General features: G+C 38.3%; 6 protein-coding genes and 2 pseudogenes across 16 annotated transcripts; 1 reads left to right on the forward strand and 7 right to left on the reverse strand.

Moving 5' to 3' along the window:
* Nucleotides 1-18054: 18054 nt before the first annotated feature.
* Nucleotides 18055-23798, reverse strand: LOC147500312 (uncharacterized). Of its 3 annotated transcripts, none has more exons than XM_086561985.1 (9): nucleotides 23596-23798; nucleotides 22818-23153; nucleotides 22224-22624; nucleotides 21284-21533; nucleotides 20501-20666; nucleotides 20308-20410; nucleotides 19452-19580; nucleotides 18545-18760; nucleotides 18055-18456 (listed from the first exon to the last, which is right to left on the reverse strand). In XM_086561985.1, exons 2-9 carry the CDS (start codon nucleotides 23047-23049, stop codon nucleotides 18178-18180), a joined length of 1776 nt encoding a protein of 591 aa, XP_086418111.1. In that variant the 5' UTR covers nucleotides 23050-23153; nucleotides 23596-23798; the 3' UTR covers nucleotides 18055-18177. The 3 variants fall into 3 exon arrangements, with proteins under 3 accessions (XP_086418111.1, XP_086418110.1, XP_086418112.1); XM_086561984.1 differs by having other exon boundaries at nucleotides 23455-23798; XM_086561986.1 differs by lacking the exon at nucleotides 23596-23798 and adding an exon at nucleotides 23295-23388.
* A 5783-nt stretch (nucleotides 23799-29581) lies between these two features.
* Nucleotides 29582-30279, reverse strand: LOC147500313 (uncharacterized). The gene has a single exon (XM_086561987.1). It carries the CDS (start codon nucleotides 30142-30144, stop codon nucleotides 29782-29784), a length of 363 nt encoding a protein of 120 aa, XP_086418113.1. The 5' UTR covers nucleotides 30145-30279; the 3' UTR covers nucleotides 29582-29781.
* Nucleotides 30280-32611: 2332 nt separating this feature from the next.
* On the reverse strand, nucleotides 32612-34418 carry LOC147500314 (pentatricopeptide repeat-containing protein At3g29230 pseudogene; annotated as a pseudogene). Its single transcript, XR_015196291.1, has one exon. The product of XR_015196291.1 is annotated as a pentatricopeptide repeat-containing protein At3g29230 pseudogene (transcript).
* A 175-nt stretch (nucleotides 34419-34593) lies between these two features.
* On the forward strand, nucleotides 34594-38426 carry LOC147500315 (rho GDP-dissociation inhibitor 1-like; annotated as a pseudogene). Its single transcript, XR_015196292.1, has 5 exons — nucleotides 34594-34911; nucleotides 35201-35264; nucleotides 35352-35573; nucleotides 36761-36885; nucleotides 38039-38426. The product of XR_015196292.1 is annotated as a rho GDP-dissociation inhibitor 1-like (transcript).
* Nucleotides 38427-41352: 2926 nt separating this feature from the next.
* On the reverse strand, nucleotides 41353-43306 carry LOC147500316 (ribokinase-like). 7 transcript variants are annotated; one of them, XM_086561989.1, is made up of 4 exons: nucleotides 43020-43306; nucleotides 42779-42916; nucleotides 41744-41915; nucleotides 41353-41658 (listed from the first exon to the last, which is right to left on the reverse strand). In XM_086561989.1, the coding sequence occupies exons 2-4, from the start codon at nucleotides 42836-42838 to the stop codon at nucleotides 41567-41569; spliced, it is 324 nt and encodes a 107-aa protein (XP_086418115.1). In that variant the 5' UTR covers nucleotides 42839-42916; nucleotides 43020-43306; the 3' UTR covers nucleotides 41353-41566. The 7 variants fall into 7 exon arrangements, with proteins under 7 accessions (XP_086418115.1, XP_086418114.1, XP_086418116.1 ...); XM_086561988.1 differs by having other exon boundaries at nucleotides 41353-41649; nucleotides 43020-43251; XM_086561990.1 differs by having other exon boundaries at nucleotides 43024-43245.
* Nucleotides 43307-48009: 4703 nt separating this feature from the next.
* Nucleotides 48010-50041, reverse strand: LOC147500317 (cyanate hydratase-like). Its single transcript, XM_086561995.1, has 4 exons — nucleotides 49509-50041; nucleotides 49296-49367; nucleotides 48715-48823; nucleotides 48010-48342 (listed from the first exon to the last, which is right to left on the reverse strand). The coding sequence occupies exons 1-4, from the start codon at nucleotides 49778-49780 to the stop codon at nucleotides 48310-48312; spliced, it is 486 nt and encodes a 161-aa protein (XP_086418121.1). The 5' UTR covers nucleotides 49781-50041; the 3' UTR covers nucleotides 48010-48309.
* A 16029-nt stretch (nucleotides 50042-66070) lies between these two features.
* On the reverse strand, nucleotides 66071-66957 carry PRPL28 (Ribosomal L28 family). Its single transcript, XM_086561997.1, has 2 exons — nucleotides 66665-66957; nucleotides 66071-66431 (listed from the first exon to the last, which is right to left on the reverse strand). The coding sequence occupies exons 1-2, from the start codon at nucleotides 66900-66902 to the stop codon at nucleotides 66199-66201; spliced, it is 471 nt and encodes a 156-aa protein (XP_086418123.1). The 5' UTR covers nucleotides 66903-66957; the 3' UTR covers nucleotides 66071-66198.
* A 110-nt stretch (nucleotides 66958-67067) lies between these two features.
* On the reverse strand, nucleotides 67068-69078 carry LOC147500319 (cyanate hydratase-like). Its single transcript, XM_086561996.1, has 4 exons — nucleotides 68552-69078; nucleotides 68345-68416; nucleotides 67756-67864; nucleotides 67068-67408 (listed from the first exon to the last, which is right to left on the reverse strand). Exons 1-4 carry the CDS (start codon nucleotides 68821-68823, stop codon nucleotides 67376-67378), a joined length of 486 nt encoding a protein of 161 aa, XP_086418122.1. The 5' UTR covers nucleotides 68824-69078; the 3' UTR covers nucleotides 67068-67375.
* Between the last annotated feature and the right edge of the window lie 1884 nt (nucleotides 69079-70962).

Raw genomic sequence — 70962 nt, forward strand, 5'->3', positions numbered from 1 at the left:
GGTACGTACATTCACTTGTTAGTGGACAACTCGGCATTTTTTGTTTATCAATGATTAAAAGAATATTTTCCCTGTGTTTCAATTTGGATGATGTTTAGAATCTTTTTAGCATGTTTCATTCATTTTTTTTAAAACAGAGAAAGCTAGTAGTAATTTGTTTTTATTATTTTTTCAAAAAACAAAGAAAAAGAAAAAGAGCACGATTTTAAGAATGGATATATAAAGAGAAAAAAATTGCAATTCTTAATACAAATTGTGAAGTATCTGTCTATGAGATGGACCACCTTTTTCATTAACAGTTGGAATAATAGAATACAGTTTTCCTGCAAAATCATAGTCTATAGGCTTAATAGAGCACGATTTTTAGTTACTAAAACCGTGTTCTTGTGCCTAAAATAAAAGACCACACCATGGTAAAATCAGTGTTCGTGATTCCGAACGAAACTTTGGAATTCCGTCCAATATTTTGGTTTTTCAAAAAATCGGAATTCTGAATATAGAGTCGAAATATTGAATATTTTGAAATCATTTGAAATTCCAAATATGATATGGTCGAAATTTGATGAATTTCGGTTTTAGATTGTCGGAATTCCGAAAATTCCAAAATCTCAAACGGTAAAACACGGTTCTAATTTGACTTCAAAAGTATGCTCTCTTACATTTTATCACAGTTAAAAAATGTAATCTACTTGCTTTTATGTAGTAGTGTATGAACGATTTTAGAAACTTGTTTGGGGTAGAAACTATAAACATAATTGCATTTTTGTTAGGGCAAGATAATTTTGTCTAAAATTTGTTCAGTGTTTGCGCAAGCTAAGCTATTGTTTTGTCCATTCAATATAATTTATCCAATTTTCCCTGAACTTTATGAACAACAGAACAAACCCAGTAGTGAAAAAGTTTCAACTTTCAACAATCAAAATTGGCCGGGAACATCTATTTCCAAGTCCATTTTGAATACTGTCAATTTCTATAAATAAAAGAAGTGTATTTTACGGGATTAATATTATCAACTTTCACATACATGGGATGGACTTTTATCAAAACAAAAGAGAGTTTGTAGACAAATCAAGTTAATAAGCAAAATAAAAATAATCCACTGTGATGCATTTAAATTCAAATAAATGAAAGTTTAGGGTGATCTTGGACACACCCATAAAACCACTCCCATACCCCATAACTAACTCAAGTTTTTGCCATACCCTATAACCGCTTCAATCCAATAATATCTCCCAAATTCATTTGGGATATTTCTAATAGGGCAAAAAAAAAAATAATAACAACAACAACAAACAAACAAACAAACAAACAAAAAACAAACAACAACACATGACTTTGTAATCTTGCACTTCAGAATTCAAAATAATTAGTTGACTTGTAATCATGCTTATTGGTGAGAAAAATGTTGTTAGAGAGCGAGGTAAATTATTGGAGAAGAATTCAAAAACATTTTTTATTATTTTTTTAAAGAAAGAAGAATAAGTAAATAACTTTGTTTTGTCTTGGGTAAGCCTAATAAAAAAAATAGTAATTTAGAAACCTAAATATGTCTTAAATAATTTTTATTTATTTATTTTAAAGTTAGGGTACTGGAGTGTTTTTATGGGTGTGTCCAAAATCACCCAAAATTTATGACATAAAATGCTTAAGCATCGAGGGATATTCCTAATACAAGTTAGCAAAATCCACAAGCCACTTTCTCTTTATGAAATTACTTTATATAATCAGTCGAGGCCATATCTCCTAATTCAATCAAATTTGTGGGCAGTCACAAACCACTTGGATCGACACCCTAGACCCTACCCTATAAAAACGAATTGATTATGTTCTTAATCAATTACTGATCAATTATTTAATTAGCTAAGCCTCCAAAGAGTCATGCAGCCACCTTAAACACATGAAATATACATATTCTAGCTACATGATTAATTTGCGATTCATCACCATTTTTAATGGAGATAATTTACGAAAAAGTTAATGGAGATAGTTAGAGGAAGATTTGGGTTTCTATTCTAATTCCTCAAGTGAAGCTCATCATTCCTGTGTTAATAATAATACATTATCAAATGTTCTAATTTTTCACGAGTTTGAATTAGACAATTTAACGTTTTTTGCAGTTGAAACTATTGATCAATTACTAAATTTTAATTGGCAATTTGGTTATTAGGGCTAAGAATATGTGTTAATGTGTGTACTTAGTAGTATAAGGCCATTGTTGTTGGGAGATTTTACTAGAAAGTCACACCTCAATCTAGTTACTTCCTATCCCAAATGATTTTAACTTTGGAGCTCACACCAAAGAAATCACACACCCAAGACTTTGGTAGTTATCACAACAAACTCAATATGCAAAGCCACTAATTTATCATCACAATCATAGCAAACAATAAATATATAAATAAATGATGCAAAGAGACACAAAGATTTAAGGTGGTTCGGTAAATGTTACCTACGTCCACACAAGAGCCGAGTTTCCTTTATAGTAAAGATTGGAGAGTTTACAATAAATATCTAGAATCAAGAACAAGAGGCCTCACTCAAACCCTAGTTTAATAGAGTTCCCACAATTCCCACGAAATGAATCTCTCAAAATTGTCTTAAAACCCTATTCTATTTCCTTTATATATGTACACATAGAAAAATGTGAGAAAATAGGCTTTGGGCCGAAATATCAAAAACCATTGAAAATTTCGGAAGGCATGAACGCGCATGGTGCGCCTTGGACAAGGCGTGGTCGAGCACAGATTGCCCCCTTCGTTGCCAATTTCTAGTAACTTTCTCACAGCATGAGTGCGGGGTGCTCCTGGGACAAGACAAGTGGAGCGCAAGGTGCGCCTTCTTCTCCAAACAGAAAATCGTGAAAGCGGCATAGTCGGACATTGGAGCAAAGCTCGATGGTTCCACAACCCAACAATCTCCCACTTGGAACCTTCGAGATTCTATATGCACATCACATCTCAATTGTAACAACTCAATCCAAATCCAATTTACTAATAAAACACTCGGCTCATCCATCATGGTCTTCAAGCAAGAAGACTCACCGAAGTTGAACACAACTTCAACTTCTCAGTAGGCACGGTCTTGGTCAACATATCCGCCAGATTCTCACTCCCTTGGATCTTCTCAAGTGCCAAAACCTCATCCTCCAACAGAGATCGGATAAAATGATACCAGAGACCAATGTGCTTAGTCCTAGAATAAAAAGCGGAATTCTTAGCAAGATGTATAGCACTCTGACTGTCACTGTGTAACACACTTCTCTCTTGCTTCATCCCAAGCTCTTCCATCGATCCCTATAACCAAATCATCTCTTTGCTTGCCTCTGTAACGGCCACATACTCTGCTTCTGTGGTAGACAAAGTAACAATCTTCTGTAACTGAGAAATCCAACTCACTGTAGTAGCACCTACTGTAAAGACATAACCAGTAATGCTTCTTCCGCGATCTACCTCACCTGCAAAATCGGCATCCACATACCTTTGCAGGTTCATAACACCCTTTCATAACATAGACGTTTCTCTGTAGTACCTCTCAGATATCTCAATATCCACTTCACGGCTTCCCAATGTTGCTTGCCATGATTAGACATAAATCTACTAACAACTCCCACTGCTTGGGCTATATCCGGACGCGTGCAAACCATGTCATACATAAGAATTCCAATGGTATAGGCGTATGATACCTTAGTCATGAAGTTTCTTTCCTCAACAGTCTTGGGAGAGTGTTCCTTGGACAACTTGAAGTGGACTGCTAAAGGTGTGCAAACTAGTTTCGCACTATCCATGTTGAACATCTTCAATACCTTCTCAATATACTTAGCCTGAGACAACTCCAGGATACCTTTATGTCTATCTTTTCCGATCCTCATCACTAGAATCTATTTCGTTGCACCCAAGTCCTTCATAGAGAACTCACTTGCCAACTTCTCTTTCAATCTCCCAATTTCTGACATATCAGAACTCGCTACTAACATATCATCAACATATAGTAATAGGATGACGTAGTTGGAGTCGAACCTCTTGAAGTAACAACAATGGTCAGCATTGCATTTATAGTAGTTATTTTCTTGCATGAAGTTATCAAACTTCCTGTACCACTGCCTAGGTGCTTATTTCAAACCATACAAGCTCTTTCTGAGCCTGCATACCATATTTTCTTTATCCTTCTTGATGAAACCCTTCGGTTGCTGCATGTAAATTTCCTCAACTAGGTCACCATAGAGGAAGACAATTTTAACATCCAATTGCTCAAGATACAAATTTTCCGCTGCAATAATACTCAACACTGACCGAATAGTATTCAGTTTCACCACTGGGGAGAATATCTCTGTGAAGTCAACGCCTGCTTTCTGTTGAAAACCCTTGACTACTAGCCTCGCTTTGTATCTCTGGGAACCATCATGTTCCTCTTTGACTCTAAACACCCATTTGTTCTGTAGAGCCTTCTTGCCCATGGATAGTTTGGCTAACTCCCACGTGCCATTAGAGATGAGGGACTTCATCTCATCTTGCATAGCAAGCTCCCACTTGCTTGCATCACTCGCCTCCAATGCTTCATCATAGCATTGAGGCTCGCCACCATCAGTAAGTAGCAAATAATTCACATAGGTGGAGGGTGGATATCTCGTACTCGGTACATGTGGCCTGGATGTCTTCCTTGGGGCACGAGGTGGAGATGGACTCAGTGATGTAGTATTCTCATTGTCATCTGAGTCACTACTACTGTCATCCTCTGACCGTGGGGCTCCCACTATACCACGACTTACATCAAAGTCTTCCAACTCAACATACTCTATGCCACTCTCTGTAACTGATTCCTTGGTTTGTGCTTCATCTCTGTCCTTGTACATCACCTTCTCATCAAACACAACATCTCTACTACGAATGATTTTCCGATTTTGATCATCCCAAAAGCGATACCCAAAATCATCACCGCCATAGCCGATGAAGGTACACTTTAGTGACTTAACATCAAGCTTGCTTCTAGCTTGGTCACTAATGTGGACATAGGACACACAACCAAACACCTTCAAATGGGAAAGGTTCACATCCTTTCCGCTCCACATTTCCTATAAAATCTTAAAATCCAAAGGTACTGACGGTCCTCTATTGATCAGGTAAACTGCTGTGCTAACACTTTCTGCCCATAACTGCTTGGGCAAGCCTACTAGTGTACGCATACACCTAGCTCTCTCTATTAGTGTTCTATTCATCCGCTCTGCAACCCCATTCTGCTGAGGTGTCCATGACAAAGTCTTTTCCATTTTGATTCCATTGTCAACACAACACTTTTTAAAACCTGAATCCTCATACTCTCCACCGTTGTCGGATCTCAGCTTATTTACTTTCATACTTGTTTCATTCTTAACCATGGCCTTCCAAGTCTTGAACACTTCAAATAATTCTGACTTGTGTCTCAAAAAATAGACCCACACCTTCCTAGTATGGTCATCAATGAAAGTCATAAAATATAACTTTCCGCCAAGTGAAGAGACATTAACTGGCCCCCAGACATCTATATGAATCAACTCAAGCCTGCTAGCTTTCGGAATCTGACCCATTCTCTGAGAACTCACCCGCTTCTGCTTTCCAAATACACAGTTCTCACAGAAGTCAATTTCAATCGACTGTAACTTTAGGAGTTGACCAGAAGAGTGAAGGATTTACATTCCTTTCTCACTCATGTGACCAAGTCTGCGGTGCCAAACATTTAGATCCTCTTTGCCATGTGCCACGACAATCGACTCACACCCATGTGTAGTCATGTAGAGAGTACCATCTTTCCTGCCATTTGCAACAACCATTGAACCCTTCGAGACCTTCCAAGTGTTACCGGTGAAGACTGTAACAAATCCTTCACTTGCCAATTGCCCCACAGAAATCAAATTCTTTTTCAAATCCGGAACGTGTCTGACATCCCTCAATAACCATGACGAGCCATTCTGCTTGACATGCACGTCACCCTTGCCGACAATGTCACAAGGTTGGTCATCACCGAGAAAGACCGTTCCAAGGTCAATTTCGGTGTAGTTCTCAAAGAACTCTCGATGTGAGGTAGCATGGAAAGATGCTGAAATCAAGTACCCAAGACTCCTTATTTTGCTCCATCAAACATATTAAAGCATCATCTACCATCTCAACAACATTGGCTTCTTTATTCTTTTTCTTGTTCTTATTAATGTTGTTGTTGTTTCTTGGTGCCGGGCAATTGGGATTATAGTGGTCAGGCCTACCACAATTATAGCATACAACTTCACTTATATCTCGAGATTTGTGTTCAACGCTTTGCAATCGGGGGGTTTGAGATTTCAATCTCCCCCTCCACTTTTTCTTACCACGACTCCTGTATGAATTTCTTCTTTTACTTTCAGTGCTCAATACCGACCCTGAAGTTTACCCCGAAGATGAAGGACAATCCTGTCTCCGGATTTCCTCGATTAATATCATACTAACAACGTGCTTAAACTACAACTTGGTCATTCCTGCAGAGCCACTAATAGCCGCCATAGTTGCCTTTTAACTTGGAGGCAATTGTCCAAGTATCGCCAAAGCTAGCACCTCATCACTAAATGTAATCTCAACTGACTCCAATTGGTCTTTAGTTTGGTTGAATTCATTTAGGTGATCCTTGAAGGAGGTCCCCTCCGACATTCTTATGCTAAAAAGTTTGGTGATCAAATAGACTTTGTTCACAGTCGAGGGTTGTTCATACATCGTTGTAAGTGTCTCCATGAGAGACTTCGCTGTCTTCTCGGTTTTAATATTGAAAGCTACCGACTTCGAGAGACTCAATCGGATTGTGGCCAATGCCTTTCTATCTTGCAAATCCCATATGCCTTGCGAAATCTCCTCGGGCTTCTCACTTATCAAAAAACTTCCATCAAATCCTTTTTTGATAAAGTCATGGCGCCCTCAATTTGCAAATTTCTACAAACCCTTAATAGCCAAGTTTGTTCCATAAAACTTCTTCTATCTTGTAGCTTTTCTTTGTTGGGATTTCACATTATAAAGTCACACTTCCATCTCGAACTTTAACAAATGATTTCAACTTGGACTTCTCGGAGGAATTTCTACAAACACCTAGCCTTATCTACTAAAGGTGGAGTCTTTTCCTCACACACAAGAGCGAGTTTAAAAAAGTTTATAGTAAAGATTGGAGTTTACATATATTGATTCAATGACCACTACACAAACATAATAGGATATTTTAAAAGCAACTCGCACCTTCTTTGATACCAAGTCTTGTTGAGATTTCACTAAGAAAGTCACACACACACAATCTAGTTACTTTATTTTCCAAATGATTTCAATGTAGCATTACTTGAAAGTATGGCATTAACACACAAGCAAAACAACTAGAAATAAAATTAGACATATATGTGGTACCTTCTCACCCCAAAGAACTTTGATAAATGTTATCAAAGTATCAAACTCAACATAACAAAGCAAGCAATCAAGAACATGTATTTCAAGCCACTAATTTATCATCATAGCAAAATCATAGCAAACACCAATAAATATAGTTATAGATAATTGATAACAATAATATAAATGAATAAGAAAGCTAATCGTAAATGATGATGCAAAGAGACACAAAGATTTTTCTTTGCAAAGGCTATTCATGGTTCGGTAAATATTATCTACAAGGACTTCCTAGAGTGAAAGGAAGATTTTGAAAGCAATGGTGGTTTGTTTAGGTGGGAAGTTTGCTTTACATCAATTTTGTTTGCTTTCAAGAGTATTCATTGGATTTTGTTATTGAGGTTTAGTGGTTGGTGTAGTTTTTATAGTAAAGATTGGAGAGTTTACAAGAGGTATCTAGAATCAAGAACAAAATAGGCTTCATTTTTTATTAGCAACCCAATCCTAACTTACAAATGAATTTTAAATTATGGAAATTTCTCCCACAATCCCCATGAAATGAATCTCTGTTTAAAGTTGTTTAACTTTTAAAGCAAAACCCTATTTTATTTTTTTATATAGGTATTTGCACATAGAAAAATGTGAGAAAATAGGCTTTAGGCCAAAAAATATCAAAAAATAAAAAACATTGAAAATTTCCAAAAATTCGGAAGGCATAAACCAAAGTGTGGCCTAAGGCGGTTTCATAATATTGTTATATTGGTGCCTTTTTTTTTTTCTCAACAATTTAATAAAGAAAAATGGTATATAAGTAGTAAGAAACTAAGAATTGAGGCCTATAAATTTTAGGGAGTTTTTTTCCCGTGATACGTGTGGAGGCCTAATTTTCGTGGAAGGAATTTACATGTTAGATTTCTAGTTTTACTTTCTTTTTGGGTTTTATGATATAAAAAGCAAATTAAGGCCTGAAGGTGAACTTTGGGAACCATGCAACTTACGACAAGACCAAGTATAAAGGACGCAGGGGCACTGCACGGGTCGCACTTCTCCCAACAGTCAAATCGCAGCAAGCGGGACAAGACCATAGTCGGACACCGAAGCAAAGCTCAAGGTTACACAACCCAACAATTGTAAATCTAATACTGGAGGTCTGCACTCTGCAGTCAACAATGTTATCAAGACCTTTATATCAAACTATCAAAGAAATATGTTATCAACAAACCTCATCAGCTTAATTTCTGTTTGGTTTAATTTCTATGCCATGAACCAAACTAAAAATTGGATTTCAAGTTTGATGTTCCAAGTTCCAACAACCAACTTTTGTAATGAATCATGTCACGGACGTCTCTGTGTCTGTGTTTGAGAGAAAAAGATCAAATCTACCAAGGCAATGTGTGTACAACCGCACTTGACCCAAAGAATGGATCATAATCACACCTCACTAATCTATTATTTTTTTTACATAGGAGCAACATTAAGTATTAAAATAATCCCAAAATGTTATATTGGAAATGAAGGGGCATTAGATGTACCACTCAAAGTAAGCCATTAGTGGAACATGCATTAGACATTTTTCCTAAAAAGTCATACTTGTAATGGAAATGTGACATAGAAAGACATTCTTGCAAAAATACTATGATTAATCCCTTTCTTCGGATCAAGTGGACCACTAATCATTTTACTATATAGTTCGGTTACCAAGTAGCAATTGGGATCTTAGAGCACCATATATTTCCTATTGAAGAGTAATAAAATCCATCAAACCAACATCAGGTTAATAAGGCGCCACCCACCAAAATCCCATAATTAATAGATTGATTGCATTAACTTTTGTTAGATAAAAGGGGTTTGGTGCTTATATGACTATTGGCTATTGCTGTATAGTCCACATTAGAAATGATTAGGTTCCATTTACATCAGCAAATCCCACTGAAATTGGAAAGTTTATAAACAGTTTTAGATTCTTCAACTGCATTTCCCACATAGCAGTTGGACGCATATTATGGATTAAAAATCAATGTACTTAGTGTTCTTATATGTATTTTTGAGGGCGTTTTCTGATGTTATGTAATTTCCGTGATGTCAAATTGACTACTTTAAGAAATATTGGTTAGTGCAAGTTTGCATGTAACAAAATTCTAGTACAAAAACCGATTTTTAACCTAATTTTCAAGAGATGTTTCTACTTCCATTCAAGAAAGGTTTATTATGACGACATACATAAAATGCACAAATTATAAGTCATTTCAATCATCTTTGTCATTTTCGATAAGTCAACTTCGTTCCATGATACATTACATGCTCATCGTGCGATACCTCTTAATTTGAACTAGCATCAACACACATGTTGTTTTTATGCCCAAACTAAATGATTAAGACAATAAATGTAATATTGTAAATATAGAAAAATAATATGAGCAAAACCATCCTAAAAAGTGTGACCAATAGTCACAAATCACATAATAAAAAATATATTATAATACTATTGCAAAAGTGTAAGTCAGGGTCAGAATTTTTAAATTAGTAAAAGATAAAGTTGTGACTTGTGAGCAAATTATTTCTGTTTTCATTGTTCGGAAAGCTATCTATTAAATTATGTCCTACTTAATATATAAGATTAATTTTACTTTTTAGTCCGAATCAAAAAATAATAACTAATTACTTTTTTGATAATAGAATTTTCTTGTAATTGGATTTGGGTGATCAATCATTTATGTGCTCCTTCTAATAGCATCTCTAGGTGGTGGAGTCAAATTCTCAAAATTTGTCATTAAGAATGTGAATGCTTGTTTACAAATAAACCAGCTCCAACTCCAAGTGGTAGCAAACAAATCTAGTTAATAGTGGGATCCAATTTTATTTTAAAATATTTTATTTTTATTTTTATTTATTTTTGTTAAAAATGCATGGGTCCAAATTAATTAGTTTTTAAATTATTTAAAATTTATTTTGCCTAAAAAAATGACATGGTTTGTTAAAATTAAAGAAAACCCTCTTCTCATGGGAGAGAATCAGAGATTGCAAGTTCGAATCCTACCAAGTGTTGGTTAGAATTTCTTTCTTGTATAATTATGTGATTGGGCTTTGGGTCAAGTGAGCCTTCGGGCTAGAGACAAGATGCTATTACGATAGGTGAACCAAGGAGTTAAAGCAAGTCTTCATGGACAAGGTGGAGGTGGTTGGGTCTACTAAAAACTGGCGCATCGGCGAGAGCTTTCGGGTTAGGTTCCCTTTGGGGTTGATGAGCCTTCGAACAATATAAGCCTTCGGGCTAGGGTCTTTCAATGTAACCGGTGTGGGGGTGCATCGGTGAGAGCCTTCGAGCTAGGTTCCTTTCGGACAATGTAAGCCTTCGAGCTAGGGTCTTTCAATGTAACCGGTGTGGGTCTGTCTTAACCCTCTAAATATTTTTAAAAAAAAAACCCCCACTCGACACTAGAAAGTTGGAAAGTCAAAATAATACCCACACGACACTCCCACGCCGTATCTTCAAACGAAATGTCAATTTTGGAAATAGAGATGCGAACAAACAATTGATGCAGCTGGGTTTGCTTCCACCCACATATGGAATTTTGGTAAATTCTGAATTCTTGGAGGCAAACCCAAGAGATGCTCTAAGGCCAAAATTGTAGGCACATTATTTTGATGCCACTTCAAAAACGAAAAATCAGTTTTTGTAGTTTGAAATTAAAGGAAGGAAAATGGTAGCTTGCACCTGGAGACTGGTAGTTGTAAGAACTTCACCTGAAACTCAAAGAAACCGTCTTTAAGAATGTAGAAATGGCTACGTAAGCGGGTAGGAGTTTTGGAATATGATGACATTCCGCTTATCCGAAACAACATCGTTTAATTTCCTTAAGAGGGAAAATTTGGGGTAGATCGAATGACTAATTCTTTTTGGAAAATTTAAGTACAGTAGTAGTGTGTAATAGAAAATTTTGTACAGTTGTGGAATGTCACGTGTGCGTGCATGTGTGAGAGTGAAAGATGTTAAATGTTAAATTATGTATGACACTATGGCTTGATGACATTTTTGTTTTAAGCCAAATAGTTCAAGACTGATGATTGTTGACGTATAAAATAAAAATTCTCTTCGTTTGCAGTTGAGAGGTTTTGAAAGGTTTTCTCTTAAGAAATGTGTTACTTAAACTGAAAGATACCTTGTTGGTTAATAATCACTTAACTTGTATGATGTTTGAACTTATATTTATTATATGTTCCACATTGCAATTAATGAATATGATTATATGATCTCTCGGAAAATGAACCTGAATTGTTTGGGGATTCTATAGTCGCCCAAACATTTGCATTGCCTGATGGTAATAGTAAAGCAAGGTATGAAGCCAGCGGCGGAGCCAAGAAATTTCTCGAGGGGGGCTAGTGTACTGTGCTAGGAGGAACTCATTTGAGATAGTGACCAAATGACCTCCACTACATATTTTTACTAGCTATGTTTCTTATTTTGCCTCTCTTCGATTCAATTTTGGATTATGCTCACTCCAAAAATTCTTTTAATTTATTTTCGAGCATGAAAACTTTTGTTTTACTTTGTAAAAGTATTAGGAAAAACAAGCCTTAGTCCACTATTTCCTGGCGTGGACGAGAAATGACAGCATCGAATGCATAAATAGAGTCACCTGGGCAAACCAAACCTCCTCCTAATGCCTAGCTAGGTGGGCCTGAATAATGTGTGTGTGTGTGTGTGTGTGTGTGTGTGTGTGTTTTTTTTTTTTTATACTAGGTGGGCCTAAACAAGTACTACTAATTTAGTTTTTGTCCCAAGTTAAAGGGGGGCCTACACCCTACCTGGCTCCGCCACTATATGAAGCTACATCAGAGAATCCGATTACAGTAAAGCTGAAAAGAAGCAAAAGGATCTGAGAGCTTTCTTCAGGAGAGATTATAGTTCGGGATTTCAGAATTCCGACAAATCTAAAAACCGAAATTCATCAAATTTCGACCCCTATTATATTCGTAATTTCGATTGATTTTAGAATAATCAATATTTCAACTATATATTTGAAAAACTGAAATATTAGGCGGAATTCTGAGGTTTAGTTCGGAATCACGAACACTGGGAAAGATAGAGCCTACCCTCGTAATAATGAAGAAAATAAAGTCATTAATGAAAAATAAAAAGATGAAGAATTTTTAAGAATATACCAAAGAGTTTTGGGATGATACTTTGGGACTCACTTACGTGTGGTGGTGCTGCGGGTGTTTCTTTTGCACCTATGAAAAAGCGCAACTTCATCTTAGGAACGATCATCCTAAGATAGTAAAACAACTCATTACTAAAAAGCAAAGACTAAAATATCGAATTCGAGCAATATATTATATACCCAAAAAACCAAAATATATCGGATATATCAATATATCAGTGGATATATATTCTTTTGTTAACCGGTCAAAATTTTGTTTTGTATCTTGATATATCGAAAATATCATCGATTATATCGGATAATATCATAAATATTGCGGATTATATCATAAATATCGTTGATATATTAATAAAATTTGGTAAAAAATTAGTCAAAGTCAACAATTTATATCGGATATATAGTATATATCGGTTGATATATATCAATATTCAATATTCAATATTGGCACAAAAAAAAATCAATATTCAGTAGAGATATATCGAATATTTTCATCTGTACCCAAAAAACAAGATATATCAGTGATATTTTAGAAATCTCAGCGATATTTTAGGCCTTGCTAGAAAGTAGCATAATGAGAACATCCTACTTTCACGAAAAGAAGTGGTAAGGAAACACATCATATTTTGAGTTGTATTTTCTTGTAAGTACAATAGCTTGTAGAAATTGTGCCTTCAGGCTATATACTAGTGTGTCGTGTTGTACCTCCCTCTAATAAATATACTTTTAGCTAAGGAGGAATGTAAGCTTCAAGCTTTGCTTTGGTTTTAAACTTTTAATATACAAGTGGGGTCTATTTTAACTCCAGCTTAACTTTTTTTTAAAAAAAAAAAAAAAAAAAAAAAACTTAGCTGCGTCTTTTACATTTTCATACTTTAAGAGTGTAAAATTAAGATATCATAATTCCCTGCAGATTACTTGCACAAAAAGCTACAAAATAAGTGCAACTTTTGCATGTTTACATTTAGTTATGGAGATGATGCAATCTTATTTATAGGATAAATTGTGAAGGTATACTGTTTTGTATGCAGAAATCTCCTTCCGTTTTGATGCCAGCAAGATCTACCAGCAACTGAATGCTGTGTCGCTGGTAATTTATGGTTCTTCACATTATATTCACTTAAACCATTTTTTTCATTGATTATAGTTGATAGTTTGCATTTCTCTGCGTATTTCAAAGTATAGAAACAAGTTTTAGAAAATTAGACGTCTCTTGTGAAGAAATAGGCTTTGTCTCTCAATGGTGGTGTACGTATTACGCATCAATCGGATTGGTTTTGACTAGGCCAATTAACAAAATCATATTAGGCCAATGAGCACTTTTCTTAGTGGATAGATTAACACATGATTAGCCTGAATTAGAGTTGCCCAATTTGAGTTGAACGTCTGAGCAGATAAGGACTAGTGCTTTTTTGAATCCCTTGCCCTGAATATGCCATCAATTTCATGCATCTTCGGAAAAATGTTCCAATCCAAGGGCTGGGTTGGCTGACCTTTTCTATTACAATAATTCATTAATTCATAGTTGTATACTCATCTCTGTGGACATTGGTCGAAAAAAAGTGTCTGAAATTATCACAATGAGAGCACTATACCATATAAATCAATCATCACCGGTCAACATATCTGATATATCCAAGTATCCAACACATTCTGTTCCCATTAGCGTAATCTATTTAATTAATAGAAATGCACTACATATATGTTACATTGCATTTAGACAAACATTCAAGTATTCACACAATGTTTCTTTTTCCTTAAAGTTTCCCTTTCATTTAATTTGTTTAATTAAGTGGGAGGAGATTTTCTAGTCCGCAACCTTCCTCAAAAAAGTATTTGGGGCGACTCGCTCTGGATATGGACATACAATAAGTTGCACTCTGGTGCAATCTAGCGTAGGCCGCACCCATTGACTCCTCTTAATCATGTAGTCCGGTAGGGTGATAATTTGTCCCTCAGGCCTCACCCGACCCGCTCCTCAAAATTGCATGTTCAAACCCTTAAAAGTTGGCATTCACAAATTTGAGAGGGAGGGTCGCCCGACCCTCAAGTTTATAAGGGACGGGTTAGAACCTAGATTCTGAAGCATGAGTTCGACCCTTATTAAGCCCTCACCATCCTTCATTTGGCCCTCATTCGTTTTCTTATTATTTTACATTATATTTTTATATTATATTCTAATTATCTAAATTGTATAAAAAAATCACTAAATTAGTTTTTAATAGGAGATAAATTAGAACATAACATAACATATGTGTTTTTGTAATTGATTTAATGATAGGTATATAAGTCATACATAAAAACAAATCCAATTTAACAATATAGTTAAATATGAAAAATGTAGATGTTTTAAGAATATCATCTCTTCCACCATTTTTTTTTTTTTTTAAAGACATAAGAATTAGTTTTGTATACTTAATTAAAATTAATATACATAATCAAAATATGATAAAAATAAATAAAAAAAATTAAAAAAAAAAAAAAAAAAAAAAAAAAAATAGTAAAGTATAATTAGACCGGACCCGACCCGGCCCTCATTTGTCCCTAAAAAATGAGGGTCGAGGGGCAGGGCTTGAGTTTTCATGCTTAACCCTACTTGACCCGGCCCTCAATACAAAATTAGGGCTGGCAATGGGTTGGATCGGTCCGGAATTATGCAAATCCAAAACTGATCCGCTTTTCAACAATACAAACCCAGAACCGGACTTGACCCGAATGGATATTTGAGTTAGAGAACCAGAACCGAACCGGAAACTTTTTTTTGATTCCGGATCCGATCCGTTCCGAACCAATAAGTTCAATTTTAACCCGGTAAACCAAGTTTTTTATAATTGGATCCTAATTTTCGTATATAAATATTAAATAATTTTTTTTGCTAAACACAAAAACAATGTACACAAATCCAAAAGGCATAATGAATGATTTGAAATCCAAATTTGTAAGGGAGAATTTTCCTTTAGATAGAAACCATATTTTTATTATGTAAAAAAAATATAGTAATATTACATATGTATTTTGCATATATTATTTTGGAACTTTAAATATTGCAATATTGTATAAGGTAATAGAAATATATGGTGGAGGAAAATTTGGAAAAATAAGACTAAACATTTTAATTGGATCAGGCCATAACGGTTCGATACATACTTAATCCATAACCAATCTAATAAGAATCCGGTTCTGATTTTCAAGACTCAGAACCGGTCTAATATGCTAACTAGCTGTCCCAAATCCGCTTTTATTGGTTCAGACTGAATCGGGTATCAGTTCTATTCTGACCCATTGCCAGCCCTCTACAAAATAGGAGAAGACTAGCCCGGCCCGGCCTTTTTATCACCCCTATGCAGTTGCAAGCGATGCTAGTGTGGCATGTCGGCCTGATACACGGTTACGTACAGAAAAATGAGTCGACGTATGAATATGGTAAAATCTTTCTTCCATGTTTTGTCTCCTATATTGTTTACAAAACATCGCCATCTGCATCACGTTTGAATTCTGTCTCATTACGAAATGTTTGCTGCGATGTTGACCTTCATAACTGATAAAGTTCATTACTATCATTGACTTCCTTTGGCTCAATGCAAGGAGAATAAGCTATCCTGTACTTATATATGTGACACAACAAGACTTTCTCTGATATGAGCTCCACACTGTTTCATTATCTATGTGAGCTCAAGAGGCACTAGGAGTTTCAACTCCTTCTCACACTATAATAGCATCAAAGTTCCTCTTAATTCATCTACTTCAGCTTGCAGTACGTTCTACATTTCTCACGGTTCTTGGAGAAGTACTTCAAAGGGTACAGTGCCTCATTCGACTCTTTGCTGCCGCCTGTCGGGTAGGTCATGTCTTCCCAGACATAGATATGGACCCATAAAGCAACCATTTGCAACTTGTTTTCCAAGCGTGCATTCTTGTACACAAGTAGAAAGCTCCATTGTGGGATTGTGTCGTCTTCTCTTCCATCACGTCGCAATGGCCCTTTAAGCATCAACATTTTATACGAGTGTCGACTTATCATGTATCCATGTTTCAGTCAGCTAAAGAATGTAAAGGCGCTTTACTCCTGTTTAGATGTCACCCTCCACGAGCGTATTAATACAATTATGTATTATACGACACGCTTATGGATGCCATGGACAGGAAATTTGTAATAAGTGTCTACTCGTCATTTTCGATCATCGTCATTATGAGAAATAAATCACTTTTCATTAGCTAGAGCTGTTCTTGCATTGGCTTGGCAAAAAATAGTCCCAGTTCCCACCATAAAATATAAGTCATTAGAGACCACAAATTTATAGTGGGCAACAATTCAGAACGCAATAAGGTTTCTAAGTCTAATAAGGAACAGGCAATCACCAATTCACCACTACATAGTAAGTGGGTCTTTTTTTTTAAGCATAAAATAAGGGACAAATCTCTCAACTAAAAATGCAAACAAACAAGTAATGACAACAAAAACTATTATCATACCTTTTTACAGGTCTACCAAAATATAAGCACCAACCTCTGCTGATATAAATGTTGAGAAATTGATTTAATCATGAAACACTTGCATTAGTCTTATAATTAAGCACGTCAGTTTTTGGTTCAAGTACTGCTCACCTATAGAAGTATGCATTATTCGCTGCTGAACAAGTTTTCAGAATATATACACAACCAAACGAATCTAGGTGGTCGTGGATTCAATCCATGAAGGGGATACGTTTCTTGATAGTTGAAACTTGAAACACCCTGGGTCAAGGAGTAAGCTGTCACCTCAAGCTCTACTAACCAACCACCTGGTCCGCCACAAATTTTTTCCTATACTGACAAACTTGCCCTTCCAACCTAGCTTATTTCAAGTTTCAAACGATAGGAAAAATGGCCCGTCAAATTTTGAAGCCACCACCTCATAACTTTAGGAGGCACTCAAACCACTCTGCCAATCAGTTATGTGTCTGATATAATTCCTTTTATTCTCTGTAAATGCATGAGAAACAAGGATACCACTGTTTTGATAATGGTGTAAGCACTAAAATCTTAAAAAGGTTAGGTGACCTGAATTCCTATTCCTTATACAATATGAGAGTGGAATACATACAAACATAGTGATATTTTTGAAAATGCAAAAGCACAACAAGGCTAGCCATACATGTCAACATAGCATGATGAAGGCCTTACAAGTTGCAATAAGCACAAAATAATGACCTCACTAATCATATCAGGGGAATAGACGGATTTTCCTCTTCTTTTTGTTTTGGCTGGGTTATTGTGTGGGGGAGAGGGGGGCGTGGGTTGTTCAGTGACCTCATCTGGGGGCACAGAAGCTACTAAGATATACATGACTTTGTTAGGAATAGGACCTGTAAGGTGTCATGCAACGAGGAGCCATTTCAGCTGCCTGCTGTCCACCTAGCACAATTTGTGAAAGAAATATTTTCTCCATATGCTGCCTATTTAAAGAACTGACACACTTAAATACCATAACATAGAAGAAAATGACTTCAGAATTTCATTTTCCAGCTTTTAAGGATAACTAGAACAAACGTATACACATGACAAAGCTCTAGATTTTTCTTTAAAACGTGGAAAAATACATGTATAGATTATTGGTGCAAATATACAGCTATTCACAGTAGAAAAGAAGGGGGGAGGGGGACTTTACATACCATAACTTACCAAAACCTGTCCTTATTGACACTCAGGTATCCAGCCATTACTTTTCCACCAGTATTTCTCATGCCATCTATGAGGAAGCACCATGTTGATCCCAAAGCCCCAATGAAGTAATCAGCTTCAGACGCCATCAAGAAATTCACAAGGGGATAATTTGTGCTGGTTTCTCTTCCAAGACTTGCCTCATAAGAAGCCATTGTAATATTTCCTACTTGGCGTGTCACATTTGTGTAATAAAAGTTCCAATGGGTGTATGATATTGTTTTATCAATAACTTCCTGTATATCATATACGCCACCAATACAGAGGTATCAGTCATTATTCATTTGTTCATAGCAAATGGAAACCGGCAGTCAACATACGAACCTGCATTTCTGTGGAAAGCCAAATGCTGTTAAGGCTTGGGAAGCGCTTTCGGATCCGGTCAGCAAGACGCATGTACTCTTCGAATTCAATAACTTTCATTTCACAAGCCTTGTCTCCCATCCTTACATGCATGCTTAAAATTGGCCTAGGGACCCAAGGTTTATGATCGGACCATACAATTCGTTCTATATCAGATTGAGGATTGTCTCCAGCCACCTGTTTAACTTTAGATTTAATCATCTATTGAGAAGATAATAACGGGCAAAGCCGTTGTCTTATTCATGTACAGTGGTTTTAACTAATAGCATTGTGTGCATACATGGTAATAAAAATAACATTGTTATCAATGGCTGTGGAATATGTAGGGGTAGCAATTCTGTAACCGACATGAAATTAGCAGGTTTGGGATTTGATATATACAGGTTCTGGGTCGCTATAAACAGGTTAACAAATAAACACGCCAAACCTGAGGAATAAGCGGGTCGGGTTTGGGTTTCAAAATTTAACCCAGTTGACCTGCAACGAGACCCATTTAGTTGTCGGGTCAAGCGAGTCGAGTCGATAACCCATGATCTGTATGACCTGTTTAGATATATTTAGTATAGTCATTTTAAATTAGTTAACACATGTATATCTTATTATCTTAACTTGAATCATGTATATAACTTAATCATACGGTCCAACTTCATTTTAAGTTATAACTGCATAGTATATCAAGAGACAAAAGCGAGGCAATCACGTCAAGTAATAGTGAAATTTTGTAAATAGGTCACCTGTGAACCCGACTGGAATCTGACCCAACTATTTAGCGGTCATGGGTCGGGTTTGGTCTTGCCATAGAATTGGTGTTTTTTTCAACAGCTATAAATTCAATGAAGTACATACGGGTTTACAAGCATTTTCATACCTTTGGCCATTGTTGGGAAAGGTTTTGCAGAACCATCTTTGCAGCATGCATTCCAAAGGCATTATGTCGAGCAATATTCAGCAGATCACATGTGTACTTACTTTGAAACCTCATGAGATAGCGTACAGCCTGAAGCAATTTTCAGTTTCAAAATCAGAATAAAAATCACGACAAAATGAAATAATTAAAATTTGAACACAAAGGAAAAATCAGGGTTCTGACGCTATCTTCAAATCTCACACAATTGAAAATTTCTCAAAATTATTCTTTAGCAACCTTTCAGCTTCTCTGACTCTGTTCAAGGAAATCTAATCTCTCTAGCCTACACATTGTTATTATTTAAGCCACAAATGTTACACACATATAATTACATAAACACTAAATCCAACAAGCTAAAAACACCAACTTTATGCACATAAACCCTAGATCCAAAATCATAAGTTACTAATCCATTGTTCACTTTACTAGTCACAATGTCCATCAACTTAGAAAACACTGCACTAGAGCAAGTATCCAAACCCTCCTCCCATTGTGTTCCATGGTTGATCAATCCAGGAAAATTGAGGCCCAACATGGCCCGATAGCTCACATGATCCATCAGGTCTAAGTTGACAAGTCACCTGTTCAGACAATCAGACCCAAGATAATAGACAACCATACCAAAAAGGAGTTTATGCACTAGTGCACTACTACACACTTAAATGCCTAGAATGGATTGATTGAAAAAACAGTTTCTCTCTTCACATGGCAAAAGATTAAGGAAATTGTATTGTTATGAGGTTTGAATTTTCAAGCATATCTCAGTGAAAAATCATAACTAGTTATCTACAAGCAAGGATTAACATTTAACTCGTACCTGTGCACGCCACCACCTCCTATCCATTTTGCGGTGATTTCTAACCAAACTCCCATTTATCTCCGTTGTTGGCTGCAAACAACTCCAAGGTTCACCCCAGATCCTGCAGTAGAAACCTAATGTGACTAACAAAAGAATATACACAAAATAGAATAAGGTACCCAATCTGTATAACGCAGACAGAACATATTACCTTGGTATTCGTCCAGCCCATATTTCCTTTGAGGTATAGTTATCTTTTCCTGTTACAATACCATCCTCCCAAGCTTCTTTATTCTGCATTAGTTCAGATGCACGATCTTGACATTCTTTAGATGTCTCGGGGAAGAAGTAGCAAGACCAACGGGAACGCAATGGACCTGAATAGGAAGAAAGCATTTTGTTTTACATATACCAAAAAATAAGTTCCAAAAACTAACACTATTAACATGTGTAATGACTGACCCTTTACTGCAAAATCAAGTTCCTAAAACTAGAAAAAAAAACATTTTACTTGGAAAATTGTACGACTGACCCCTTCAGATAACACGATTGGCATGTGTGATGACCCTCTCCACTTAACCACCTCGTAAGAGGTGTGGTTTTCCTCAAAAGGCTGCGGTGCTAGCTACAGTTAGATCAATCACATGAGAACCACTAACCTACCTAATGCGGGACTAAACTCCTGGCATAACCATTACTCGACTTGGGCATATATGCTCAGGGTATCACAATGTGAAACTAAAACAGAGAAGATAACAAATATCTGAAGCACTCAGATTTCGCAAGACAAAATGTGTACAGAAAAAGTTAGTTTCTAGAAGATACTGACTTAACAACTAATCAACTGCAGGTGCCGACTAGCAAAGTCGGTAAAACCTTTGGTGATGATACCAAAGGTCTGGGGGTCGAACCCCGCCAGCATCAATGAGTTACTGATCTCATTTAAAACAGGCTTGCCAATCAGAAAAAAAAAACAACTAATCAAACATAATACCTTCACACCCGTCATGGTCAGCTCGGTTGTAATATTTTGTAACAAGAACTCGCCGTTCGTTGATGGCAATAGCAAGAAGCCCACACATCCCTGCTAGTTGGGCCCCAATACCAAATCCCGGTAGCTTCTCCCAGTCAGCAACAAGAAATCTTACATTAGCATCATGGCAGTTTAGGGGGTGTTGGTTAACCCAAAGGTCTTGTTGTACTTTCCGGGTCAAAGGGAAATTATCTTCATCTGATCCTACAATCTGCAGGTGTTGACATTATTAGTTAAGCGGCAGACCAACAAACTTATCATCTAATGGAAGAAAAAAGAAGACAAAAAGAAAAAGAATTATAACAAATACAAATATGAATCATAAACATTGGCATAACACTTGGACAAGGAATTACAGTCCATAATATTGAAAAGTAACAATTATCAGGGATTCATATTCCCCAGTCATAAATTAGAGAAATATTGTCTCCCCTGCATTCCACAGTTCGCAGAGTGCAAAATAATCCGCTGGACTGTTTGCAGTTTTTCAGTAGGCTGATTTGGAGGGAATAGTAACGATTTTCTTAACAAACACAACTATTGGTATTAGTTTAATAGTGTTCTTCAGTAAACACTTAAAGTATGAAAGTTCCGGAAACAATGATAAAAGGGACAATAAACATCCCAAATCAAGCATATCTATGAAGATACAAGATAGGCAATTTAGTGAATGATAGACGTCTATAGTTGTTAGTAAATAGAAGATACAAAACAAAGGGTGAAAAAGGAAGGGTCCACACATTTTGAGTAAAGTTTGATGGCGGTTTTTACATCATAAACTCATGTGTTCTTACTTGGGAATTCATTGGAAAGAAAAGTTCTATCCGTGCATGCTGAACTATGTTTATTGGTAGAACAAAATTACAGATTATTTGATGCTCATTGTCAACAAAGCACATACCCAGGGAGCATAAGCACCTTCACTGTTTCTTTGATGCTCAGCATTCTGCAGTTGTTTATCCAGTGTAGACCAATGGTGGAGCAGTTCCAAGCCCAACGATCCTTTCCATGTAGTCCATGATGGAGATGTTTGGTCCTCCCGGCGGTTGTCCAGAAATTCATTTATCCGTGCAGTAAATTTGCAGTTTTCCAAATGTGGGGCTTTGGGCACTATTGACTTCCTCAGCCGTACAGTGCTTAAGAGCACCTCGTCCTCATGTGCAGAATTATTCAGCAATGCTCCCCAGGCTGAATATAGTAATGAGGCTCTCTCATCCTCGTGATGCCTATTATTGTGCTGTGAACTCATTTTCCTCTCAGTTTCTCTTACTAGTGGTATTTGTTCACCACTTGTACCAATGTCTACAATCAACCGAATAGTGCGTCGTCAACACAAGCAATCACGAAACGAAAATCATGGAATGCAGGGGACTCTATCTCTACAAACCAAAACGAATACAATATATTGAGGCCCAACCAAGACTCAACTTCTCATAAACACATCAATTCAATCAAAATTAATAACTTAGAGCCAAGATAGAGGAATGCAACTTACAGGTAGTCCCTGGGCTTGAATTTTGTGGTAGAGTTCCCAATGACAGACTTGAAAATGCAAATCCTCCAAGCTCCAGGGCACTAAAAGAAGTAAGAGCAGCTAGAAAGAAAGAGGTAAGACATACCCCACACAGAAAACCCACAACACAAATTTGACATGGAAATGAACTCCCCATTTGCAGAGCTTTTAGTGAAACAACTCTCTCCAGAGTCTTTTGTGTTGTTTGCTCCATTTCTCATCAACAACTTTACAAACCAAAATTCACAGATGCTAAACAACCTCTTTAAAATCCCCTTTTTCAACACATCACATTTTCATTCCCAACCAACTTCTTTACTGTAGTCACATGAACAAAAAACTTCACTAAAATGAGAAGATAAATCATCAAAAGCAATCAACTAACACACTTGATAAAGCTTTAAAAATTTCTTTTTTCTCACCCATCAAGAACAAAATAAACATCAAAAGTAGTTGCACCTTAATTTGATTTTTCAGACTTATAAAGCTCAAGTGATCATATTAACCCCACTTCATCAAAACCCATAATAAACAAATGATCATGCAAAACACTCCAAGTCCTTGAGCAACACGTTACATTTCATCATAAATACATATGTAACGTGTTTAAAAAGCTTACCTCACTAAAGAAGAAACCAAGTCACCAACTCACCATACAAAAGTGTTACAAAAACAGATAAACAAAAATCTTGGGAACGTAAGATTTAAGAACCAGACAATATATTCTCTTGAAACAGTCATATGTCATCTAAATAAATACCTGCCACCACAGAGATTATTCTCTGTATCTCTCTCTTCATTTCATTTTTTCATCATTTTTTAAAGAGTGTATATGTTTCTGTCCTTTGCCCATATACTACTTCAGTCATGATCATTTTTTTTTTGTTGGCACCATTCAGTCATGATCACGAGTCATTGCTGTGTTAAGCTAAGGTTTTCATGATTTAATGTCGCTTTAGTTGTGATTTGGTGAGTAGAAATTTTGATGTTTATATATTAAGTAATGATGATAGTGAAGTAACACTGTAACCGTGCAACACCTCTACTAACTTCCAAACAGAAGTGGGTCCATATTAATAGGAAGCAGTTTTTCTGCTCTATCAGTTTATCTTGAGATATTAAGTACTAGGAGTATGGGATTTATGAATTCTAGTTATAATCTAAAAAATAATATAAAAATATTAAGAGAAATTAAATATAATTTGAATAACGTAAATAAAGTTTTTTAAATTATTTTAAATAATATGAAATTAATTCTAATTTCAATAAAGTGAGAGAGTTTTTGGTAAATTATTTAAAAAAATGGAACTTATTAGAATAATTAAAAGAGGTGGTTCTAAAATCATAAAATAGAATTCTGAAATACACAGTTTCGGTTGATAATTTTCCTCCTAAAGATCCGGCTTTCATATAGTGTAGAGATATAGTGGAAATATATTATATCGATATATTTAGAGATATCTATCCGGATTTCAGAAAAAGATATATAAATATCAAAATATGTTCAGAGATATATACAACTACAAATATCGGTGATATTTTAACGATATTTATGATATTTGTGATATTTTGCGATATTTTACGATATTTGAAGACATTTATCGATATTTTATATATATAACAATTTTATTTAATATTTACCATTATATTTCAAATAAATATAAATAATATATCATGATATATCAAGAAATATCTACAATATTTATGATATTTATCGATATTTTAGATATATTCACGATATTTACATGTGAAATAATGTTAAATATCTCCAAAGAAAAAATATATCTACGATACATATCTAAAAATTGAATATCGATAAATATCCATATTTTGATATTTTATATTATGGTAGAGACTACATATATTAAGATCACCTGGTCTGATGCACTAGCTTGAGAGGACAATAATTAAGCAATACAACATTTCGCTGCTTCAGGTACTATATGATCTTTATCATGACAAGACTTCAAAAGTCAAGATATACATGAAACAGTAGAAAATCTAAAGCTTGGTACGTTACAATCACTTGCGTCCAAAGAGCAGCCGTTCTAGTTCTTACACGTGTATATTCTGATGGGCCATTTGTTATCAGCTTTCAATATTGCGTACTTAGATTCCAGCTTTTATATCACGGGGTAGCTAAGATTGCACCGAATGTGGTGAAGGTGAGAACTGGTGAGTGACCAATGAAGTTGATTTCTAACATAAACTAGTGGCCCAGCATTCAGTGTTACTTAGGTAAATGGTCCATACAGTGTGGCACGTACAGAAATCATGCATCTAGATGAGTGGGAATGTGAGGCTGCTGGCAGTTAAAACAAAGTTGTGTACTTTGTAACAGGACTAGTTCTTTAACGTGTAACTACAGATTGGCAAGTCACAAGTTCCCAACCGACCGAAGAAAGGTTTTAGAGCATTTTTATGAGTAATACTTTCCTTCTTTGTTGCTTGCATCAAAACACAAGTTCACAACCTAAGAAAGGTTTTAGAGCATTTTTATGAGTGATACTTTCCTTGCATCAAAACACCAAATTGTTGGTAATTTGGTGTTTTTTCAATTTTATGAGAGTTATATATTGATGAAAACACAAAAAAAATACCAAACCAAATATCAAATCGGTCAATTTTATGAGAGTCACGCGGTTTTGACAAAACCGCGCGATTTTTCCAACACCGCAAGGGCTTGGGCTGCTAAGTGGGCTTCTATAGCGCGGTTTTGCCAACACCGCCTGGGCTTGGATTTCTATTGGCGTGGTTTTGCCAACATCGCGTGCGTTTTTTCTAAAAATTAATAACTGTGCATAGAAGTTCAGAAATTAAGAATTGTACATAGAAATTAAAAAATTAAGAATTGTGTAATTGAAAAGAAATTAAGATTTGTGATCCAAAATCTAATAAATTAAATAAATTAATAAATTAAATACATTAAGAATTGTGCAATCTAAAATCAATGATTATTATCTAATATCCAAAATGATCCAAAACCTATCATATTACATAAAATTTATGTAGCTCTTTTCTTACGCCCTTTACCACTCAATGTCTTTCCTCTCTCTATTTGAATGTTCCGAATCTGCTCCTTTAAGTTCCTAACCTGAGAACCAAGATCTTCTCTGTCTGCACGAAGATTAACTACTTCAGCCTGAAGTTCCTCATATCCTTGATGTTGTTGCGTGTACACCTGCTGAATATCCTCATACGTTTTTCGTGTCTCGTCATACGCATGTTAGGATTGTTGATATATTTGAGAATATGCCTCCTCTCTTTCTTGGCTATAATGATACACGGCAATCCTCATCCCATCAAACATACAAATCTGGTTCTCATATATTTTCCGAACCTCAGCCTGAAAATTCAAGAAAATACATTGTGAGTACATATTATATATGTAATGAATAAGAAAAATAAAATAACTAAACTCACCATGGTATATTGATCAATCTGCGGCTCTAACTCATGGCAACGAGCATGAAACACCTCAAGAATGAAAATGTAAGTAGCCTCCCCATCAGGTTCACACATGACAAATATATGAGAATTACTGGCAGACACAAGAGCTGGATGATATGCATTAAGAGGTTGTGGGTTGTAAACAGGCTGTGGCGGATGAGAAATAGGTAGCTCACGTCTCATCCCTTTTAGGCCCACAAACTTGAAGTTGTTGGCCTACCACCAACAAACAACGGACCCATGGAGACACGGTTCCCACCATCTATAATCTTGATCGTGATCGCTTCAACAACAAAAGAATACGCATCTGGCCAAGGACCACAACTGGCATGAACTTCATGAACTTGAGTTATACTCTACGACTTCGCATCACTAACATCTGGCATGGGAGCACATGAAACTCCATAACGTCCAGTCATCTGTCTCCAACATTTGTCGCCACAGTACTAAATCTTACAGTCATGTGCGGCAAAAATAACTCTATGACGTGACAACACACAAGCATGTTGCACAACTGGATCATCAAAGATAGTAGACAAACGCCAAGGTCTCCACTCAATAGATGACAATGATCTAATATTAATCTGAGCACGAGCCATACAAATATTATTTTTAATATGCCCCCTGTTATGAGTCAAGTGAGGCCCTGACCAACTAGCAAATATGGGGGGAGTATCAGCAATTATGTCTATGTTAGGACAAAGACATCGAAAGTACTCATAAAACCAAATCTCTAAAAGTCATGTGAATCCTGCAATCTGCTACTTCCGAATGTCTGTAAAGCTTTATCTAACGCCGATATTAATATGACATATACTGAGCTACCAAGGTCATAATCTCTCATATTATGCAAATCAGAAACATAAGCATAATATCCAAGTCATACCGTAGAATGACAATTTGGAAACAGAACATGCCCAATAAAAAACATCAAAAAAGCCTTAACATATACATCGATCAACACCCTCACTACCAGGTAGAACAGTCAAAGCTAACTCCGCTTGTGTATCAGGATCCAAGAGGGGTTCCATATATGCAGTCTTAATATGAGATAGCTTAATACCAGAAGAATCATAAGCATCCGCATCCAAGCGAGGAAAACTCATAAGCATACTACCCATATTCTCATAATTTGTATCAAAAGATATTGGTTGGCTTATACCGATACTCAACCCAGAAAATATGATAAAATCTAGTGGTGTGAACCCTAACTCCGTACAAGGAAAATGAGATGTATGAGTTGTATTTCACCATATTTCTACTAAAGCTATAATCACTGCCCAATCAGCCTTCTCATAATCAATATCAACCAAAAGACCCAAAGATGTACACAAAATACTATCTCTAATATGTACAAACTCATCCAAACTCTTAATAATATTTCACCACTCTCTAACACCAAGTAAAGCCAATCTAACTCTGTAGTCAATAACATGCTGATATTATGAAAAAAAAAATAATGCGTATAAGATAAATAATTAATTGGTCCAACTCAACTAATTAATGCATAATATTCAAAATATTTAATCAAAACTAATTAATTACATGAGTATTAGACACTGCACTCGACACATGTTTTGTATCACGTATAGAAGACACAACTTGCATATCAAGTGCTTCACCGGGATTAAATTGTCAATCGAAGTCGTTCATCTGATACTCAAGTACATACGGATGTCTATCAGTCGGCGCGACATCCTCGACTTCTTTTCCCCCACCATCTTATACTTTCTCGGGTTCTTGTACCTCTCCCTCATCGCCAATGTCGTTTGTGTACTGCCAATACACATCGTCATTATCATCATCACCCTCGAAAGGTTCAAAATGATCCATATAAAATTTCAAGAGTTTATGTAGGTTTTGGTTTTTTTTTACTAAATAAAGAGTTTATAATTGAGAGAAAAGTTGAAAGTGATTGAATCGCGCGGTTTTGGTCATGTATATATAGAAATAGCATGCGGTGTTGAGAACACCGCGCGGTTTTGGAAAACCGCGTGGACTTGGGTCTGTTACATGGGCTTAAGTGGCGCGGTGTTGGGAAAACCGCGTGGGCTATTTGGTGTGGTTTATCTAAAACCGTGTCATTTGATATCGAAAATTTAATGTTGCTCCTAAAGATAGTTGATGTTTTTTTGGTTTGGTGTTTGATTTGGTTCAAAATTTTAATGTTTTTTTTTTGTTGCTCTCCTAAAAATGCTCTTACACTGAGCTTTAGCTCAAGGAATACTAACTAGGCCCAAAAATTAAGAAATGGGCTCTAGTCTAGGTAGGATAATATACATGTATCCATAGTAAGGGTGGAAATTTGGCCTTAACGACCCTAACCCGTCCCTGACCGACCCGACTCTAAGCCCTCACAACTAAAGCCCTCACAGAGTTTAGGGCAGGGCCGACCTGACCCTAAGGCCTTCTAGGGGCAAGACTAGGACTAAGGTTACAAACATAGGCCCGACCCTAATTCAAAATTCTAGTTATAGTTTCACATTTTCATTATAAATACACGCTCTCATAATTGTCCAACTCTTTGTTAAATATTTTAAATTAAAATAACATTGTCGTTTGTAATTTATCACTTTTACACCCAAGAAAGATTTCAATAAATAACTTCTTTATATAACAAAAACTTGTCAATCTATCTAGCCGTGAAAAAAAAATGAAGCAGCACTAAAATTAATAAAAAAAAAGACTTTATTCATTTGATCATCAAATCAAACTCTATAACTTATTATTCTCAATTTATTTTTCCACTTACTTCTTATAATTATATTTTTATTCACATCCAAGCCAAGTCTAGAACTAAAGATTTCCGTCCACACCATTAAAGCGAAATACAGAGTAGAAATTTGTAACACATAAACCAAAAAAACAACTTTTGTCTGAAAAATGACATTTGTAAAACGAATAAAATATATAAGCCCGGCCCTAAAATCCAGCCCTAAAGCCTTTAAAGAGGGCTTAGGATAGGGTCAGGACTTGAGATTTAGATTTGTGACCCGGCCTGACCTGACCATATGCTAATTTTAGGGTCGGGCCGACCCAGCCTTAATATCTAAAAGGTTTTTAAATGTTTAGGGTCGGATTAACCCGACCCGGCCCATTGCCCACCCCTAATCCATAGCAGCCCAACCATTTTTAGTAACATTTTCTTTTTCTTTTGTTTGTTGTTTTCTGTTTGGACCACAAACCTATCTCAAAAGTTCGCCACTTTACCGTGCACGATTCTATTTCAAACGCGTTTTTAGCACTTCATCTCAATAAGACATTGCAAATTCATGAGGCATGCATTGCACTTGTCCTTGAGCATCTCGCCATCTTGCCTTATTTCATACATTTGATTCATAATTTCATACATTGTGAATTTATGCTATCCATCTCCCATGTGAATAATACAACAATCATAGAATTAAAACCAAAACAAACACAAAGGAATGCCAAGTCATGTACTTCAACTCTGGCATCCAGAGACATGTCCACGTGTCAATGTGACCAACTGAACTCACATCTGAAGCCAACTAACGAGTTGACTCGGATTAACAACCCCACTTATTTGAGCTCCTTCACTCTTTAACAAATTCGCCACTTCCTCATAACACTTCCTCTTAATTGCTAGCGGCTCAGCTCGAGCGCGTATCTTATTTCGAGACTTATTAGACTCCTTAATCGACACTGGTGCCGCTTCAGCTCTAGCTGGATCCCATTTCTGACCAAATAGTGTTCTTTGTGCAACAAACTCACGAGCCATGTATCCGGCTAAAAGCCGATTACTATTTTTATTATCTTTAGCTGACGGCTTGGCTTCAAATTTAGCTGATGACTTGTTTTCTCTCTCTTTGCGTTTTCGTGAGTAATAGGTGGACATAGCTCCACGTCAGCAGTAAGACAAAAAAGTTCGTTTATATCAGACAAACAGGGGCAAGAAGGTCATTTTAAATAGGAATATTTGTAAATGAAAAAAAAAATAGAGGACTAGAGAAGTTGGGACTTGGGTTGAGGGGAAATTGGAATTTGCCCGGAGCGAAAAATGTAAAACAAAAGCTAGGTTTGACACATGAGACTGGTGGTGGTTTTATAGGTGGTGTCAATTGTTTAGAGTGGGAGAGAGAGGTTGTGATGTGGCTTGTAGAAAATTTGCTGGTTGAGAAAATTTGGAGAGAGTGCTAGTAAAGTAGTGAGAAGAACTAGAAGGAATTTATATACTAGGGATATAGTAATTACCCCTCTAGTTTAGGAAAATCCCACGAATGCCATTTAAGTCATTGTGGGCTTGTTAGAGGGTCCAAGTCCAACTACTTGTCTTCACACAATGACCGTATGATGCCCCTGCATATGCTATGGTTATTCGACAAATTCACTCTCCCAACCTCAGACTACATGCAAAGAAATTTGATATCAAAACATAACCAACAAACAAGAAATTAGATATTGCATACACAATAGACTAAATATACCCAGCAATAATGTCAATCAAGTTTAACACAATTAAATCAATTATAAGATAAGATGTACTCAGTTTTGATGTACTCAGTTTTACTGATATGCTAACAAGTTCCAATATATGCAACTTTCACCAGTTCTTTTTCCTTTTCTAGTTCATAATGTTATCACCGCTTATTTAAATCGTTGTTCTGTCCTATAAAAAACCAACCGAAAGAGATAACTAGATAAGACCATGAATTGGCCTAGATCATAACTGTTTCAAAGTAAATACACAATTTGACACTCACATGAGGCACTGGAAAAAATAAAATATATTGCTAAAAAAAACATGTGTAAAGAATATATTGCAATGCAATGCTTCAATTGTTGTTAAACTAACGCTCAAACATAAACTGATGATACTCACAACCATAACATACACATTACCCTAACCAAATTCAAACTCTCAACCCACGATTAAGCCTCCTCAAACCCCAAAAGAAGAGCATTAATAGACAAAACATTCTTCAAATAAATTTCATCACACTTTCTACGATCATAAAATTAATAATTTTAGATGAGTCAAAATCACCAAACTTCAATATAAAAAAGCCACAATCAAAATGTTTTTTAAAAATGTTGCCAGTAAGATAAATTTTTCCTTTGCTTCTAGTTTATTAACATTCACACAATTGTCCCACTTAAACCCACCCATGTCTAGTTTATTAACTATGAAAATAATTGTCTTGTACGACGGATTATTGAAATCTTCTCTCCTATATCTGGGAATGTTGTTTGTTTTCATTTTTATTACAATTTATGTTTGTTTGTATAGGTATCTATATACTTGTTTCTAATCGTCTATGTTCAAGTATACAGGGAAACATGAGTTTGGATTTCTTGGATATGGGTTTGTGAAATGTGCTCTATTTTAGTCAACGCAAAACTAAGATAAGACTTTTTTTGTTCGAAAGTCGAAACAACTTGAAAGACAGAACAACATATCGATTCGGATAAAACCCAGATTACTAGCATTCAATTGCTATTTTACTTTGAACAAATTTAGCCCATGCAAAAATTGGAAACCAAAGCTACGAAACCCTTAGTTAGTGTTCTACTTTGAAACAACAAATCAACTAAAATTCAGAAAGAACAAATTATAAACACACATGAATCATACGAGTTAAGAGAAAGAAAACTCACTAATATTTGTTGTCGGGATGTGTTGCAAGATCTAAGGAGCGAGATGATGTTGGGACCTACTATCGAGATGAGAGTGAGAGAGGAGTTATGGAGTGAGGAGAATGAGAGAGATATAGGAGTTGAGACTTGAGAGAGGAGGGTTTTAGCTGAGAGAAAAACAAAGCAGTCAAATAGAAACCTACCAAACGACATTTTGGGCAACATACCCCTCCCCCCGGCCCAAAACATTCGCTCCGCTCATTTGACAAGATACAACAAAAATTACCTGAGTTACTGTTAACCCTTTGAGTTGAAACAGTACAATTAGGAGGTCGGACAAAATATTCCCAATATACGTATACTTTGAAATTTTAAAGGGGGCAATCTGCATCGAGCATCCCTCCTATATATGTCTAATGCTCCAATGTCCATGTCGCAGCCCCCTCACTAGGTAGCTGGTGCTTACTGTTTGAAAGTATTCCCGGTGTACATCAAGGCAAAAGTAGATCGAAGACGAAGATGAAAAAACGCTTAGGTCTGGAATTTGGATCAAGCTCGTGAACAAACGAAATGATTCCATTGAAACTTGGGTGAACCAATATGCACATAATTTCTTGGGGCATGTCCACTCAATGAAACTGTCCCGTGACTATATGAGAAACAGCTACACAATCTGGTTTCATGATGAATGTTTGAATGGAATTGAAGTGTATCAGGAAACAAAAACAAAGTTGAATATTGCGCCAGTGAATCATTCCTTTAGGATCACTGTCCAGCATATGGAACACTAGATCTGAATTTCTCTATATATATGATCCAATGTATCGTATATCTTTTCTGAATGAGAATGTAGCCTCCCTCCAGCTGAAAACTCATGTACATTTTGATCCACCTCAATCGAACTACAACCTAGAATCTTTTTTACTCCCATTTCCTCCATCGTCCTTCTCATCTTCATTGAATTATCCCATTGGTCATTAGATGCATATATATTCGACATGAGAATGTAAGCACCACTATCCTTAGGTTCTAAACTCGCCAACTCTTTCCTCACATCTTCATCTTCATCTTCCAAGAGACATTTTTCCCCATGTATCCTCGATCCCCCATGTAAAGCTCCCCAAACAAAGAGATCAGGCTTCATTGGCATTTCCTTAATGACCTCTTGAGCTTCATCTAAGAGATTTGCACGACTAAGGAGATCAACCATGCAAGTGTAATGCTCAATGGTGGGTCTAATGTTATGAACTCTACTAATCTCATCGAAAATTTCTCGTCCTCTATCAACCAAACCTGCATGAGAACAAGCTCTTAAGACGGCAACAAATGTAATCCTATTTGGCAAAATTCCAATACTCTTCATTTCACTAAACAATTCCAATGCTTCAAGAGAATGTCCATGTATGGCATAACCATAGATCAATGAGGTCCACGAAGAAACACCCTTAGTTTTAATCGTCTCAAACAGGGAAATGGCACCTCGTAAGAAGCCACATTTGGTGTACATATCTATGAGCGAAGCACCTAGAACATCATCAACCTCGATTCCATGTTTTTCAATGTAACTATGAATCCAAACCCCTTGCTCAAGAGCTCCAAGATGTGCACAACATGAGAGTACACTAACCAATATTGCTTGGTTAGGCATCACTCCTTCAACCAACATCTCTTTGAACATTTCAAGCGCTTCCCCAAATCGACTCCCCTGAGAAAACCCAGATATAATCACACTCCACGTTGCCACATTTTGTCCTGGCGCCTCATCAAAAAGCTTCCTCGCCATCTCTACCAATCCAAATCTTGCATGACCTCCAATCATTGTATTCCATGAAATAATGTCTCTAACTGACATCTCATTAAACAACGTGGAAGCCATTTCTACACAACCCAACTTAACATACCCACCCAACATAGCATTATAACTACCAACATTCTTATTACCCATACTTTGAAAAATCTTTTCAGCTTCCTCTAATGCCCCACATTTTAAGTACCCACCAATCAAAGTATTCCACAAAACAATATCTCTTTCAGATATTTCATCAAACAGTTTTCTACACTTGTCAATCTCACCAAACTCACCATACATTCTAACTAACCCACTTTGCACAAAAGGGTCAGAACAAAAACCCATCTGCATAATCTTCCCATGAACAGAATTCCCAAACTCTACAGCTAACAATAAAGCACAAGCTTTAAGTACAAATGGAAACGTGAAGTTATCACAAAATGGGTACGCCCATTTTCTACTCATTTCTACGTAAAACTTTTAAAGCATGACATGGTTTATTACCATTAGTAAATCCTCTAATAATAGAATTATGATCAAATGAGTTTGGTTTTTCAATGTTTGTAAATATCAAAGAAGCGAAATGTAAGTCTGGGTGTGGTGAGGTGGCAGAGATAAAGAGGAGTGAAGAGAGAGAAGATTGGTGATTGGTTATACCAGTTTGGATTATTTGGGTTAGAATTTGTTTGAGTTGTTTTACGTTTTTGCAAGATTTTGAAAGGTGGTATAGATTTCTAGATGTTGGAAATATCATTAGGCGTTAATGCGTTATGGAAAGTTGGAAGAAAAAAAAAAAAGGACTAGTTTTGGTCAAAGTAAACACCGTTCATGGGAATGATGTCTACTTGTCTCTTTCACATTGGTAACGCACGAATAAAACTAGTTTTGGTCAGCCTCAAAAGTCCACACAGTATTTTTTTTAAAACACTGTGGAAGTATAGATACTGTACAGTGTAGATATACATGAATAATAATACGTACTATTTTTCACTTTAAAACCCACTGGAAATGAAGGGGTTTTTGAGTTTGGGGAGTTTGTTTTTGTAGTGATGGAAAATGGTAGTGGGAAAATGGAAGCTGGGCCTTCTTCTGGTTTGAACTTGGGTTGGAGAGAAACAAGAGGAAGAGAAGGTTTCTGAGGAAGGTGTTCTTGATGAGGATGATGGAGATGATGGAGGTGTTGCTGGGTTTGTTCCTGGACCTTTGCTTACTCTTAAAGAACAGCTGGAGAAAGACAAGGTTATTTTTCGCATTTTCCATTGTATTGTGTAGTTAATCTTGCATAAAAATCTGATCTTTTAAATTTAAAGTGGGAAATGTCATTATTTTGCTGATTGGTAGAATAGATATATATATATTTTTTTTGATGATTTTTTGTGTGCCTCTATTGTGACCATGTTTCATTTATGCCTGTATTTAGCTGTATCATGCTTTGAACGATTTTGATGTCTTTCCATTTCTTGTTAAAATGTGTGGGTTTCGCCATATTTCCCTTGGTTCATATTTAAATCTTTACTATGGTATCTAGGACGATGAGAGCTTAAGGAGATGGAAGGAGAAGCTACTTGGTTGTGTTGAGGAGGATTTAAATGGTACGCGCCTTGGTCGTCCTAAGTATCTTTTTTGGATATTTGTATCAGCTCTAGTTTGATTGTGTACCTCAATTTCTTGTTTCTCAGATCAGATGGAACCCGAAGTTAAGTTCCACTCTATTGGAATCATCTCAGATGACTGTGGGGAAACTACTACTCAACTGCCTGTTAATAGAAGTCAAAGCAGTGGCGTCCTGTTTACTCTAAAAGAGGGATCTGACTACCGGCTTAAGCTGACTTTCACTGTTCAGCAGAACATTGTATCTGGCTTGAGATACTCCAATACTGTGTGGAAGGGAGGCCTGAAAGGTACTGCATTTTTTTTCCAATCCTTTCAGATGATAAATCCATTTAGGAGGCATAGATTGTTTGTTAGATTTAAACTTGCATGTTTGCTGTACATATGTGAAATACCTAGATATGCACATCAGCGTGTCATATGAGGACAACGGAAAGTGGAGCATATGTTTTACCCCCCATCTGTTATACACAGAGAAAAGAGGGAGATTTGCATTTATTAATAAAAAATTATCTCCTTCTTTATCCCTAAGAGAGGTTGGAAAATTTGTGTTTTGAGAGGTCACTTGGTATTATTCTTTGCATGTTTTTGGCGAATTTAGAGGAATCAAGGGTTCGGCACGTTATTAAATTATGTCATAATAATTAACAGTGTGATGATATTCCATCCCCATACGGAAGGAATGGTTCTTTCTTTCATGGGAGATATTAACAAGCCCTATGAACTCCACTCTTCATAATGGACATCTGCCGACTCTTGTGTGTGGTTAGGCGTGTAAAGAAGAAGTTATGAGAGGGAAATGTCTTTTCAGTAGGTAGAGATGATATGCGTCATTCTCTCAGCAGTGTTTTCGAAATGAAAATCACTTGAGAAGATTTCCATGAAGTAAAAGACAGTCTGAACAATCATGTCTAATTAGACTTAACATCTGTATTGAATTTCCATGTCCTTTACATACATAACTATCTTGTCTGTCGGATTAATTGTCTTGAACAATATGAAGTGAACAGTATTCAATCTGATATCTTGAAAAGTGACTCATGGATAATACTGGATACTATCTTCCTTAATAATCCCTGGGCTTGATGATAACATGTGTACCATATTTCTGTCGTTCTTTAACTATCTATTGGAATAGATAACTCTAATTGATGGTTCAAACTTCAAAGTCATATAAATTTATGTTTCCAGCAGTGGATCAAATTGAATGTGTATCCATGTTCATGTATGTTTGTTAGCATCTTTTAATCTCTTTTTCTTGTGTACAACTCATTGTCCTGTAATGTTATCATGATTACTATTAATATTGAATACAATTGAAAAACTAACCTACCTACAACAACTGTACAAGCTTTTACCATTTTAATTAAAAAACTTCCTTTTTCTTTGTTTTAGCAGCGGATAGGTCTGCCATTTCTATAAGATATCTATTTAATTTGAAGTTATTTCTGTGTTGGTTTGTAATCATTGTGTTTAGTTGATCAAAGCAAAGGCATGCTGGGTACTTTTGCTCCACAGCGTGAACCATACACACATACCTTGGATGAGGAGACTACTCCATCTGGTGTGCTTGCACGGGGATTTTACTCCGCAAAGCTCAAAGTAAGTCGTAGTCAATTTGCAACTACTAGAATAATGTTTCAATTGCCAAGTGGGACATGGCTGTTTTCTGGGCATCACAATTCACAAGCTTTCTGGTTACTGATTTTGTAATATCTTACTTGAGGTCCACCCCCAATTTACTCAGTTGGAAATGAAAATATCGTAGTTCCAACTAGCGACAGTAATAGTTCGTATCTGCAGTACTTTTGTTTTTTGCATACAGATGCAGCTGTGCCTTAGACATTAGTAACATAAACCTTTTATTCAGGGGTGGCTAATGGAAATATCAGTCATGGTTGGTTGCTTGACGTCCCATAACACTTTCATTTGGTATGATTTATAAATTGTTAGTTCACCACTTTGCACCTGGGCCACTGTTTGCTCTAGTTCCACCTTAATCAGATTTAAACTTCATTAGTTGAACATTAAGGGAGAGTTAGATTGTTTGTACTGTCAATGTAGCATGTATTCGTGACTTCGTAGATATTTGTGAATTAGTTGGTGTAGCATATAGCTTCTTCACTGGTTGTTTATTGGAGTGGTAAAACTGCTAGATTAGAGCAAGCCAAGGGCATTCCTTAAACCAGATTTTAAACTAGAACCAGTCAGGTGTTTTACCGCATGGGTAGGATGCTCACCATCATCAAAGTAGTTAAATTGTTACGTAACTATGCTACTCATGGGCATGTTTTTCAAGTTTTGATTTGCCAACTTGCGTTATTGGGGACTGTGAAATGCTTCAGTGCAGCAAATTGCCAGATTTTAGATAGAATGAATTTGTTAGATTGCATATCTGCAATTATGTCCAAAGAATTACTCCAAACCCAGACGATTGAAAAGTGTGTCCTGATTTGAAGTCATAAATTTGGATCCCGCAGGCAACTGGACAACTTTGTGATGGTAAGTTAGGTGGTTCTAAGTTATTATAAGGTTAGGAAGTTCTGGAGGACTTTACTATAAAATCTGTTGCGGCTAGATTTTGGGGCAGAGTGAAAGTCTTACTATATGGAACCAGTTACCAAGGATAAGATCCAAATTTGTATGTTTTAAACTTTCAATGCTCTGTTACTTGCGAGCTGAGTTAAGTATTTGAAGACAAACTTTGTTCTTCCGAAGCTGTGATCTTGATTATATCTATCGTGTTACTTTGCAGTTTGAAGATGATGACCAAAGATGTCACTTGGAACTCAATTATTCCTTCGAAATCAAGAAGTGATATACTTTCCTCTCAGGAATGCCTCATCTAAGTTTCAAATTTGCTTATGAAGTTACGGCCGCTGTGGATGCGTTTCAAAGTCATGCCTATACATGTTTGTTTTTTGGATTATGAGAAAACCATTGACTCAGAACTTCAGTTTTGGTAAAGAATTGCTCTGAGAACTAGTTACCCATATTTCTGGGTAACCAGAATGTTGTAAAAAAAAATTGGGGTTTTTACAGGGGCACTCGGTTGGTGGACTACACAATCTCTAATTCCAAAATGAAAAAATATATATGTAATCACTTCCAATTTATCAATCTTGTAGTACTTTATCTAGCCATTTCAAATTTTTAATAATTTCTTTGCATCTTCCTTCCAATTTAATATTACGATGTCACATTATTTTTATAGAGATTTATGTCTGTGGACACAAGCAAGCTAAAGTATAATCAATGAGAGAATCTAATATAGTTCTGTAGGATGTATAAACTTTCGAGATTGATTGAATTTAAAAATAGATAAAAAAATTAGAATTAAAGGCTAATGAAAAAAGGGAAACTCATACAAAATTTTAAATTCTCAAAACTCCAATTGATACTCTACGTTTGGAAACTTTTAAAGTTAAGGATTTTTTTTAGGGAATCAATGTTTACTGGAGAACTACTAAGTCACTTAATGTTGTAAATGGGCATTGCAAATCTTTCAGCTGGTGTGACAGTGAACAGAATTGTTTTCCCATACCACCCATTTCGATTGAGGCTCATGCTGATTTTACACCGAGTTTCCCCTGCATCCTTATTTTAGACTGTTCTCACCCACACCCTCTCTTTATATAGCCGCTTCATAAATGAATCTCTAATATAGTTCTGTAGTGTGTCATCGTTACTGTATGTTGGAGAGGAACTTCGGACGGAAATTTCATGAATCATACCACCAAAACAGCATTTGTGTGAACCTTCCAACTTGCACCCACTGGTAGACACCTTCTGTGATTCAGCTTGAATTTCTTATTTTTTTTAAATTTTTATTTCCACGATAATAGCTTAGGATGCTAGTTTTTTATCCGTTTGATCCACATTGAGAGGCATAAGCTTTGTATTACCGGTCTACGTGCATTGGTTAAATCAGACTCCTCCAAAAGCATGTACCCGTGCATGTACTTTTCAATTTGTGTTTTTGTACTTCTGCTATTTGATATAGACGTTTTTTAGTAACTCTGAACTACACTGGAGCTGAATCAAATTTGTTGTTTTGAGCGTACAGCGATCTGACAATCTCTATTGGTTTTCATCACCTCGTTGCTCTTGCGCATTTCGATTTGTTAGTAGTGATACTGCAAACACGAATTCAAGTATGATCTTTACATAATTTCTGACAACTTGCGTAATAACTACTGCCCTGCCAAAGCAAGGAAACAATATATATAAAAGATGAATTTCCCCACCACATGATACGGTAAAAACTATCACTGATGGTTGTTGCTACATCTAATTGTGTAGGTATTAGTATTGGGATGAGCGATGCATTGGAAAGTGCAGGGCGTAGGTAAAACTTTCGCAATCTTACTAATTCCATGGCAGAGATATGGGCTATATGCTTGAGGTGGCATATGTTACCAGTAAGGAGAATTGGTTATGGAAACTTATTAAGAGAGTATAAATTGCTAACGAGTGGTTTTGAGGAAGTTGATATTTGTTATAGGGGTCAACAAGCAAACAAAGCAACTCATTTGCTAACGTTTGGTCGCTGTGGTTGACAAACAAGTATGGTTGTTCTCTCAACTATGTTTCAGTGCGAGTTTTGTAATTTTGATTTTGTGAAATATTAGATGTCTTGCTTCATTTTGTAATTCCATTAATTTATAACATGATCCAACATAATAAAATAGAAAATGTTACCACCTGTTCATCATACAAAAATGAGCTTATGCATTAAGCACATAAAAAGTGACCTTTTCATTTGGCCCCACTTTATGTTTGAAATTCTGAATAACTCTAAGTGTCAAACAACTGACGGTAAATTGTTACCACGTATTCATTATACAAATGTTTTTGCGTAAAGTATCATCAACAAAAAAAATGATGTTTTCATTAATTCTAAAAAGAAGTCCAGCTCTTCAATGAAAAGATCCATTTAAAGTGCGACCAGCCCCTTTATTTTAGCATGAATTTGCCCTTTTTCGGAAGTTTCTTGAAAAAGTATAAATATAGGTTTTTTCTGTAGGAACCTAATTTTTCCAAAACCAAGAAAGAGAGAGATTATAAGAGAGCAATTCTTTGTGAGTTGAGTGTTCATTCTTTATGAGTGGATTGAGAGATTTGTAATATGTTACTCCGGACATCTAGTAAAGCTTGGAATTCGCAGTGTTGAAGTAGGCAAATTGCCGAACCACGATATATCTCGTCTTGTGGTTTGTTCTTCTTTTACATTAATTATTTTACTTTATATGCTTGTTATTTGATATTGAGAAGTGTTGGGATATTGCTTGGAGGGTGTTGAAGTCTTGTCTAGTAAGAATGATTGATCCTTGTGTAGAATTGATATATTGTAAATATACACAACAATTGGTATCGAGGCGTAAGTTTACGACTAGGATTTTGAGTTTAGTGCTCGAAAATTTGTATAGACAAGGTGTTCGATTAAATTAGAAAGTGAAATTATTTTTGGGTTATTGTGTGTAACTTGAAAAGATGGCTCCCAAGATGTCAAACACAAGATTTGAAGTAGAAGTTTAGGGTTAAAGCGAGAAATAGAATTCTCGAGAGTTAGAATTCTAATGGAATCCGATTCTCATGATTATGCGAGAATTATGGCTGTTTGGCAAACAGTGAGAATTCTTGGTAATTCTCGGTGTCAATTTCCCACATGTTGTTTGGCTGCTAAGAATTCTCACATCAATTTCCTATACCACTTTTGTTAATTTTTTTTCTTAAATATTTCACAAAACCAAAATAATAGTCCATTCCAAAACACAATAATTGTGAAGATCAAATTTCATACATCACAATGTGGGACTTCGGTTTGGCTTGGTATTGGACTATTGGCCCTTTCACTTAGTAAAAAACTCAAAATTTTTACTTGGTCAAAAACTTAAAATATATAGCTAGTCAGTTGAGACTTGAGAGTGCACTGTGAAGTGAAAATATTTGGATTTGATTACTACTGTGTTGTAGATCAGTCGTCATAAAAAAGAGTGATTTTTTTTTGTTACTGAATTTGTTAAATTAATAATGGACTATTGTACATCAAACTTGTGAAATACAAAATTGGGACTGAACTGTATGATGTATACTTTCCATTTAGTATAGAAACCATTACAAAATTTTGACGTGCATATTGTATTTGAGGATCCACTAGACCACTCAACAACACAATCATTCTTCAGTAACATATCTGACTAGTCACTTCAACATGCCTATATATAAGTTGAGGCCTTGAGCAGTTCGAAGAACTATGCTGCTTTGACAATAGGAATTGCTCTCAAAGAGACTGGAGAGCATCCAGTACTGTTTTTCTTTCAAGCATGCTTGGAATTGCTCCCTTAACTTGAACACAAAGAGATGCTGCAGCAGCTGCAATAACAGCACAATAATTTTGTGAAAACACAAATAAGATCAAAACAAAAGAATGAAACTGAACAGAAAAGCAGTGTAGTACCAGCAAATCTCATGCATTCCTCTTTGGACTTGCCCTCTACTAGTGCAACAGCAAAAGCAACAGTAAAAGTATCACTAGCACCAGTTGTATCAATAACTTCTGCGGCAGCAATGATGGGTTGCCTGATTGCTTCCTCTCCTTCTGTGAATAAGGCTGACCCTTTCTCAAATTTCTTTGTCATGTTTGATACCAAAAATGAGGCATTCAGTGATCAGGATATCATACCTCAAATTTCCTTTTGCAAAGTCCTATGTCATTAGTACAATTAAGTGGAAGTTATCATCAAGGTCTCAGCCACACTAACATCTAATATATGATGTATGATATAGTCAAGCATGTTTGTAGCTGCAATCAATTCTAAAGAAGAAAAAAAGGAGTTTCTTGAACACATTATCTATATTTCTGTAAGGTATGTAAATTGTGATGGAAGGATATAGCTACCTCACTCTCTGTTATAGCTCTTTATAGGAACAATTAATCTTTTTCATTTGATTATTTCTACAACACTAGCAAACTCCTTGATCCATCAGATGTTATGATCAGATTATGTTAACTCAAGTAGTATTTAGTTAAGCTTGTCTAAATTTTACTTCATGATCTTATCTTTAGATCTTAAATGAGATAAGAGGATGACGCAAAGAGAAATGTTTATACTAATCAACCCTTATACAAGTGCGGAGTGATAACTTTCTTCGCAGAACGGCAGAAGAAAATCGAAAGAGACATTTGAGCAAGAATGCTGTCAACTACTTAACTGTTTGCTAAAATGAAATCACCTCAAAATTTGCACAATATGGAGATTTTAGATTCGGTATTGTGAAAGAAGTTTTAGTTTCAAGCCAAAACAAATCTGTCATAGAAAAAAACAATAACACCGATGGTATCAAAACCGGATTCGTTCATGAATTATTTATCACTCCTCTTCATTTGATCACCAAAATGATTAAAACAAACAAAATGTGATAAAAATTCATTCTTTTAACACAAAAATACAGATATACATAGAGACTTAAAAAAAAGAAAAAAAAAACAAACCTGTTTAATGATTGTAGCAGGAGGGGTTGTAGAGTTCATTATATACAACCAAAAACACATGAATCCATGCAATCTAATAACAATATAGCACCTGAAACAGAGACTGCCGGAATCCTTCGAACTTGGTTAGTTGGTCACCTTCAACAATTTTGAAGAAGAAGATGTTAAAAGAAGAAGTGAAGTGAAGAAGACATGGTTAAAATTGGCCAAGAAAAGCATAAATTTTTATGAGAATGGTTACCCACGAGTGATTGAATAGTGATGACGATGATGAGTTGATGTGAAGAAGACGAGTTGAGTTGTGGTTTTATATGAACGTAACAACCCCACAACTAACTTTGAGAGAATTCCCCCCAAATCTTATTCTCGTTTCTCACGCAAATAGGTGCGACTTCGAGTAACGCCGAATGTGGTAGTCCTATTCTCACGTGAATTCTAATTCACGCCGTTATTTTTACCAAACAGCCCGTGAGAAATGGTAATACCCACGAAAATAAGTTAACGTGAGAATTCTGGGGTTGCCAAACGCACTTTTAATGGGAAGAATAACTTTGGGATTTGGCTGAATCTAAGTAAAAGATTTCATCCAACAAGGTTTTACCTGAATTAAATCTAAGCGGCAAATATGAGTAATGATGATTGGGAAGAGTTCGATCTTCAGGCTTGTTCATCAATCCGGTTATGTCTTGCTAATGAGGTCATGTATAGTGTGATGAGAGAAAATATTGCTGCCGGTATTTGGCTCAAACTAGAGTCTATGTATAAGACCAAGAGCATGACGAACAAGATGTACCTTAAGAAGCGTCTTTATCAATACATAATGGTCGATGGTTCAACGATGCAAGAGCACGTTAGTGAGTTCCGTCGACGTCTAGCTAGCGGATTATTTGAATGTTGGTATGAAGATAGATGATGAGGATCAAGCGGCAGGTTTAATATTCTCCTTGCTAGAAAGCTATGAGCATCTAATTACTACATTTATGAAAAGAGAAGTCGTCGATCTTGATGAAGTTCAGAGTGCACTTATTTCTTATGAGTTGATGAAGAAGACACATGTAGAGAATAACATTGATGCAGGTCAGGGGCTAGTGGCAAGAGGAAATTCGTATGAACAGAATTCTACAAGTAATGAGAATTCTAGGTCCAAGTCAAAGAAGCCTTTAAAACATATACAGTGTGACAATTACAATGAAAAGAGACATTACACAAGTAATTGTCCTCACCCGAAGAAAGAGAACAAGAGAGATGGTCAGAAGAAAGGTAAGGCAAAAATTGAGGCAAGTTATGCTTTAGGCTCTGAAGAGGATGAGTTCAGTCTCTGTGTGTCCACACAAGACTATATGACCAAAAGGTGGATTCTTAATTCCGGATGTTCCTATCATATGTTCCCGAATAGAAAGTGGTTTACTTCTTATGAGAGCATTGATGGTGGTTCCGTTTTGATGGGTAATGACGTTGCTTGTAAGACGGTAGGAATTGGAACTATACGGGTCAAGATGTATGATGGTGTAGTGAGGATTTTAACCGATGTGAGATATGTTCCTGAGCTAAAGAAAAGTCTTATTTCTCTTGGTACCTTGGATTCCAAAGGCCACAAGTTTGTGGGCGAAGGTGGAGTCCTAAATATTGTTAATGACTCTCTAGTTATTATAAAGGGTAAAAAACATAGAACCTTGTATACTCTGATAGGTAGTACGGTGATAAGCGATATAGCAGTGGGTGTATGTAGTAATGATTCTGAGTGCACTAAGATATGACATATGCGTTTAGGCATATGAGTGAAAAGGGTTTGTCTGAGTTGTGCAAGCAAGGGTTTTTGAAGAATTTGAAGAAGCCAATTATGGGGTTCTGTGAGCATTGCGTCTATGGGAAGCAGTGCAGAGTCAAGTTCAAGTTAAGCAAGCACACGACAACAGACATCCTTGACTATGTGCATACGGATGTTTGGGGACCCTCCAGGGTGGCTTCAAAGGGAGGTAACCGTTACTATGTCTCATTCATTGATGATCATACTCGCTATGTATGGGTGTATATGATGAAATCGAAAGATGAAGTGTTTGAGACATTTAAGAAGTGGAAGGCAAGGGTTGAGAATCGCACAGATAGGAAGGTAAAGACATTACGGTCTGACAATGGTATTGAGTATACTTATGGACCTTTCCAAGAGTTTTGTGCACAACAGGGAATTGCCAGACATTGGACAATCAGGGACACGCCACAGCAGAATGGAATGGCAGAGAGGATGAATAGAACCTTGCTTGAAAGAGCGAGATGTTTGTTGTCTAATGCCAATCTAGGCAAAGAGTATTGGGCAGATGCAGTGTCCATGACATGTTATTTGTACAATAGGTCACCAGTACCAGCTATAGATTACACGACATCTTATGATGTGTGGTTAGGTAACCCAGCTGATTATAGTATTTTACGAGTGTTTGGATCGACAACTTACTACCATGTGAGGGAAAACAAGCTAGATCCTAGAGCTAAGAAGGCCATATTCTTATGCTTCGCAAATGGGGTAAAGGGATACAAATTGTGGTGTCTAGAAGACCACAAGTTCCTGGTCAGCAGAGATGTTATCTTTGATGAGACTTCCGTGTTATCTTTCAGTAAGCCGGAAGTAGCTGGGAAAAATGGTGAGTCTATAGAAGTTCAAGCTACTGAGCTTAAGTTGTCTGATGCAGCAAATGACTGGTTAGATCATGATGAGGTACCAAATCATGGAACCACACAGCAATAGGAAGAAGAGCAAGAGCATTCGCAGCTTGTAGTGGCTGACCCTAGGCCAAAGAGACAAGTTAAATAAGTGCACAAGTATGGGCACGAAGCCGTGAAACACTATGGTCAGGTGGATTTAGTGGCATATGCACTGAATATCGAAGATGATGAGCCAGATAGCTTCAAGGAAGCTGTTAGAGATGCTCATTACAGAGATTGGTTGGTAGATATGCAAGCGGAGATGGAATCTTTTGATAAAAATCACACATGGGACCTAGTTTTATTGCCAAAGGGCAAAAGGACTATCGGCAATAAATGGGTGTTCAGAAAGAATGAGGTCCTTCCTGAGTCCGACAATATTGGGTACAAGGCAAGAGTGGTAGCAAAGGATTTTTCACAGAAGAAAGGAGTCGACTACAATGAGGTATTTTCCCCGGTGGTCAAACATACGTCTATTCGTGTGTTATTGAGTTTAGTTGCTCACTTCGACTTGGAGTTAGAGCAACTTGATGTGAAAATTGCTTTCTTGCATGGGGACTTGGAGGAAGAGATCTATATGAGACAACCTGAAAGGTTTGTCGTTGCTGAGAAAGAAGATCATGTATGCAAATTGAATCGGTCACTGTACGGGTTAAAGCAATCGCCCAGGCAATGGTACAAGTGCTTTGACACGTTCATGATGCAACATGAGTACACCCAAAGTAAGTATGATTGTTGTGTTTACTTTCGTAGGCTTCGTTGTAATGACTTCATCTATCTTACGCTTTATGTGGATGACATACTTATTGCTTCCAAAAATGGTGGTGGAGATAGACAAGTTGAAATCTCAACTTAGCTCTGAGTTTGAGATGAAAGACTTGGGTGGAGCCAAGAAGATACTGGGCATGGAGATTGACAGAGATAGGCAGAATTGACGAATAGTTATATCTCAGAAGAAATACCTTCAGAAAGTACTTTCGCGTTTTGGTATGGAGAATGCAAAGTCGGTTTCTACGCCTTTGGCTAGGCATTTTAGACTTTCAGCTAAATTCTCTCCTAGTTCGGTGGAGGAACAAAAGCATATGACACATGTTTCTTATGTTAATGCAGTGGGCAGTTTGATGTATGCTATGGTGTGCACACGCCCAGACATTTCACAGGCAGTTAGTATTGTAAGCAGGTATATGGCTAATCCTTGGAAGCAGCATTGGGAGGCAGTGAAATAGGTATTAAGGTACTTGAAGGGTACCTTGGATGTGGGATTAGTTTATGGTGGATGCATTTGTTATGTCAGTGGATATGTGGATTCAGGTTATGCAGAAGATCTAGATAGACGACGATCGACTACTGGTTATGTGTTTATGATGCATGGTGCACCGGTTAGTTGGAGGTCTATGCTACAGGCTACAGTACAGTTGCTCTATCTACTACTGAGGCAGAGTATATGGCAGTGGCAGAGGCAGTGAAAGAGGCATTATGGCTTCGATATCTTCTGGATGATATGGGTATTGAGCAAAACAGTGTTGCTTTGCATTGTGATAGTCAGAGTGTTATTCATTTGGCGAAAAACCAGGTTCATCATGCTCGGACCAAGCATATTGATGTCCGTTATCACTTTATAAAGGATGTCGTTGAGGATGATGATGTAGCACTTGAGAAAGTGGACACCCATGACAATCCTGTTGATATGCTGACTAAGGTTGTCACCGAATTAAGTTCCAACACTGTTTGGACTTGCTCCAAATCCTACATGCTTTATAGAGCCTTTTGTGGGCATGGCCTTTAGGGGCGGATGGACTGCGAGTTCCTGGATGGATGTGTTCTTGTTGGATGTGTTCGGCTCAGTTTTATGTGTTAAAACCTCACCGAAGTGGAGAATTGTAGAGAAAAATGATGTTTTCTCATTCTGGTGTGAAAGGCGCGACCCGCGCTCATGCTTTGGCGACCTCCAGTGATTTAAGCACGACCCACGCTCAACTTTGCCTGGTCGAGGGCACGACCCTACGCTCCACCTTATTTCAGCACGAATTTGCCCTTTTTCGAAAGTTTTCTGAAAAAGTATAAATATAGGTTTTTTTCTGTAGAAACCTAACTTTTCCAAAACCAAGAAAGAGAGAGATTATAATAGAGCAATTCTTTGTGAGTTGAGTGTTCATTCTTTGTGAGTGGATTGAGAGACTTGTAATCTGTTACTCTGGACATCTAGTAAAGCTTGGAACTCGCAGTGTGGAACTAGGCAAATTGCCGAACCACGATATATCTCGTCTTGTGATTTGTCCTTTTTTTACATTAATTGTTTTACTTTATATGCTTATTATTTGATATTGAGAAGTGTTGGGATATTGCTTGGAGGGTATTGAAGTCTTGTCTAGTAAGAAGGATTGATCTTTGTGTATGATTGATCTATTGTAATAGGTAACGTTGTTTCAATATCAACCAAAATACTTTAGTCTGAAAATTAACATACCAGACATAATAAGTTTTAAAATAGCTGGCCGACCATATGTCAGGCTGTATGGCTAGTACGGAAAGAATAGCAAAAGATGAACATTATTAAAAAATACTTCAGATACAGAAGGATATATGTGATAGTGGTGATTTACAACAGCAACATCATCATTTGTCATCGATCCCCATTATTCTTGCATTTCGATAATGCAATATAATAAGCTTCAAAATGTATGCCTAGTATATTCTAGTAACATCTTGAAGTATTCATTCCACATAGTACATTGCATCACTAGTTATTACAGAAACATAAGCAATGGAATATTATTACAGAAACATAAGCTTCCACAGCTTGCGCCTTCTTCATATCCCCTAAATTCATATCATCACTTCTTCCTTGAGACCATATGCTCAGCAATCTGCCAGAAAACAAAAACAAGTAATGAAACACACTCACACGAAATATGTCTATATATAAGACAAGGACCAGGTTTACATCAAAAGTGAGAAAATCTAAGTTTGTTGCGTCTCAAAATGCAGTAGGTGCCAATTCTGCAGCATCCGTGCATGTTTCGGGCTTGTTAGCATTGCTGTAAGGCTTTCCCAGCATAGGGGTTACACATCATTTGCCATTGTTACTTACTGTACATGTACAAGGCGTTTTTTATGGATAGTGGTAGTGTGGAAGAACGACATCTTTAGTGTATGTTCTCTATACAACTATGGATCGGAGGAAACAAACCTCTTGCTCCTAATTGGAATACACAAGAAATTAAGAAAGTACGACTAACCTGTTCAGTATAAGGCAAGAACTTCCCATCAAATGTGATAACAACACGGTCCTTTCCATCAACACCTTTAACTTTGTCAACAGAACAGAAGAAGTCTATAGCTGACATTCTGCAGCGCAACATAAAAAGAGATTAGTGTACAATCGCCAAACGAACAAAAAAGGCACAAGTCATACAAGCATAAGGCCGAAACCAAGTTACATTTGACATATTGAAGGCTGTTTCCTAATTATTAATGCATTGGTAGTCAATCGAAAGGTACTTGTGTTAGTTGTGTGTATGTGTAGTGTATGCAGATTCTTTTCTTTCACTCATTTGCAATTTGCACTTATCAAACGCTTTACAAAACTTAAGTACTTATCCAGGGTCAACTAAATCAAAATCACGCATCTCCATTTTTGTACAGTTGAATATATGATCTACTTTATTCCTGCTTATCTTACAAATTATGTTTGATGGAGATAAAAGTTCCAAACATGTATTAGTCTAAACTCTAGGTTTCTCAATTGCCTTGTAAACGACATTTGATTCCACTTCGTTATGAAAACAATCCTTGGAGAAAATTGTAAGAAAAAACTTACATTCCATCACCAAACTGCTCATTGATGATATCCTTGATGCTCTCCCCAAAATGCATAATTGCTTCATTCAATCTATTAACAATAAAACAAAAATAAAACCATTAACCAACAAAGCAAAAAATTCTAATCTTAAACCAATATATCAAGAAATAACAACCCCCCTGTTGTTTGTAAACATAATCCAAAATTAAGCAACCCCCAAAGTTTGATTACCTGTAAATAGCTGGCTCTTGAATGAGAAGAGGGTCATAAGATCTCAGTGGAGCCTTCATCATTTCATCAATAAGTTCATCAGAAAATTGTGGCAGAGCTGCTTTTAGTTTTTTTGCAGTTTCAGGCATTAGTATAGTTTGCCTTCTCAAGAGCTGTGCAACATAAACATTTGTTAAACCAGTTTCTTGTGCAATCTGATTAAATGTTTTGCCAGATTTTCTCTTCACTGATAAGAGCTGGCTCACTAGGACTGCTTTGCTGCTTTGTGCCATTTTGTTTGAAATGAAAGGTGTTGGCACTGAAATGAGTGTGGTGAGTTTGTGAGTTAGAGTGACTCTTTCATGGCTATTTATAAGTATATAAGTACTAGTCAAGTCCAGAAGTCTATGATGGCTTTCCAAAGGAGTCAAATAATGGTGTTACCTTCATACCTTGCACAATTAGTGGTGGCTTTATAAAAAAGACTGTGATAATTGAGATCGAAATAATGGAGTGAGATATGAAACTGAGGCCATAAGAAAAAGTTGTTCAATTACCCTAGTGGCGGCAGAAATATCCGCCTCGATATCTGTATGGGTTATATTTCGCTGGGGTGTCATTGGGCTGCTGTCCACGTCGTTGGCTCTTCCGCGCTTCTAATTTGAGACTTTGAGTTGCCTATACGGATAATGTAAGGTAAGTTTGTTGGACGATAACTAGTTAAAACGCAAGAACAATAGGGTGTGTAAGGGAATGATATTCTCCTTTAGGAATATCAAGCACGTGTTTAGCATGGTGGAAATACCACACCGATCTCTGATACACCTCGCCAACCTATGTTACCAGCTCGCATCAACACGCTACGAGATCGCTCCATAACAGTTCGTATCATCACACAGACCGATCTACAGCGTGATTCATCTTGTCTTCTAGAAGCAATCATGAAAGAATCTACACGTGCGCAAATTACTGCCGCCAGCTACTGACTACTCCGCAAGCTACTAAGTCAGGCTACTAATCCTCATCATTACAGCAGACCTATAAACACAATTCTCACACGCCTCCACAATCTTGACCCTACATCTGTGTTATCCTTTACACGTGTTGGATGAGAATACACTTGGATCACCTATAAATACTCTCCATATAAACTACGCCAGACCTGATTCTTCTCTCCCCCCAGAATCTAGAGAAGATACGTAGGTAGTTCGCTCTTTGACGAACTCGGTCTCAACCATAATCTAATCCGTTCCCCCTCCCTGTGTATATAAAGAAAGCACTAAAACGCACCTTTACATTGGCGCCGTCTGTGGTCTCGATTTCTTGAGAAACTACCTAATAAATCCAAACTCCAGAAACCAAAAGTCTCAAGCCCACGAAGCATGGCAAGCCTCGAAGCTCAAATCCAGAGTTTAGTTGGTCAGCTAGAAACGATGAACGAACAAATCACCCTGCTCAGGCAGGAGAACGTTCAACTTCGCACGCAAGTTGACACTCAAACTCCACCTCCTCTCTTATTAGAGGACGACATCAACGAAGTTAATCAACAGATTAACGAGTTGTCACAACGGATTGACCAGAGTGTTGTCAAAAAAGAGGCCACCCAGATCGTCCAAAAAAATGATCAAAACATACCGCACGTCTCCGTTTACTGCCGAAGTATTAAGCAGAGCTTCTCTTCCAGATTTCATACAACCACATTTTCCGATGTATTATGGCAGCGCATGTCCTGGCCAACACGTAGCCCGCTACATTCAAAGTCTGGCACTCTACAGCGCACCTGAGTATGACCACCTTCACTGTCGTCTGTTTTCCGCCAGTCTCAAAAATGGCGCACTCGATTGGTTCTTTTCACTTGAGTTTGACTCAATAAAGACCTTCGAGCAACTCACCGACTTTTCGCTAGTCAGTACGTCCACAACTGACGTAAAAGCCGATCTCAATTCGCTGTTCTAACTCTCACTGGGCGAAGACGAAACCATCCGGGAGTTTCTAGGTCGATTCAAAGCATAACTACTATGCATGGAAGCTGGCCTGAAAGAATCATTTGCCACCTTGGCATTCTACAACGCCTGTCGCGTGCAACCACGGCACTCGCCAGATTATTGATGAAGGAACGCCCCGACACGCTATCCGAGCTATACGCTCACGTGGACAAGTACATTAAGCTACAAAAGGACTGAGGCACCAGGGCCTACCAGAAGAAGAAGTCGCAGCAATTTTCGATGATCGTTCAGCTTCAAAAAGCGACCCGACAACAGCCGCAACAGCAAGAGCGGAAATCAGGAAACCGAATGAACAATGATCGTGAGTTCGCAGTCCTCACACGTTTTCCCAGTTACGTACTGAAAAAGATCAAGCGAGCTGCATACTACCGATCTGATGTACGACAACCAGCAGATCGACCTGACAAGCCTTACTGCACCTTTCACCAAGCAAAATGTCATGAGACCGATGCATGTTGGGGGCGAAAACATTATCTTCAAGATCTCATCGAAGCTGGACACATCAAACAATATACCAACATACCTGACGGCGACCTGCGCCATAAACTGATGGTTCACAGGTTGCGCAGCCGAACTCTACCCCGCCTTAATCGCCATAACAATCAGACTCAATCTCGCAGCAGAGGACGTCCCAGAGACCGTTCTCGCCACGAGCGCCACCTGCACTCATTAGATCGCGACAATGAAAGAACTATTCATATGATCACTTTTCCTGACGACTCGGTCAACTCGTCCAGAGAGAAAAGAAGGCGCGTGGTTGCCCTTCAAGAAGTTTACCATTTCTCCTCACAAGCAGCATCGGCCCCCCGAAGTTCAGGTCGCACCACCGGAAACATCATTTTCACCGCAGCCGACCTCAACAAAGTTTGTCTCCCGCATAACGACGCGCTTGTAGTCCACGTCAAAATCAGCGACTGGACAGTTAAGCGTGTTCTGATCGACCCTGGCAGCTCTTGTGACATTTTGTTCTACCACACTGTACAGGAGATGAATTTCCCTAAGTCAGTCTTCATAGATCCGATTGCTCCTCTGTACGAGTTCAATGGCTCCAGAGCCGACCCCATCGGTGATATTATACTCCTAGTATCAGTGGGATCATGAGAGGACAAAGTCATCTTCAAGTCGTCTTAGATATCAAGTTGTCTTACAATGTCATCCTAGGAAGGCGTTGGATTCATCAAATGCAGGCCATACCGTCAACTGCATCAACTCCTTCATTTTCCAGGCCCTAGGGGCATGATGGAGCTTTGAAGCAACCAACTCGAGGCCTATCATTGTAATCAAATCCTCTCAGCGAGTAAAACAGTCGAGCCCCCTGTTAGCATAAGAAATGAGCCCACCAGCTACACCATGACCAAAGACTTGGTCGCTGAGGTCAGAGGCAACGTCCCAACTCAGGGCGCTGGGGGATCCAGCAAGAAAGTCTATCCATCTATCCAGACCCCGAAGGTCACTAAAGCAGTTATCGATTCAATTGCCAGAGGTCGCTTCCGCATTCATCGCCCTTCCAGATCACATTCAACCAATACAGCTTCAGACAAGTACTCCAGCATCTGTTGTTATGACCACAGAAGTCATCTCTGACCTATTGTGTCGTACCCACAGAAGACACTCCGGTTCCTGCAACAACTCCCGTTACTCATCAGACCGACAAAGCAACTACAGAGAGCAATCCCCACAGGACGTTCACCCACCACATGCCATAGTCCCAGCCGAAGAAAGGCAGAAAGTGAACTTAGGAACAGACGATGATCCTAAGTTCGTCTATGTAGGGGCTAACCTCGACCCCACACTTAAAGCCCAACTTGTAAACTTTTTATCCATGAATAAAGATGTTTTCCCTTGGTCGTATATTGATGTGCTGGGTATAGATCCTAGCGTTGCATGCCATAGATTAAATGTTAATCCTAATGCTCGACCAGTTCGACAGCGACCTAGGAGACTATCATTACGGTTTCAGAAAGCAATCAATGACGAGGTAGACAAGCTCAAGCAAGTCGGTTTCATTCGAAATGTCGACTACCCCGATTGGATCGCTAACATAGTGACAGTTCCAAAAAAGAATGACACGATTCGCCTTTGTGTTGACTTCACCAATGTCAATCAAGAAACACCTAAAGACAGCTTTCCCTTACCCAGAATCGACCGACTGGTGGACCAGACCTGTGGCCACGAGCTCTTCTACTTCATGGATGCATATAGTGGGTACAACCAAATACCACTTGCGGAGGAAGATCAAGAGAAAACATCCTTTATTACAGAGCAGGGCATTTATTGCTACAACGTCCTCTCGTTCGGCCTCAAGAACGCTGGAGCAACATATCAACAACTGGTAAGTGACATGTTCCAGGACATGTTAGGGGATACCATGGAAGTCTATATTGATGACATGGTTGTCAAGAGCAAGAAAGCAGGTGACCATCTCACTTACCTTGAACAAGCATTCTCCAGGTTACGCCACTCGAATGAAGCTCAATCCTGAGAAATGCCTTTTTGGAGCGTCCTCCGGGAAATTTCTGGGCTATCAAGTCTCACAACGTGGAATTGAAGCTAACCTAGACCAAATCAAAGTGTTCTTGGATATGCTCGACCCGCAGACAAAGAAGCAGATACAAAGCTATCAGGCATGGTCGCTGCACTCAACCGGTTCATATTCAGAGCTTCAGACAAGTGCCGACCATTCCTACAACTTCTTAAAAAAGGCGAGCAGTTCTCATGGAACGATCAATATCACCAAGCATTCTCCACCCTCAAAGAGTATCTCATAACACCTCCTGTCCTAGCTAAACCAACAGATGGCGAAATGTTGGGGCTTTATCTCGCAATCTCAGACTTTGCTATCAGTTCGGTTATCTTCAAAGTGGATAACAACTCCAAGAAACCTATCTACTTCACAAGTAAGATGCTAACCCCGGCCGAAAAGAACTACTCTTACATCGAAAGAGCAGTACTCTCATTATTATACTCTGCAAGAAAGTTTTGGCCTTATTTTCAAGTGCACCCAATCAAAGTACTCACCGACCTCCCGTTGAAGAAGATCTTTCATAAGGAGAACAAGACAACTCGCATGGCTGTATGGGATGAAGAACTCGGGGAACATCACATCGAGTTCGTCCTATGCACCTCGCAGAAAGGACAGGTCGTGGCAGACTTCCTTGCCAACTTCCCTGTCGACGACCTACATTGGGAACCAGAGGCGGACATCTTACCCTCAAAGCAAAATGACAAGACCATCTGGTCTCTCTTTGTGGATGGCTCTAGCAACCCCAGAGGGAGTGGAATAGGAGTTGTCTTAGTGTCGCCAGATAGAGGAATGGTGGAGAAATCTGTTCGCATCGACTTTGCGACCTCCAACAATGAGGCGGAGTACGAGGAATTAATCATGGGGCTCAGAATGGCGCTACAGCTCGGTGTACAAGATTTGTAGGTCTTTAGTGACTCGCAACTGGTCGTTCGCCAAATTGCTAAAGAGTATACTACCCATGAAGATAACCTTTCTAAATATCTTCAAGTTGTTAATCAGTTACTCCTTTCTTTCTAGAGAGCCACCATACACCACTTTTTGCGTGATGAGAACCGTCACGCAGACAGTTTAGCTTACTTGGCTACTCAAACACCAAACTACGCCTCGAGACAACTATTGATTGAGATAGGTGACTGACCTGCATACCAAAAGGACTATGTTTTAGAAATCAGTGATCTATGCCTACTATCTGAGACTCAGATGAGGCAGACGTGGATGCAGCCCATCATAGAGTACATTCAGCACGGTACACTCCTAGCAGAGCGTGCCAAAGCCAGACAAACATATATGGCTCGCCGTTATTGCTTGGTTAATAACAAGTTATTCCGCAAATCCGCTGGCGGACCTCTTTTGAGGTGCATAAGCCCATAACAAGGTCAGTTAATTTTTGCATAAATTTATGAAGGAGAGTGTGGCAACTATGCTGGAGGGCGCTCTTTGGCCCACAAAGCGATCTTCTAAGGATACTTTTGGCCCCGCATGCAGATCGACGCCAAAACATATATCCTAAAGTGCGTCAAATGCCAAACCTTTGGCCACAACATCATCCAACCAGCTCGCAAGCTGATTAGCATTGCGAGCCCTTGGCCATTTCACATGTGGGGTATGGATATCATGGGACCATTCATCCCATAGAAAAGCACAGGTTTCCGTTTTGTCTTAGCTGCAACCGATTACTTCACTAAGTGGGTCGAAGCAATTCCGTTAGCACATGTCAGAAACTTCATCTGGACTCACATTATCACCAGATTTGGTTTGCCGCACACCCTGGTGATGGACAATGGTTCCCAGTTCAAGGACAAAACAGTCAAAGAATTTCTAGCCAAGTGGAAGATAGTTCATGCATTCTCCACTCCCCAGTACGCTCACAGCAATGGCCAGGTAGAGGCCAGTAACAAAGCAATCTTAGAAAACTTGAAGAAAAAGATTGAAAAGAATAAGAGCCAATGGCCAAACCAGCTAGAGAATATTCTGTGGGCTCATCGCACCATAGCTCGCTCCAACACTGGCGAGTCACCATTCTCCCTATGCTATGGCACCGAAGTCGTTATTCCCACCGAGCTGCAGTCACCACGACTCGATCAGAACTCGTCGAATCAGGACGCAATGACTTTGTCCTGGCTCGTGAGGTCGATTTGTTGGAGGAACGCCGTGACCTGGCAGCTATCAGAGTGGCATCGTATCAACAGATTCTAAAGAGGTCCTACAACAAACGAGTACATCCTCGATCCTTTCAACCCGGTGATCTAGTTATGAAAAAGACTCAGGATGACTCCAAACTAGCAGCAACATGGGAAGGACCGTACATAGTAGACCGAGTTGTTAGCAACGGGGATTACTGGATCAAGTCGCAAGAAGGGAAACCACTACCACGCCCTGGAACACTTATTTGTTAAAGAGATTTTATCAATAAAGATTCATTCTTGTACACAATCATGTTTTTTAATCCTTGTCAATTCAGGTAGTTTAATTATATTTGTATTGTCAACCACTCTGTTCAATTACATCTATGACAAAACTACACTTGCACCAAGCACCACTAGTACAGGCGCACTTCCAGCACTCCCATCACATCCAACGATCTCAGTGAGCAATACGCCTTTAGAGGCTAAATACGCTCTCCGTGAACAGAACGCTCTCAGGAGCTTACAGGCTCATAGCCTCTCTAAATCTCGCTAAGTTGAGAACCTATACTTCTAGGATCAACTCCGTGAGAACGCTCTCAGTGAGCTGTACTCCTTCCGAGGCTAAATACGCTCCCCGCGAGCAGAATGCTCTCAGGAGCTTACAGGCTCATAGCCTCTCCAAATCTCGCTAAGTTGAGGACCTATACTTCTAGGATCAACTCCGTGAGAACGCTCTCAGTGAGCAGTACGCCTTCAGAGGCTAAATACGCTCCACGCAAGCAGAACGCTCTCAAGAGCTTACAAGCTCATAGCCTCTCCAACTTTCGTTAAGTCGAGGACCTATACTTCTAGGTTCATCTCAGTGAGATCGCTATCTTGAGCAATACTTAACAAGCATAACGCTTTCTTAAACTAAATCTCAGGCTCCATAGCCACTATATACAACAAGCATCATAAACGAAACACTAGCTACAAGAAATCAAGCAGAAGCAAAAGCATACATTCCATACATATTCGTCAAAAGAACTGCCAGCCCAAAGCCCGAAATCTAGTTTGCGCATTCACCAATATGTTGGGTTTACCAAGAAAATCCAGATCGGTAGTTCTTACAAGTGTTAAAAAATATCGAGTTGCCACTTTCGTGGAAACCAGCTCGTCAAGTATCTGAACCAAAAGGCAAACTGCTCAGATAAGCCTGAGAAACCAGCTCTATTGTTAACTCTCTTACAGAGAGGCAAAATTATAACACATGCAAACAAAACAATCATTTTCAACGCTTACAGAGAGAAGTTCAGAAAATCAGCGTCCTGCATCCGCAACAACATGCTTATCCCTTGGCACGACACTGGTAGAGGGGAGATGACTCACATCACGGGCAACAACAAGGGCGCGGCGTCTTCAGCTTCTTGGTCATGCTTTTCTAATAGCTCCACGTACAACTCCGCCAACACAGAGTGATCTTCACAAGTTCGATCATACTCCTTTTGCGCCTTACGAGCCACCATTTAACACTGCTTGGCATTCAGTCACGGACGCCAGCTGCTTCTGCAGGTCCATCATTGAGTTCACCAGTACAGTCTTCTCCTTCAGTGTCTCATGATGCTTGTTCCTTAGGGATGTCAGCTTCTTCTTATCGAGTTCCCAAGCAGCACGCATCCTAGCCAGCTCCGCCACGCCACCATCGCTACTACCGGGAATGAACAAGCGATGCAACCTATCATACCCTGCCAAAAACTGCATGAAGGATGTTAATGTTTAACCATCCTCATTCAAGCCACAATAAACGATACAAATAGAACACTTGCCAAACAACAAGTCGCGTCGGTGGTTTTCAGGGTCATCTCCAAACTTTCACTCTCCAACTCGGCTTTATCACCATCGAGCACTATCCCTTCTAGGAGGCAACTCGTTATAGAGGCTGAGTGGAAGCTACAATCAGAACGCTTCACCATGCGCTTCTTCCCCGTACGACTAACGTAGTAGAAGTCGCTCCCCACATCACCACGACGCAGGGACGAGCTGCCAGATGCAACATGGCGATCTTGCTCCAGATCGTCTCCCCCTCTGCGACTCGGAGACCTGAACACGACCCCTCCAGGTCGCCCATCTCCCGCCACCTTCGCACGCTTGCCTTTTCTAGCGCCAGAATCATCAGCTTTATGCTTACCGTGGTTCCCAAGAGGGTGAGGTCAGAATGCCATCTCCTCCATCACGAGGGGAGAAGTTTCCCTCGCCCCCTCACTACCACCAACACTCTTGACACTACGTCTAGCCATTTTCAAATCTACAAACACATTCAAGCATTAGCGAACCACTACGCAAACAAAGTTTACTAGGACAAACAACAAACCAAGCAACACAAACACGTACCTGAGATGATCAGTAGAGGAAAGGAAGCCAACACCGTCTAAAAGAGCAGAGCAACTTAAAGAAAGAGATGCGCAAATACTCTTCAGATTCTCGAAATAGTTCTATTTATGCCCAAGAAACGTCTCTTCCCAAGGCAAGTCAGAATGGCATCGAGACGCCTAACGGCAGGCTACCTGGCAGCCATCATTTCATATCTCCCGACCGCTTATATTCATACACGTGCCAAGCACGCACTGTAGCTCAAGTGACTACAGCTTATAGAACGCTCTAAGCGTCCTCTAGATAAATGTAGTCTACAACGCTTAAATCAAATAACAAGCAAGACAGATCAACAAATGCACAGGTCAAGTAACATACATCACTCTCACAACCAATCGTAACAGCCGTCACACGTTCACACAATGCAATCAGACATATATTACGCGAAGATAATTGAACAAAGTTAGCAGCACGCTTCCCATACATGCAAATAAGCGAACTGACGACTTCTGATTCAAATTTCGGTTTGTTTACTAACCGAGTACATTAAGTCTACTTTCGGAAATCCATCCCAGTTAGCCCTTAGTCATCACTACTTGAACTCCCCAATATATTCAAGGAAGCCATGTAGTTCATTGTTGTCCCAAACATAAAAAAAGACGAACTGCCCAGGTTACCCCAGGAAACCAGCTCTATTGTTTTAGGCCAAATGCCACATATAAACATAGATTTATACGACCATCTTTAAACAACATGGTCAAAACTTTCACTGACAAGAGCATCCAAAACTTGCGACGAGCCCGGGTCACCAGAGGTCACTCTAGCTGCATTAGTCACAATCGTATCCAGTTCGTGCGACACTGGAGACTGTTCAATCACCGCATCAGTAGATGAAGGAAGCACAACTTCAGGAACAGTACTCGCATCCTCGAGCAGCTCGCCCCACGATCGCCCAGATCCCCACGTTCCTATTCCTCTTGCAGATCATAATATTTCTTCTCCAGCTCCTCTATCTCAGCACGGATAGTAAGATAGGCGTCCTTCGCCTACAACACCGTAGTTTTACACCTTTCAGCATAAGCATTCGCGGTCGCTACCTTCTTCTTCAGGTCGTCCACTTCATGCCTCAGCCCGACCAACTCATTGACAGCTGACGTCTTCTCCAACGTCAGCATCGTCCGTTCCGTCTTCAAAGCATCCAACTCTTGCTTCTCCGACTGCACCACTGCTCGAAGAGTCAAGAGCTCGTCCCTCAGCGACTCGACCTCCATTTTTTCCAGCTCAGCGATCTGGACAACTGTCTTCAATTTCTGATACCCAGCAATCAGCTGCGAGAACTCGCACAATATATCACGTTAGCATCAAACAATAACATAAAGCACAGTAAAGTAAACAATTCATAGCACAAGAGCTACTCACCATGCACATCGCCTTATCCATCCCCCTCAGATTCGACTCTAGCTCCTTCGAATCCAGGTCTTTTTTATCACCGTCCAGTGCCATTCTCTCCAGCAAACAAGCAGCAATGGGTGCGGATTTGTAACTACAGTCCGACCTCTTCACATAGCGCTTTTTGCCAGACACCTCATCCATATACATCAAATTACGCTCCAACTCGTCTTTCCCACCACTGGAGTGCCCTTTACCAGTCTCTTTCATACCAGCCTTCCCCTTCATCTTTCCGGAAGTATCTCCAGCAACCCTGGTCGGAGCGACCTCCGTGGTCTCCTCACCCAGAATGCTAAAGTCGGGCATCGGCTTCGCCCTTGAGCTACAAGCCGCCCTCCCCCCGGTTAGCCCTTCACCACCCCCCAGCGCGGTCTCAGCTACCCTCGCAACCTTGGAAGGTTGAGACTCCGGATCGTTATCCTTCCTCATCAACAAGCGAGGCTCAGGGATTTCAAAGAGAACGTCATCAAAATCGAATGGAGCGTCCTCTTGACCCTTCCCAACTCCAAACCCCGACGCACTAGCACCTCCAGCGGGTTGCTTCACCCCAGTACGGCCTCGGTTCTTATCTTCCCTCGTCACCAAATCACTCTTATGTTTATCCATCACAGACTTCCTCGATGCTTTCCCACTCACCTTACCCCGCGCCCTGTTCTTTTGCACTTCCCTCTTCTCTCTAATCGCGGGTCCTCCCTATTCTTTAAAGAAATGCGCAACTTTCAGAAGTTTTGTTTGTTTCTCAGCTCGAGTCAACCTAGTGAACTTCTCAATCACCTTTCGGCTCGTCTGCCTTTCTAGAGCGAGATCTGAACAGACAACGAAATAGTAATCTCAGTACAAGATCAACCAACGCAAGATCAAGATTCTCAAATAGTGTACTGGTACCCACCAGTAAAGTCGCATATTTTATTTTCCACACTGAACCCACTCACACAGTAGTTTCCAACAAGCAGCAACGGTTTTTTATCCCAAGACTTGTTACTCACACCATCCAGGACGCTCGATAGCTTAGCTCGGGTTTGCAAGCTAAAGTTAAGCGACCGAGATCGCTTTAATGAGAAATGCTCAATAATATCAGCGACCTCTATCCGGTATTCACCGCTGGCGTTCAACAGGTCAAACACCTTGAACAACCACCACGTGTTACCCACAAACTGAACAGGCGCTTTGCCATAGCAGTTCAAGAACTCACAAACCAGTTTCGAGAATGGTATCGTCATGTACGCCCTCAGTTGCCCCTCATAGATTATAACCCCATAGTTTGGTGGGGTGTACCTATCACTATAGACCAGAGCGTTCTGATCGGGCTCATGGATCTCCAGACCACTTACGGTTATCCCATATTTTTCCCTTAGATAGGGGAACGCCCTCAAAGCGTGTCTGTCTACAGCCATAGGCGGCAGCCCGCTAGAAGACAATCTCTCACAGCGACCTAAAGTGCTAGATTCAGCAACCACAGACGCAGATCGAGCCTCATCTTCCCCACTTCCAGCCTCTTCAACTGCCTCATCTTCATCACCACCCTCACTCACCCCACACACCGACTCTTCCTTATCTTCCTCAGTCTCATCCCAACAAAGAGAAACTTCGTGAACTTCATTAGATCGCGTATCGTCTGAGTCAGACATTTTTTCTCTTGTCTCTCACAGTTTTAGCCACAAACAGCTAAACAAACAACCTAACAACTTAATATCTAAGAGCAAGAGTGTAACAAGGAGCAAAAGATCAACAATGGCAAAAAACTAACCTGAACAAATTGAGTGTAGGGAGGTTTTCTGTAGAGCGAAGCAACAAAATGGTGTTTCAGAGAGCCAACGTAGTTTTTGTATAACCGCCCCTCCAGTTTCCAAGGAGTTATGATGGCACCCTAACCCTAGCCGCACATGGCTTCCAACAAGCTGTCTTGCCTTTTCAAATCCTGAAAAATGGGGTGGCACGTTTTCTCTGCAACTGCTCAGATCTGCTCATGTGTTTTGTCCACGTGTCAGATGTTTTGCCCATCAGATCACCAGATAGTACGGAGCGATCCCCATAGTTCGTTGGGTATTTCCAATTCCACCAAATTCGCTCTGCCGCCATGCTCCACCCGCGCTAATAGTTTCTCTCAGCAGCTCGCTTCAATGAGCAGCGCCACCTACTGAGAGGGGGCTGTGTAAGGGAGTGATATTCTCCTTCAAGAATATCAAGCACGTGCTCAGCATGGTGGAAATACCACACCGATCTCTAATACACCTCGCCAACCTATGTCACCAGCTCGCATCAACACGTTACGAGATCGCTCCATAACAGTTCGTATCATCACACAGACCGATCTACAATGTGATTTATCTTGTCTTCTAGAAACAATCATGAAGGAATCTACACGAGCGCAAATCACTGCCGCCAGCCACTAACCACTGCCGCAAGCTACTAAGCCAGGCTACTAATCCCCATCATTACACCAGACCTATAAATACAGTTCTCACACACCTCCACAATCTTGACCCTACATCTGTGTTATCCTTTACACGTGTTGGGTGAGGATACACTTGGATCACCTATAAATACTCTCCATATGAACTACGCCAGACCTGATTCTTCTCTCTCCCCAGAATCTAGAGAAGATACGTAGGCAGTTCACTCTTCGACAAACTCGGTCTCAACCATAATCTAATCCGTTCTCCCCCTCCCTGTGTATGTAAAGAAAGCACTAAAACGCACCTTTACAGTGTGTAAGCATGAGTTTTTTTTTTTTTTTTTGGTAAAGGTGTAAGTATGAGTTGATACTATGGAACTTTGTTCGACACAGCTAATTAAAAAGCAAGAACAAGAACACAACACAAATTTTCTTGCCCCACTGGTAGGATGAGGTAATACTTGTTAACGTAAAATTAAACCTGGCTTGTAATTTTTAGATGATAAAAGTCAGATTTATTAACTATGAAAATAATTGTCTTGTAGGACGGATTATTGAAATCTCTCCTATATCTGGGAATGTTGTTTGTTTTCATTTTTATTACTATTTATGTTTGTTCGTATAGGTATCTATACTTGTTTCTAATCGTCTATGTCCAAGTACACAGGGAAACATGAGTTTGGAAATTTTTGGATATGGGTTTGTGAAATGTGCTCTACTTTAGTCAACGCAAAACTAAGATAGACTTTTTTTGTTCGTTTCGACTTGAAGGGCGGAACAACATATCGATTCGAATAATTGCTATTTTACTTTGAACAAATTTAGCCCATGCAAAAATTGGAAACCAAAGCTACGAAACCCTTAATTAATGTTCTACTTTGAAACAACAAATCAACTAAAATTCGGAAAGAACAAATTATAAACACACATGAATCATATGAGTTAAGAAAAAGAAAACTTACTAATATTTGTTGTTGGGATGTGTTGCAAGATCTAAGGAGCGAGATGATGTTGGGACCTGCTATCGAGACGAGAGTGAGAGAGGAATTATCGAGTGAGGAGAACGAGAGTGAGAGAGGAATTATCGAGTGAGGAGAACGAGAGAGCGATAGAGGAGTTGAGACTTGAGAGAGGAGGATTTTGGCGGAGAGAAAAACAGGCCATCAGACATAAACCTACCAAACAACATTTTAGGCAACATACCCCTCCCCCCTTGTCCAGAACGTTCGCTCCGCTCACTTGACAAGATACAACAAAAATTACCTAAATATATTACTGTTGACCCTTTGAGTTGAAACAGTACAGTTAGGAGGCCGGACAAAATATTCCCAATATACGTATACTTTGAAATTTTGAAGGGGGCAATCTGCATCGAGCATCCCCCCTATATATGTCTAATGCTCCAATGTCCATGTCGCAGCCCCCTCACTAGGTAGCTGGTTCTTACTGTTTGAAAGTATTCCCGGTGTACATCAAGGCAAAAGTAGATCGAGGACGAAGATGAAAAAAGGCTTATGTCTGGAATTTGGATCAAGCTCGTGAACAAACGAAATGATTCCATTGAAACTTGGGTGAACCAATATGCACATAATTTCTTGGGGCATGTCCACTCAAAGAAACTGTCCCATGACTATATGAGAAACAGCTACACAATCTGGTTTCATGATGAATGTTTGAATGGAATTGAAGTGTATCAGGAAACAAAAACAAAGTTGAATATTGCGCCAGTGAATCATTCCTTTAGGATCACTGTCCAGCTTTCTGGTTACTGATTTTGTAATATCTTACTGTGAGACCCACTCCCAATTTACTCAGTCGGAAATGAAAATATCGTAGTTCCAACTAGCGACACTAATAGTTCTTATCTGCAGTACTTTTGTTTTTTGCATACAGATGCAGTTGCGCCTTAGACATTAATAACATAAACCTTTTACTCAGGGGTGGCTAATGGAAATATCAGTTATGGTTGGTTGCTTAACATCCCATAACACTTTCATTTGGTATGATTTATAAACTGTTAGTTCACCATTTTGCACCTGGGTCACTGTTTGCTCTAGTTCCACCTTAAACTTCATTAGTTGGGCATTAAGGAAGAGTTAGATTATTTGTACTGTCAATGTAGCATGTATTCATGACTTCGTGGATATTTGTGAATTAGTTGGTGTAGCATATAGTTTCTTCACTGGCTGTTTATTGGAGTGGTAAAAACTGCTAGATTAGAGCAAGCCAAGGGCATTCCTTATACCAGATTTTAAACTATAACTAGTCAGGTGTTTTACCGCATGGGTAGGATGCTCACCATCATCAAAGTAGTTAAATTGTTACGTAACTATGCTACTCATGGGCATGTTTTTCAAGTTTTGATTTACCAAGTTGCGTTATTGGGGACTGTGAAATGCTTCAGTGCAGCAAATTGCCAGATTTTAGATAGAATGAATTTGTTAGATTGCGTATCTGCAATTATGTCCAAAGAATTACTCCAAACCAATACAATTGAAAAGTGTGTCCTGATTTGAAGTCATAAATTTGGATCGCAACCGGACCGGACAACTTTGTGATAGTAAGTTAGGTGGTTCTAACTTCTAAGTTATTATAAGGTTAGGAAAATCTGGAGAAGGACTTTACTATATTTGGGGGCAGATTGAAAGTCTTACCATATGGAACCAGTTACAAGGATAAGATCCAAATTTGTGTGTTTTAAACTTTCAATACTCTGTTACTTGCGAGTTAAGTATTTGAAGACAAACTTTGTTCTTCTGAATCATGTGATCTTGATTATATCTATTGTGTTACTTGGCAGTTTGAAGATGATGACCAAAGATGTCACTTGGAACTCAATTATTCCTTCGAAATCAAGAAGTGATATACTTTCCTCCAAGGTTCCTCATCTAAGTTTCAAATTTGCTTATGAGAAAAAACCATTGACTCATAAACCTTTTTTGGGTAAAGAATTGACTGAGAACTAATTATCCATATTTCTGGGTAGCGAGAATGTTGTAAAAAAATTGGGGTTTGGACAGGGGGTTGGTAGACTACACAATCTCTAATTCCAAAATGAAAAATATATATGTAATCCCTTCCAATTTATTAATCTTGTAGCACTTTATCTAATATTACCACGCCACATTCTTGCCACATTATTTTTGTAGAGATGCAAGCTAAAGTATATATAATTATTGAGAGAATCTAATATAACTCTGCAGGTGTCATCAAACTTTCGAGATAGATTAGAATTTAAAAACGGATAAAAAATTCAGAATTAAAGACTAATGAAAAAAAACAACTCATACAAAATTTTAAATTGTGTTAAGAATTTTAGACGAGAAGTACTTGATTTGTAGCTTTCTAGCTGAATGTTGAAAATGGGCATTGCAAATCTTTTCAGCTGCTGTAAATGAACATAATTTTTTTCCCATACCACCCATTTCAATTAACAATGTCATCTTTATTTTAGAGAGAGTGTCGCATCTGCATCCTTATTTGATACTGTTCCCACCAACACCCTCTTTATATATAACCCTGCAGAAATGAATCTCTAAAATAGTTATGTAGGGTGTCATCGTTACTGTATGTTGGAGAGGAACTTCAGAAATTTCATGAACCATACAACCAAAACAGCATTTGTGTGAACCTGGAACCTTGTATTCCAGGTATGACCTTTACATAATTTCTGACAATTTGCATAATAACTGCTAAATTGTAATTGTCACAGCTAAATTGTTCTCATGAGCCAATTAACACAAACAAACAGTTCTTTATAATCAATCTCTCGTCAGACAGAAGCCAGGATGTTTGAACTTTGAACAGGAAAAGTTACATATATGAACAATTCCGGAGCTAAACAAACCAGAAAAGAGATTAATCACTCCTTACGAAGATCCATTCCAGCTTTCTTGGCAACTGCATCCAATCCGTTCTTCTCAATTGTCTTAAGTGCCTTGGTTGATAATCTCAGTTTGACATAACGCTTGCCTGCTTCCCACCAGATTCTCTTGTATTGTAAATTGACAAACTGCAATTTCTTTGTCTTATGGTTGGAGAAGGAGACCTTGTTTGCCCTGTTGGATTTCTTTCCAGTTAAAGGGCACACTCGCCCTGTAAAAATAACCAAATTATGTCACTCACAAACAACACAAGCATAGACAAGAACGCCTTAAACTTTTGGTTTTTATTTAACGGTTCATTTTAAGATTACCAAGCTAAAAATTGCAACTTGGAATGCTACTGAGGAAAAACTAAGCTGTTAAGAATCAGGGGCGAACCACATAAGAAAATTTTAATTTAAATAAAAAGAAAAATTGAATAAATGAAGGAAAAGTAGTGCTTACGGGCAATGGGTTGAAATCTGAAAGGAGAAGAAGAGATGGGTAGTTGTTTAGTAAGACTTTGAGGACCAAACCCATCAACAGAAAGCTTCATTCCACTCAATTGAGAAGTCAAGAACCCCAGCTCTGAAGAAACTGCTTGTTGTTGTGTTTTCAAGTATACTGAAGAAATGGGTTTTGTTTTTGGAAGGTGAAGAGTTGAGTGAGTGCTTAGTAACACTCCTGATGATGCTGTTGCCATTGTTAGTTAAATGAGGTTGCCACTCTTTTCTGTGTTCGTTGTTTCAAAGATAAGGGAACAAGGAAGACCAGTGAAATATCATATCCACATCAAAATCTCGTGAAATCTCGGTTATTTTGTTGGCAATTTCGAAATTTAAGCGTGAGATAGTTGACATAGACGATATTTAATAGCAAAAGATGAACATAGTATTATTAAAAAAACTTCAGATACAGAAGGATGTGATGGTGGTGATTTACAAGTTACAACAGCAACATCACCATTTGTCATCGATCCCCATTATTCTTGCATATCAATATAATAAGCTTCAAAATGTATGCCCAGTATATTCTAGTAACATCTTCAAGTATTCTTTCCACATAGTACATTGCATCACTAGCTAGTTATTACAGAAACATAAGCAATAATGGAATATTATTACAGAAAAAGCTTCCACAGCTTGCGCCTTCTTCATATCCCCTAAATTCATATCATCACTTCTTCCTTGAGACCATATGCTCAGCAATCTGCCAGAAAACAAAAACAAGTAATGAAACACACTCACACGAAATATGTCCATATGTAAGACAAGGACCAGGTTTACATCAAAAGTGGGAAAATCTAAGTTTGGTGCGTCTCAAAATGCAGTAGGTGCCAATTCCATGTTTCGGGCTTGTTAGCATTTGCTGTAAGGCTTTCCCAGCATCTTTTGCCAATGTTACTTACTGTAAATGTACAAGGCGTTTTTTATGGATAATGGTAGTGTGGAAGAACGACATCTTTAGTGTATGTTCTCTATACAACTATGAATCGGAGGAAACAAACCTCTTGCTCCTAATTGGAATACACAAGAAATTAAGAAAGTACGACTAACCTGTTCAGTATAAGGCAAGAACTTCCCATCAAATGTGATAACAACACGGTCCTTTCCATCAACACCTTTAACTTTGTCAACAGAACAGAAGAAGTCTATAGCTGACATTCTGCAGCGCAGCATAAAAAGAGATTAGTGTACAATCGCCAAACGAACAAAAAAGGCACAAGTCATATCAGCATAAGGCCGAAACCAAGTTACATTTGACATATTGAAGGCTGTTTCCTAATTATAAATGCATTGGTAGTCAATCGAAAGGTGCTTGTGTTAGTTGTGTGTATGTGTATGTGTAGTGTATGCAGATTCTTTTCTTTCACTCATTTGCAATTTGCACTTATCAGACGCTTTACAAAACTTAAGTACTTATCCAGGTCAACTAAATCAAAATCACGCATCTCCATTTTTTGTACATTTGAATATATGGTCTACTTTATTCCTGCTTATCTTACAAATTATGTTTGATGGAGATAAAAGTTCCAAACATGTATAAGTCTAAACTCTAGGCTTCTCAATTGCCTTGTAAACGACATTTGATTCCACTTTGTCGTATGAAAACAATTCTTGGAGAAAATTGTAAGAAAAAACTTACATTCCATCACCAAACTGCTCATTGATGATATCCTTGATGCTCTCCCCAAAATGCATAATTGCTTCATTCAATCTATTAACAATAAAACAAAAATAAAACCATTAACCAACAAAGCAAAAAATTCTAATCTTAAACCTCAAGAAATAACAACCCCTCTGTTGTTTGTAAACATAATCCAAAATTAAGCAACCCCCAAACTTTGATTACCTGTAAATAGCAGGCTCTTGAATGAGAAGAGGGTCATAAGACCTCAGTGGAGCCTTCATCATTTCATCAATAAGTTCATCAGAAAATTGTGGCAGAGCTGCTTTTAGTTTTTTTGCAGTTTCAGGCATTAGTATAGTTTGCCTTCTCAAGAGCTGTGCAACATAAACATTTGTTAAACCAGTTTCTTGTGCAATCTGATTAAATGTTTTGCCAGATTTTCTCTTCACTGATAAGAGCTGGCTCACTAGGACTGCTTTGCTGCTTTGTGCCATTTTGTTTGAAATGAAATGAGTGTAGTGAGTTTGTGAGTTAGAGTGACTCTTTCTTGGCTATTTATAAGTGCTAGTCAAGTCCAGAAGTCTATGATGGCTTTCCAAAAGGAGTCTAATAATGGTTTCACAGAGTTACCTTGCACAATTAGTGGTGGCTTTATAAAAAAGACAGTGTGATAATTGAGATCGAAATAATGGGACTAGGACTTGGCTGGAGTGAGATATGAATCCATAAGAAAAAGTTGTTCAATTCCCCTAGTGGCGGCAGAAATATCCGCCTCGATATCTATATGGGTTATATTTCGCTGGTGTCATTGGGCTGCTGTCGACGTCGTTGGCTCTTCCGCGCTTCTAATTTGAGACTTTGAGTTGCCTATACGGAATTACGGATAATGTAAGGTACGTTTGTTGGACGATAATTAGTTAAAACGCAAGAACAACGGGGTGTAAGCACGAGTTTTTTTGGTAAAGGTGTAAGTATGAGTTGATACTTGATACTATGTAACTTTGTTCGACGCAGCTAATTAAAAAGCAAGAACAAGAACAAGACAACACAAATTTTCTTGCCCCACTGGTAGAATTAGGTAATACTTGTTAACGTAAAATTAAACCTGGCTTGTAATTTTTAGATGATAGAAGTCAGATTTGGAAGATCATAAATATTTCATTTTGTGAAAATTTGGTTTCCTATAGTTACATTAAATTTGGGTTTCTTTTTTTTTTAGTTAAAATGATTGAAATGATCAGTCGACCATTTAAAAAGAGAATTGGATAACTTATGGGGATTGCTATCAATTTGTCTTTAAGTTGTCTTATTCAAACCACCACTAATCTCGCATATAGAGTATATATAACCACACTTTTGTTTCACTTATTTGTGGAGGTAGCCGTACAAGAATTTTATTCCAATAGTTGTAATTAAGGCACAATAAAAGGCCGAACCAGTGCTACTACAGGTAGCCATGGTAGATGTATAATATACATACACAATTCAATTCAATAATAGATCTGGGCTACCACGAGGATATCCCTATATAATAGATCTGGGCTATACAGAAGTTAACCAGAACGACCACATGCGCTTTGCCTGAGTAAACATTTTATTCAGTTCCAATGCTAAGATGCTTTGAAATGAGATTGTCTCGCCTATTTATAGTTTTTAGGAAGTGAAATTGATGTTCAAGATCAATACAAGTGGCACATACCTAGTTGTTACACTGTAGATGTTTCTACAAAAAAAATTTCTTCGTCAAACCACAAAAATAAGTGTGTATTAAATGCTTTTGGTATGCTCGTAGTTCATCGATCAACTCCATTTTCCGTTTTGGCAAACTTTGAGTCTATATAGTTCATAGTTTTGCGACTCGCGCATACTTCTTTAATAGCTTACTCTAGTATGATGAGTGTAAAGGAGTGTTTTGGTTTTCCTTTGTGTTTGCAAAGGATGAGGGAAGAGAGTTGAGATTTTCTGGAGGGACCGAAGTTTAAGCTTGTGAAGCGAGCTGCCTCACGATCTTTTTGGTTTTCCTTTTTGGGGGAGAGAAAAATCAGGTCCGACGTAGTTCAAATAGGTGGTATTTATAGGCTTGAGGAAATGTCAATCCGGGAGGCACGTGTGTCTCTTGTACACGTGTAAGGTGGAGATCGTGAATGAGTGTTAAATTGGTTATATTATAAGTTGTGTCTTTGATTGGGAGTTGGCGGTTGTCCCTATTTCCGGAGGTGGGAAGTACAAGTAAGATTTTGGTAATGATTACTCCCGTGGTGACCTTATTCGAAGTTATGTCTCGGCCATGTGTTAAATCGCATCGAGACATCTTTGTTAAATTACCACCTACCCGAAAGGAGCTACTCACGAGATCGGTCTTGGAGGTCGATGTATTGAGATCGCTGCGATGCAATGTTTCTTAGAGAGCTGCTTCATAGATCGGTCCTGGAGGTCGATGTATTGAGATCGCTTATGTTTCGTATGCAATGTTCCTTAATGGGGATATTGCTCTCCTACACAACCCCCTCTCAGTAGATTGGTTGTGTTCGTGCAAGAGATCTGCTGAGAGAAGAATCAACACTTGGGTGAAGCATGAGCGAGCTATGGTGATCGTTCTGACTGAGATGCCGCTGAGTTCGAATCTTGTAGCA

The sequence above is a fragment of the Coptis chinensis genome, chromosome 5, assembly GCF_015680905.1.
Source record: "Coptis chinensis isolate HL-2020 chromosome 5, ASM1568090v1, whole genome shotgun sequence".
Taxonomy (NCBI): Eukaryota; Viridiplantae; Streptophyta; class Magnoliopsida; order Ranunculales; family Ranunculaceae; genus Coptis; species Coptis chinensis.

Coding starts and splice junctions, on each gene's coding strand:
- LOC147500313 (XM_086561987.1), bottom strand. CDS start 30,144: ATGTCCACCTATTACTCACGAAAACGCAAAGAGAGAGAAAACAAGTCA.
- LOC147500319 (XM_086561996.1), bottom strand. CDS start 68,823: ATGGCACAAAGCAGCAAAGCAGTCCTAGTGAGCCAGCTCTTATCAGTG. Junction 67,865..68,344: donor GAGCAGTTTGGTGATGGAAT/GTAAGTTTTTTC, acceptor GCTGCGCTGCAG/AATGTCAGCTATAGACTTCT. Junction 67,409..67,755: donor TCTTGCCTTATACTGAACAG/GTTAGTCGTACT, acceptor GTTTTCTGGCAG/ATTGCTGAGCATATGGTCTC.
- LOC147500312 (XM_086561985.1), bottom strand. CDS start 23,049: ATGGAGCAAACAACACAAAAGACTCTGGAGAGAGTTGTTTCACTAAAA. Junction 21,534..22,223: donor AAGGTGCTTATGCTCCCTGG/GTATGTGCTTTG, acceptor CAACACCTGCAG/ATTGTAGGATCAGATGAAGA. Junction 18,761..19,451: donor TTTCCCAACAATGGCCAAAG/GTATGAAAATGC, acceptor AAAGTTAAACAG/GTGGCTGGAGACAATCCTCA.
- LOC147500316 (XM_086561989.1), bottom strand. CDS start 42,838: ATGTGTTTTTGGTTGTATATAATGAACTCTACAACCCCTCCTGCTACA. Junction 41,916..42,778: donor CTGCTACAATCATTAAACAG/GTTTGTTTTTTT, acceptor AACATGACAAAG/AAATTTGAGAAAGGGTCAGC. Junction 41,659..41,743: donor GGAATGCATGAGATTTGCTG/GTACTACACTGC, acceptor CTGTTATTGCAG/CTGCTGCAGCATCTCTTTGT.
- PRPL28 (XM_086561997.1), bottom strand. CDS start 66,902: ATGGCAACAGCATCATCAGGAGTGTTACTAAGCACTCACTCAACTCTT. Junction 66,432..66,664: donor CAGATTTCAACCCATTGCCC/GTAAGCACTACT, acceptor TTATTTTTACAG/GGCGAGTGTGCCCTTTAACT.
- LOC147500317 (XM_086561995.1), bottom strand. CDS start 49,780: ATGGCACAAAGCAGCAAAGCAGTCCTAGTGAGCCAGCTCTTATCAGTG. Junction 49,368..49,508: donor CAAGAGCCAGCTATTTACAG/GTAATCAAACTT, acceptor TATTGTTAATAG/ATTGAATGAAGCAATTATGC. Junction 48,343..48,714: donor TCTTGCCTTATACTGAACAG/GTTAGTCGTACT, acceptor GTTTTCTGGCAG/ATTGCTGAGCATATGGTCTC.